General features: G+C 43.0%; 1 protein-coding gene across 1 annotated transcript; it reads right to left on the bottom strand.

Moving 5' to 3' along the window:
* Window positions 1–12,777: 12,777 nt before the first annotated feature.
* On the bottom strand, window positions 12,778–53,534 carry THBS4 (thrombospondin 4). The gene is made up of 22 exons (XM_063083711.1): window positions 53,287–53,534; window positions 48,936–49,139; window positions 37,671–37,918; window positions 35,049–35,157; window positions 34,557–34,639; window positions 34,213–34,264; window positions 33,779–33,990; window positions 32,149–32,286; window positions 29,739–29,807; window positions 27,570–27,722; window positions 24,288–24,392; window positions 23,910–24,017; window positions 23,482–23,641; window positions 22,021–22,139; window positions 21,091–21,143; window positions 18,333–18,526; window positions 17,175–17,353; window positions 16,585–16,633; window positions 16,303–16,499; window positions 15,482–15,654; window positions 13,504–13,643; window positions 12,778–13,001 (listed from the first exon to the last, which is right to left on the bottom strand). Exons 1-22 carry the CDS (start codon window positions 53,372–53,374, stop codon window positions 12,940–12,942), a joined length of 2,895 nt encoding a protein of 964 aa, XP_062939781.1. The 5' UTR covers window positions 53,375–53,534; the 3' UTR covers window positions 12,778–12,939.
* Between the last annotated feature and the right edge of the window lie 18,555 nt (window positions 53,535–72,089).

The raw sequence follows: 72,089 nt of genomic DNA, 5'->3' as shown, positions 1-72,089 counted from the left end.
AAGTGCCAAGGGCATTTTAAGGGATAGACCAGGTCAGGAGAGGAGCAGGAAAAGATGTTTGAAATGTTAACCCCACTTGACTATCCTCCAACTCTCTGACCCCTCCAACTTCTGAACAGCTGATTTTCAGCTCTTTGCCTCAGGTGTGGAATGGGATAGACAGGAAGGCAGCCCCAGGCCTCGGATTCTGCAAGCCCAAAGCCACTCCAGAATGGACAGGACTCCAGATCTAGCTGAAGAATTTGAGATGTGGGGGTTTGATGAGAGGGCGAGTTCCTGTGGAGATGTAAAAAAGATTGCTTGGTGGTGGAGGAAAGTGAAAAAGCAACAGCAGTCCAGAGATGGAGGTTCCTGGGGGAGGGAAGGATTGTCCTGTGTCCCGTGAACTAGAAAGAGCCCTGGGAGACCCCAGAGAAGAAACAGCTTGTGTGGTATATTCAGCAGAGTAGACTTTGCCTTCTAGAGGTTCTCATGCCGGCATAGTTCAGAACAGAATAAGTTCCTTCCCAAGACAGCCACAGTAGCAGCAGCAAACCTTCAGCCTTAAAAGAACCATGACCATGAAAGGACATTGCATGTCCAGTGACTGGGGGGTGAGGGGGGGTGAGCGAGGTCTCACTGGGCATGCTCGGCAGCTGCCCTGAACACCTCCAGGGGGCATGTTCACACCATGGCCTGTGCATAGACAGAATTCCAAAGGTACTCCCCCACCTCCCTCCTCCCTGCTTGGTTAATCAAATACTAAATTAGATTCTTCTGGAAAGGGACTTTGCAGATGGAATTAAGGTTACTAATCAGTGACCTTGACATATGGAGAGTGCCTAGATTACCCAGGTGGGCCTGCTGTAATCAAGAGGAAGGCAAAAGAGTCCAAAAGATGTAGCGGAAGGTGAAGTTTGTGATCTTCCAAGTGTGAGAAGGAGGTGATGCGTCACTGCTGATGTGCAAGGACTAAAGAAAGGCCTCAAAGGAACCGGGGGGTGACTCTCTGGCTGACAGCCAGCGAGGAAACGGGGACCTCAGTCCTCAACCACAGAGAACCAAATTGGGCCAACATCTAAATGAGCTTGGAAGAAGATCCTTTCCTACAGTTTCCAGAAAGAAGCCCAGCTCAGCCAACACCTGGTTTTAGCTGGTTGGGACCCATGTTGGATTTCTGACCCACAGAAACCGTGTGGTAATAAATTTGTGGTAATTTGTTACAGCAGCAATAGCAAAGTCTACAGCCTTTGGGTGGTGTGTGCAAGGGCCCAAGGTGAGTGACAACAGGTGGCACCCTCCAGACACCTGTGTGACCGAAGACATCGAAGACTCCATCCCTCAGAACTCAGTGGAACTTTGACAAGATCCTAGGTTCAGGGCATAGGTAAATTCCAAATTGACTGAGATTACATTTGTTTCTGCCACGTTGGTGGGATAGCGACCGAAACAGAGTTATATTCAGTGATGGAAACAATGGCTTGTTTTCTGCACACCTGAATTTCTGGCCTGAGGTTGAGACCCACTTCAGGAGCTTTTATGGAGATGTCATAATCGATTGAGCTAGGATTCGTGCTTCCTAAATGCTGACAGCTGCTCTGTCCAGGTCAACATTTTAAGGAGAGGAGCGAGGGGGAGAAGCAGAGCAGGTGAATAGATGGGCAGGCTCCAGGGCAGGTCTGCACCCCGACACGGGACACAGCCGTGCGCGGAACCTGCCACCAGCCCGGGCTGCAGTCGCGCGTTCCTTTGTGGGGCTGCCCTGTCTGTTGCTGCTTGGGAGGAAGTGCCAGCTGCCTGGGGGCTCTCAAAGGTGGCTCTGGTTCAGCTTTGTCTGTCTTCCCAGACAGGAAGGAGCAGGGCTTCTATTCCACAGCCTGAGCAGACACCAGGGCAGCTCCTGAGTGAGGTGTGAGACGAGATGGAGTGAGATCTCGGGGCTGCTCCCAGCACCCTGGTGATGCCGGTGACGGAGCAGCACCCTGGTGACGGGAGGGCTGACACGGGCCCTCTGAGCCAAGTGCTGGGCTGCATGCAGAAAGCTCGTGGTATGTGGCTCCATGGAGGCTCTTATGGCCTTTTAACAACCCACCTTAGATCCTTTTTGGGGCCCAGACTACCATGAGGCATCCTGGTCTTGGGGGGCACTGGGAGGCCTTCTGGAGAGATACAGAAAGTTCTGTGGTGTAAGGGGAAGGGGGCAAGCTCCATGTCAGATTATCCAGGTCCGAATCCTGGCTTTCTCCTTATTAGCTGGGTGAACTTGGACGTGCTTTTCAACGTCTCTAGACTGTAGTTTCTTGATTTATAACAGGGGGTTAATAAATGTGGCTGTAAAATGGGTTATAAGATGGAGTATTTTCTTCATTGCTTTGTTGCAAGGCTCTAATGAGATAGTGTGTGAGGAACAACAGGCATGTAGGCTGTGCACAATACACTCAACTATGACAAAGCGCGGAAGGCCTAGAGGGGGAGGTTTTGCATTTATCTGATAGGACACTAAGATCCTGTTCTAGATATTCTGCGTAGTTAGAGAAGAATGTGTGGTTACGGGCAGTTGGCAGGGGTTCCTGTGTAGTGGACGTTGGTAGCTTTTGGCTGTCTGTCATAACCCCCACTTCCTAATAGCACCTATTACTTTTTCTTTTGGGGACCACACTCCTGTGTGTTGTGATGGGAGGCAGTGCCCTTTCCCTGTAGAACCCAAAGGGCCATATCCTCCCCTCCCTACCCAGCCATGGGTTGGGCACATGCCTGTGGCTTGGCCAATTAAACTTTCCGTCCTGGGGATAGTCTGTGTTCCCTTAGTGGACCCCTCTTAGGTAGATACTGAACCTTCTGGATTAGACATCTATTCTCTCCCATTTTCTATCTCTCTATTATTTTTGTTCCGTTTTCTGGATAGTTCCTCTATTTTATCTTCCAGAGGGTCTGTTGAATTTATTATTTCAGCTATTATAGTTCTAAATCCAAGAACTCTTTCTTTCTGATTATTTCTCCCCCCCCCCAATATGGCATCTATTCTTGTTTCATGGATGCATATCTTTTCATATTTCATAGAGAATAATATAGGGTTTTTTTTGTTTTGTTTTAGTGTTCCTCTTATCTCTTTATGGTCTCTCTCTCTCTCTCTCTCTCTCTCTCTCTCTCTCTCTCTCCTGTGAACTGGTTTTATTCTGATTGGTCTTTCACCTTTTAGAGTGAGGCACTAAACAATGAATTTAAAGCTTCCTGGGCATTCCCACCCAATTACCCCACAACTGACAACAATCACGATATTGATATTGATTTCTCTGTTCTACTTTTTTCCTAAATGTTATCTTAACACTTTGTATTGTTTGATATGTTCCATTAAGTTAATATATTCACTTACAATTTTCCAATAGTTTTGTTGGACATTAAGTTTTTCCTTTTCTTGGCTTTTGGAGGCAAGTTTGCTATAAACATCTTTCTACATATGGCTTTTATTTCCATCTAAAACATTTTCTTGGAATAAATTCTGGGAGTGGAATTACTAGGTCAGAAGCTTGTAGACATGTTCATCACTCCTACCAGTGTGTTGCCAAATTTCTTTCTAAAGGTAGTGAATACCGGTATCATGTCAGCTACAACAAGGGTACAACTTCCCTAGCACTTGACTTCAGAGTCTTTTCTTTGTAGTTTTTACAAAGGTACAGAATAGCACCTCAATATCATTATTTTTTAAATTTGTCTATCTTCGATTACTGGCAAGGTTGAACGTTCTTTCATATGGAACAAGGAAGATTAGGCCTGGAGAAACATGAGGAAGCCTTTTAGAAAAAGAAAAATTCCTAAAAGGACTTTCAAATAGATGCAAGAGCAAAATTATTCTGTGTAGCGGTTCTTAACCTGAAATTATATGCAAAGTTTTGTGTCCATATGCACATTAACATGGAGAGGGTCCTTGGCTTTCATCAGTCTCACAAGGGTCTGGTCCTAACAAGGCCAAGTTAGGTGATGGAAGATTTCTGCCCCAAGTAGCAAAAAGGCAATATAGGAAAACTCTGGTTTTGAAGCCTTGGTTTGAGTCTTATTCTGCCACTGGCTAGCACTGTGACCTTGGGATCTTGTTATTAACTTCTGTGCTGTGGTTTCCTTGCCTGTCGAGTGGGCATGATAACTAGAGCAGTTATTTCATAGGGTTGTTGTGGTGATTAAATGAGTTACCGCAGGTCAGGTCAAGCTCTTTTTTATTTTTAATTTTGGTGGCTGGCCAGTAAGGGGATGTGAACCCTTAACCTTGGTGTTACAGCACTGCACTCTAACCAACTGAGCTAACTGGCCTGCCCTTAAGCTCTTTTAATAGTGCCTGACACATAGCAAATGTTTAATAAATGTTGTTTACTATTAAGAATTATTAATAAATAGAGCCCTTCAACAACAGGATAGGCTACCTCATGTAGTAGTGAGTTCCCTGTCATTTGAGAGATTCATGAAGTTGATGACAACTGTCAGGGAGGCTTTTGAGAGGATCCCCGATTTGGGAGGGAGGCTGAATTGGTATTCTAAGTTTCTATGAATTAAATTTTCCCTTTGGGCAGGTGGCAAGCAGTGAGACCAGGAGTCCTCAGTAAGCCAGCAGGCCTGCAGCAAGAGGGACAGCTGCGCTTGCTGAAATGGAAATGTACTTCTGAACAAGCAGGCTGTTTGAAGAGCATGTTCCTGGCACACTCTCCTGAGGGTGCAGAGAATAGTTTGAAAAGACCAAGTGCAATTTCTTCCCATTATGTGCAGAAAGAGTAGGAGTGAGGAATCATTCTTGTGGCCATCAAGATAATGTAGTAGGGGGTTGGGGGCAGGCTTGGGCAGGCTGCCTGCTTCTGAGGCTTTGCTGGTTAACAAATACTTACTGCACTTACCCAGGGCTGTGGCTGGGTGTGACGGCAAACGATGGGTGGGGTTAGAAGGATGAATGGGATCCAGTACCAATATTCCCTCATTGCTCTGGTTTTCATTTTACTTAATGAACTTCTGGGTTGTTCTTGGAGGAGCAGTAAAGCCCAGCTGAGTGGCTAAGGGATATGGATGTCTTCGGAATAGTTGGTTCAGAGAGAAGTTGGAAGTCTCTATATATGTGTCTGTGTGTTCACACGTATACATGTGCATGCTTATAAGCACAGTGTACACATTCAAACCTGATATTCCCTAACTCTGGATTAAGCAAAATCTGAATGGGCTAGTGCCGAAGGAGGTTTACTTAGAAGCAGACCTGAGATAAGGATTGGAGTGGAACTTCTTTATTTGGGAGCAGAAGGAACCCTAGACTTCTCTAAGAATTCCTGAAAGAAAAGGAGGCTTCAGTGTTCATTCACAGTGTCGTTTGCAATAATTCAGGTTTAGGTGGTGATTTTTTTGTGTGTGGTGATTGTTGCCTTTTGTAGAGATGTTTGTTTTGGAAAATAAGAGTTCTTTTTTTTAAAAAGATGACCCCAAGGGGATCTTGGTGTTGTCAGCACCATGCTCTTCCTGGCTGGCCCTAAAATAAGAGTTCTTAAGCACTGAACTACTAGCACTTAGTATAGTGCTAGGAACAGAGTAAGTATTTAATAAATTGTAGTTGTTATTGTTCTATTTCTAATGACCTTTAGGAATCGCCTTTTAGCCAAGAAAGAGCAACTGGTTTAGAGTAGGGCTATTTTTAGAGGATTGCTGCCCCCTAGTGGACTATGTGGAGAGAGACAAGAATTTGAGGCCTCCTGCTGCTGGATTTTACCTATTGGCTTTTCCAATTCAACAAATACTTTATTGAGGCGTGGTGGGTGGGGTGAGCATCCTGTGAGCATCCTCCAGGAGCTCACAGAAAACCACAGGGCAGAAGGGACTTTGGAGATGTTAGTTCTCAAACCCCGATCTTGGTGAGAGAGGGTGGGAGTAGAATGGAATTGTTCTGAGGATAACTCGTTAAAAATATACTAATGGAGAATTTTTTCAATTAAAATGTTCCTTCCATAAATTTTTCTTAGAACTTAGGTGTCTGCTACTGTTACTCTAGTGGGTGCTATAAAACGAGCAATCAATGAATGACTATTTAGGGAAAAAAACCCAAATGTGACAACAGATGTTCATACTTAGTTGGGCAATTCGTCCTTTGTGGACACATACGCTCTGAGCAGTGAATTCCTATTGTGTTTTATAGTGTATAACTTTAACAATGCTTAGTATGTTAAACTTAACCGAAGGGAGGCTTGTGTGCTAGATCACAGCTCGGATAATGGATTGAAACAAATCCTTTCTTCAGAGTATCTGAACCAAAGCTGTGACTTCCCAGGGCTCCTCCTCCAGGGCAGGGATGGATGGGACCAGGCTCAGCCTGGCTCAGCTCAGGGTCTATTTGTGGAATTTCTAGGGTGAATAACGTGACCTGCTCTAAACACAGGCATCTTTTACTTTTAAGAACAAATCCAAACAGTAGGAGCTGAATAATCCAGGCTCAAGAAACTGAATTTAGACTGAGTTGGGAGGTCAAACAATGGGTGTCTGTTTTATCTAAGTTTTAATTTTTCCTATTTAAATTATTTAATCACCCCTATTTCTCTTAGCCAATATTTTGCTGAACCAATTTAAACTGCTCATTGGTTTCTTTAGCACTTTCTTGACTTTTGTGCTATTCCTTTTCTTCTTATAGAGGCGGCACATTTGCAGAGGTCTGATTCGGGTGCTATGTCTGCTCTGCAGGCTGCCGTTTCTGCATGTGGGCCTGGGGCCGCCTGCTGCTGCCTCTGGTGATTGGAGGTTGGATGGACAGCGTCTCTGGAAATGTCTCTGCAGCTGGAGCGCGGGGTCTGGAGGTGGTCCTGGCTCTCTGGGGCCCGTCTTCCTCCTCGTGTGCCGGCTCTTTGGTGCTGTTCCTCGTGTCCTCCCCTCCGCACTTCCGTCTGCTCCCCTCCGTTAGGGCTGAGCAAGGCCCAGCTCCCTGCTTTCATGCTGTCCCCTGTCCTCTCACCTCTGATGTCAGTCCTTGTTGGGGCTCCTTCCTCAACCCCATCCCCGCATTCAGAACCCTGGGGCCTGCATGGCTTCAGAGGGCAAAGCCTTATCTTTGGTGGTCACTGCCCCTGCCATTGCTCTTTGGATCCTGGATGTTCCTGTGGGGATCTGGCCCTCCACCACATGGGGGCGCTCTTTCAGGATGGCCACAGGGGTGCCGCTCACGGTGGGCCTGCCCCCCACTGCAGACTTGGCCATCGGGAGCCCTCGCCCGATGTGGACTAGGCGTCCAGCCCACAGTCACCCACAGATACCCCATCAGAGGCTCCTGCCACCTTCTCATGCCATGTGGGAGTGGGGAAGACACGGCCAATCCAGACCCCACCACCCTCTGCGCTCCCAGCCTTGGGGAATCCCTTTCTCTCCTTCCTCTGGCCACTCCCCTCTGCCTCTTGAGCGACTCCAGTTTCTTGCTTGATGAGTCTGACTTTTCCAAACAATATCCTGAGTGGCTATTTTATTTTTTCATGGAGGCCCCAGAAACCCAAAGATGAGCCTACACTTTAGATCACCAACATTTTAGGTCATTCAGAGTGTGGTAGGGTGGCACCTTGAGATATTGGCCCATGTCGCTCTCATATTTTCCTTTGCCCCAGTCGTCCTCTCAGACAGTGGACTTCGATCTTACTACCTCGGAGAGGCTGTGGCAGTGTGAGTCGGAGCCAGCCTGCAAGCCGCTCTGGCTTTCACACACCCAAAGCTAAGCCCGTAAAGGGAAGTTTGAGGTTCTGAGGAGTAAGTAAAGGAAGATGGGGAACAGACAGTTTCTTGGCTAAAAGCAAGAGGGAGAATGAGGTTTCCCTCCTCAGACTAGAGAAAGATTCTCCCATGACAAGAGAGGGAAGGGAGGCTTGTAGGGGCTTCCTGTAGCCCCCCAGGTGAGGGCCAGTAAAGAAATGGCTGCACGGGTAAACAGATTCGGGGTCCCCGCTTGTGGTCTGTTAGCCTCAGAGTATGGGGCGTGGGTACCTACCATGGTCGTGTGAGGAGGAACCTGTGTGGACAGATGTCCCCACAACACTGGCACTGAGGAAACATCCTAGAGCCTTGATTCTGGGAGAAGAATGGAAACCCCAGGAAAGACTGAGGTTGTGTTTCTCTGGCACAATGAGTTCTCAAAAGAAAGACAAGTTGAAATTTGGGAAATAAAGTTGTTTTTACTGAAAACCTGAGTTCAAGGCCTGAGGCATGTCCACGTCACAGCTGATGGGGTGGACGATGTGAGGGGAATGCTTTCGTTCTTTTATGATAAACCAAGGAAGGAAGCCAAAGTGACTTGTCAGTCAGGCCATCCCGCCAGAGTAGGAGAGCTTTCACCTGTGGGCCGCGTTCACCCCAGTGCTCCAGTACGTAGACGTGTTTAGGCTCCATAGAATTTCTGATGTAGTGGGGAGAGGAGAGAGAGAGGTCCACCTTGCCCCATTCCCACACTGGGCCCCAGCCGGGCTACTGTTCCTTAGGCCACGTGTCTTTGCAAATGAGGGGTCTGAGAGCTGAGAGCAGACCAGCCTGGGCTGCCCAGTGGTGCTGCAGCCTGCTGTGTGGTGTAGCCCAGAGCCAGAGAGAGCTGCGCCAAGGTCCTCTTCCTCTCCATAGGGTGACAGTCCCCACAGTAGAGATGGGCTGTGCTCTAGAACAGTTGTCAGCCACTTACTTGGAGTTGAAGATGCATTTCCCAAGTCTTCCTTCTCCAAAATAAAAAAACCCTATTAGTGTTCACTGTCACTGTGCTTTTTTTGATTGGTTTTGGTTTTTGCTTATAAGAGTAGCTTTTGTATACAGAAAACGCAACTTACGTTGACTTTGGCTTTTAAAATTAATATTTGATTAATTAAAGTTACTAATTGTAAAACCTTAAGTTTAAAAGTTCAACTTAAAAATCATTACTTTGTAAATATACATGTCTACTTATTGCTCTATAGCAAAATTTGTAATCACTTTTAAGCTAGTTTTTTTTTTTTTTTTTTTTGGCAACTGGCCAGTAAGGGGATTCAAACTCTTGACCTTGGTGTGATAACACAGTGCTCTAACCAGCTGAGCTAACTGGCCAGCCACTTTTAAGTTTTTGATTAATGTTTAGTTCCATTTATAAACTTAGTTAATTAAATTTTCTTAAACATTTTAATTCTATTTGTAAATTTATTTATTATTATTATTTCTTTCTGACCGGTAAGGGGATCGCAACCCTTGGCATGGTGTCGTCCGCACCACGTTCAGCCAGTGAGCGCACCGGCCATCCCTATATAGGATCCGAACCCACGGCCTGGGCACTACCAGCACTGCACTCTCCCAAATGAGCCACAGGGCCGGCCCTCTATTTGTAAATTTAATATATTAATTTCAAACATATAACAGAATACTATGCCAATTTGTAGTATATTATAAACTTAATATATTTAAGTTGCATTTATAAATTTAGTATTTTATTTTTCTGTCATTTGTTTGACAAAACCTACTATGGTACTTAAATAACTCTTGTAAATATAACAAATATATAAATATGGTGGATTATAAGTTATCTTAACCACCTCAGTATTGTTTACATATTTGACCAAACTCTCCCTACCTTTCAACATAAAACCACAAGTCTAAAATCAAATATTCAACTCTACATTTTTAACTGGAAGCATAAGTTCAATTTACTGGATTCTCTAATATGCCAAATTCTCTTAAATATTTCAAATATTTTGAATACCACATATTCAAAGATAATTCCCAAACCCTATACAAAAATATTAGGACAATGGGTCTGATTTAGTTTATCATCTATAATTAATTCTAAGCTTTCTCAGGAATAAAAAACCCTTAACCACCAAGGAAACTATGTTGTCTCAAGAAATTTGGGGTTAACGTCTCAGTGGGCTGAGGTTGTTCATTAACCAAAGATTTAGGCGAGGATGTAAGATTTGAAGCTGCGGACACTGGAGGGGATTTTTCTCATGACTCCGAGGGAAAGATTGAGCCTGCTTTTCTAGTCCCAGTCTTACTAGGGACCCCGAGTGTATGTCCTCCAAACGGAGGGCCTCACATATGACTCCCCCAGATTCATGTTATAAATGACCCAGTTCTCAAGTTGCATCTCCTCTGGATCAGATACTTTTTTGCTGCTTGAATATGTTCCCAGTTATCTTCCTAGTCTGGGCCATAAACCAATGCCAGTGTACAGTGCCTCTCTTTCTGCATCTGCTCCCATGCCCCAGACTTTCTGATGCCCCCATGTCTTTCTCCTGCCCCAAGAGCTCTCCCTCACCTCCTGTGGCTTTCTAGCCAGGCCTGGTCTTTTCCCCACCGTGACATGCCTCTTCTCTTTCCCAGTCACACCTCGCATTCCTTCAGTCCCCTTGATGTCAGTGAGGAGTCAGGAGGCATTGGAACGAATTCGTACTAGTTGGTGAGTGATTGATGGCTGCTCAGACTCCTAGGGGTGTTAGTAAGATTCAGACGAGGCTCTTACTAACCTAATGGAACTCTAAAAGGAGCTTGAGTCGCTGTGCTGAGGTTGAGTATGACACGTTCAAGAAGCCCGGGGACTGACTTGGGGAGAGTGTACCATTCCGAGTCTGTATCTAGCTAGCCTCTCTCCAGTGCTTCCTGATTTTCACAACTTTTCCCGCTTCGCCACTTCTTGAACAAGTTTTCTGAAAGCCTTAAGGTTTCTGCATCAGCTTCCAAGATATAGAGGAGGGACAACTGGACTAGGACAAAATAGTATGCCAGTTATGTACTGATAAATGTTTAACAACCAGCTCTCTGAGCCCTGATTTGTAGTGTTTGCCAACTTCTGTGCTGTAAATGCTCCCACCATGGTCAATTTCTAACTATCAGCAGTTTAAGTGGTTCACAAAATTCCTAAAAACTAAATAGTTGGCTCTCATGAGCTGGTGTGGGCTGGCTTCAGGACACCGCTGGCTCTACCTGCTTCTTTGTTCTCTGTCTTGCAAAAAGAACAAGGATTGTCTTTCCAACAATATAATAGGCTCCCTAAGGGATGAAATTATGTTCTAGATCTCCTGTGGGCCCATGACACCTACCATGGTTATAGGCACAGAAGTTTGGACTAAAAGAGCCTGTTTCCTGTGGACATGTTGCTTTTTCAGAGCTGCTGCACAGACAGTAGCATGGAGACTGTGAAGGGTAGGAGTGGCTGCCTCCTTTTTACCCACCCCAGGGAGACAGTGCATGGGAGGATACAGGAGCTGTAGGGCACCTTTGATAAGGACACCAGGCTCACTGAAAGTGAGACCAGAATGAAGCTCAGACTCGCATCTAGAGCTGATCAACCAACACATTTTCCTCTTAGGGACTGGTGTATTTTGTGTACAGGATTTGGTTTATACTTCAATGATTAAAAGGAAAATTCCTCAAGAAGAGGATCTGTAACCTTCCTCACAGACTTCCTAGAAAAGTACCAAGGACACCAGAGAAAGGGTATTAAAATAGCTACAAGGGTATGATCTAACTGTACTGTAGAGTGGGTGGAAGACTGAGAGGGCCAGAGAGCTCTGGGAGGACCTAAGGGCTCAGGAACTAACCTTCCAGTGAGACATAAAAGATGAGGAAAAGAAGGAAGATCAAGAGATGACAACCTCCCACCAAATGAATTCACTTCTCCTCCCTGGGTTTTTTGGAATTGGGAAAAATTTGTAGATGTGGACGTTTCAACCTAGGTTGGAAAAATGCTGTGGCATCAATATGGCCCAGAGAGTCTTGGAAGGCAGCTCCACAGCAGGTTCCCCCTGGGAGACCAGAGTCAGCAGCAGTAACAGTTGGTGGGCAGGCCTGCGTTGTCTCCACCCACTGGAGATCTTGATGTAGGAGATCAGCTGTCCTGACTCATAAGGCGACACACACCTCTGGGCTTTGCATGTGAGGAAGATGTCCAGAAATCATCCGTGTCTCATGCTGGTCATGCATGTGCCACTGTATTTTCTGACTCAATGTCATGGTAAGTGTGGTAAGACTGTTTATCTTTTATTTATGATTTAAGATATTTCCAAGAATTCTGGAAAATAACAATATTCTTTGAAACTAAATTCCTAGGTAATTTATCAAAATTTGCCAGGGTCTTTTACTTAAAACTGGAATGTAAGACAGGCTAGTGCACAAATTAGGCTAGTTTCTGCCATGTACATGCAGCTACTGGTACAACCATAGTTAGAACATGTGTTGTGAGCAGCTTGTGGAGTGTAGGAGGGCTTATGTAATCTATTGTTCTTACTACTTAGGAGGCATTCATTCATTCCTTCTTCATTTATTCATTCAACAAACATGCATTAGCTGTCTACTATGTGACAGGTACAGTGGGGATACTGATTATAAGACATGATCCTTTATTTTCAGTAAGCTTACATTTCACTAGGGGGAGCCAAATATATAAATAAGCATAAGAATTGTGTTGAAGGTGCCCAAACTGAAGTCTGTGGAAGGCATGTGGGGGGTGGGGGGAGAGTTTCAGAAAGAATTGGACAGATCTGCCTCAGGATTGGTGAGAGAAAGTCTTCTCTGGGAAGGTGCCCCTGAGCATCTGTTTCTGAGACTCCTGACCCAGAATAAGGAGGCTGCAGAGGCGAGCACAGAACTGTTAGGCTTTTTGTATGAAGCTAATTGGGGTGACCCCAGTTGACCTTTGGCCTGGGCCTTCTGATTCATGTGCATGCTCAATCTCACTGACTACCTGGTCTGAGGAAGAAAAAAAAAAAAGATCACCTGCAAGTTCAATTAGGATCCCTCAGAGAACAACATATACCATCAAAGCTTGAGCAACACATAAGCAATGGCTGGGTAACACAGTTTTTAGAAATAATCTCTTCTCCTTTATTGCCACATTCATATAAAAAGTTTTGATATATTTGGGCTGGTAAAAAGCCACAGTGTATATAAAGAAAATTGTAGGAAGTTTAAAAATATATGGTTTTAGTGTTTGGAAAAGCACTTAAGGATTGCTTCATCGTCTTAATTATCCAAGCGATCGAAATTCTGGGTTTGAAACTCTTGGAAGTCCTCTGGGATGGTGTCTGCAACAAGAGTGGGCACAGGGAGGTTAGTTAGGAAGGCTCCTTCCACCCGGCATCCTGTCCATTCCCTGCCGCACAGGTGTCTTGTAGGGGGCGCTGACAGCCTGCCCAAGAGGCCTGCAAGGCCCCGCAGCCATTTTCCACTTTAGGCTGCTTTGCAAATTGTTGGCTAAAAGCCCAGGAGTGCTCATTCACAGGCCTAAAGAAAAGTAGCAGGCAGAGTGGATTTTGAGTCTGTGATTATGTTTGAGCTGTATGAAAATAAAGGCTGCCTGTAAATTAAACCTGACAATTTCTCACTTGAACCCCAACCCCAAAGCCAAGCAGTTAAATTATGTGGGTCTCAATCTTCACATCTATATAATAGGAAAAATGAGATCTGCTTTTTACTTCTGTTACTTGGATTTTAGTGAGTATGTGGCATGAGCTTTGGGCTTTTAGGAGAGGCATTATTTCATTAATTCTAGGAGTAAGATGATGCAGTAACAAGAATGTACGTTACCATTGCAGCGATACTTGAGGTTGGACCAGATGATGTTTTCCTGAGAGAAGCAGAAAACTCCAAGTCGGCCTCCACGCATAGTGGTGTCTATGGTGACTCCAGAGTCGGCCACCAGCTCAGAGCCTTCATAAAATCGCACCCTGCAGACCACACAGCCAGAGCGGGTCTCCGTGAAACCCAAGCCAGGGGGAATGCTCACCGTGAGAGTCGGGGGTCCCATTTCTTACACCCCTGTGCCTTTACCCTGTTTGATACTCCAGTTCTCACTGACCCGGATTGCGCTCTAGCTGTTCCCCCTTCCCTACTAGATTGGAAGCTTCCTGAGGGCAGGGACCATGTGTCCGTATCTTCTGCACTTCTCTCTTTCAGAAGACACAATGTTGGGCATAGAATCAAACTTGACAGATACTAGCTGATGAGTCTTTAAAAAGAAATAGGTTGATGTTGTGAATGAGAGAGAGGCTTTGTGACTTCATCGTCTTGTGAGTTACTTTGGTTATCATGCTTCTGCTTTTCCTTAGGCCTGATTTATGTCATTTGGTGGAATCTCAGAGCAATGATTCTCAACAGGAGACAGCACTTCCTGAGCAGGATTTTAAGAAATCTTTGAGGACACTTTTGGTTGTCACTGTGGCACTGAGTGACACAAGCCAGGGATGCTGGATGGCTTATGATACCCTTCAGAGAACAATCAGAACTTGTCCTGCATCCCACACACTTTTGGAGAGCTCCTCCAGACACCTGAATAGGTGAAGAGCCTATTTTTAATTATTGGGGCCTACAAGCTAACTCCTTTTTACTTATGAATATCAAGTGTATTTTGCACTGATTTTAATGTAAACAACATTGTCATAGTTAAGTCACCAACACAACAATCTGTAGTAGAACATCTCCTTCACAGTGATTCTAGGTATGGATGCAAGTATCTATTTCATTTTGGCTTCTGGTGTGGTTGTGCTCAAGTATTTATTTTGTTATAAATTAATTTATTCTTATTTCTTTATTATATTGTTAGAGCTCAGATTGGTCTTCTAAAATTCTATGTGTAGGCAGGTTACATTTTCTGATTTCATTTTGGGACAGAAGAGGGGGCATTTCAAATATTTGTTATAAAAAAAGGGGCATTGGGATTAATAGGGCTGAGAACATGATCATCTTATTTTGAGGTAAACAGAGTACACTTGACATGTCATAAAAAAGAACAAAATATAAATCAGCCCCCACGAGATTCTTTTTTCCACTGGGCCGCTTTTCTGCCCTGGTCAGGAGCATGCAATCAGAACTCCTTCCTAAAGGTACTACATAAGCTGGTGTGGCTATTGATCTGCAAGCTGGACGAAGGAAAAAGTAAGTACACTGTCTCAGTTTCAAAGATGTGGCCCTAAGCCACCTGACTCCTGAGAATACTTTTTAAAAAGTCCTATAAAGAAGGCAGGTTACATTGGCTTGCCTCATGACCAGTTCATGCTACATGTAGTACATGCCAGGTGTTGTGCTAGGCACTGGGAAACCAAGGTAAAATAAGACACAGGTGTTGCCCCCCTAGAGTTCATGGTCCAGTAGGGAAGACAGACTGTGAGGGACTCGGGGCACTCAGTGTGAAATACACACTAATAAGGGATTGCATAGGGCCCTGAAGAGTCACAGGGGAGGGTGTGGGCAAGAGACCCAGCCTCACCTCTTACCCCACAGCGGTCAGCACGTCCACTCTCAGGCTTCTGAAGAGCATGGCAGAAGGGCACCGACATTCAAGTGTACCAGTGCCCCAATGCTGAGGCCTCCCCCTGAAGGTCCTTCTGTCCCCACTTTGGCCCTACTGTCCACCGAGTCGGTCTGAGCCTGAGTGTCTTCTCCCTCACCTCTTTTCTGGGAGCCTGTGGTCACGGAAATCCTGGCATGTCCTTGAGGACTACCCTAGGTCAGGCCTGCGCAGGGAAGCGAAGCCTCTGGGATGCAGGATGTGGTGTGCTTTGCTTACCTGATGTAGCCCACCTGGGGCCTGTGCTGCAGGAACCAGCGGTAGGACACCTTGTCCTTCCAGCCCACGTTCCTGGAGTCCTTCCACAGCAGCCTGACCTGGTCGCTGGTGTCCCCCGTGTGCCACAGGGAGTTCCGGAGATGCTCCCCTGGACCTGTCTTAGACTTCACAGCCTGGACAATGACACAAGCAAGGTTTTAGAGCAGGATGCACAGACCACCCTTCCTGCTTCCTGGATCTGAGGTCAGTTCATGGTTATAATCTGGCTGCCTTGGATTCAGACAAAAGCATAAACACTTCATAAATGCACTTAAATGTCATTTCAACTGAGATGACTCCCAACCCTTCAGTACTAAGCATTGGCCTGCTCCCATTCCACGTTTTTTCCTGCTGTAAATCCATGACTCCCCCATTTGCTCAGTGAGGACTTGCACCAAATGTCGGGCTACTGAAGTCTGCCTTCTGTCTTAGCAGAAGTGACGCAAGTAGCCCATCAACCCTCCTGTATAAAGTTGGCCCCATCAATGAAATGCATTAGCCAGTTTCCAACACAGTGTGCCTGAAGATGCACCCCAAACCTTCCCCACATCCCTGACCCCACTTGGGATGAAATTCCCACCATCAGAGTCACCCACAGGTTAGAACATAAGAAGGGATGAAAGCAAGGCCCTCTGTCAGCTCTAGTCTTCCCTGACTTGAACATTAGCACAAATGCACCAATTTCTTAGAGTAACTAAGTGCCATGCGGGAGAATATGGAATTTAAAAGGAGGGTGAAGGGCACAGAAGCAAGGGAGATGAGTGACTTCAAACCACCAATACCTTGAGTTGAATGCCAGGTTCTGCAACAGCTCGGAATGGCGTGGCCTGCCAGTACGTCTGCTCCGTCTGCTTCCACATGACCACGTAGAAACTGGAGCTGTCTTGATAACCAAAGATAAATCCTGCATAGTCATCGTCTGTCTGGGTATTTACATGGAAGGTGCCTTCGAAGTCAACTCCGTTAAAAGCTGTGTACCCTGTAGAGATCAGACAACATTAGAAAAATAAACCATCCTAGTAGCTGGAAGAATTCTATGAGTGGTAATGGGGCCCTGGACATACCCACTGCCAAGCCAGGATCACTGTTCATGGTCTGCACAATCTCCATGCCCTGCAGAGACAGTTGAGAGAGTTTAGAACAGTCTTGAGGAGGGCTCAGCAAACTCAGGGTGCCCAGAACCTCATGCACCATGAGTGAGTGGCCAGTGACATCTGACCTCCATGAAAAGATTTAAATAAACCCTTAATCAGGGAATGTACAGCATACACTTCTGTAGAATGTGATCTGCTCTGTGACCCTGGAAAGTCTACCAAGCCTCTCTGTGCCTTCCTTCCTTAGTTATACACGGGGAGGGCACGCAGGAGGCAGTCTATTGGAGAGATTAGGAGCATGGGCTCTAGGATCAAACTGCCCGGGTCCCAATTCCAGTTATCTCAGCCACTTACTGCAGTGCTACCGTGAGCAGTCATTAATGCTTTATGGGACTTGATTTCATCATCTGTAAAAAAGGGCATAATGAAAGTTCTTTGTCGTAGGGCTAGTGTGAGGAACAAATGTGACATGAACAGTGCCTGACTCGTAGTCAGCACCTTTAATGTTGCCTACTGCTGTCAGAGGCAAAGCTGAGCACTGCCAGCTACATGACACTCACCTGGTTCAGGACCACCCAGTTGGGATCAATCTGGGCATCCCCTTCAGGATCCAGGACCACGGTCTGGTAGGCCCTGAAGTCAGTCAGGGTGACCTCCGCATTCTCCGGGCAGACATCAATCCGATCAATGACCTGGTCTTGGTCAAAGTCAGTCTCACAGATGTCTCCCACCCCATCACCTGTGAAGGGCGGAGAAAGGACAGGGGCTCAATAATGCCCATGCCCACCACCACTCCTCGACAGAGAAAGGGGGCTGGGCAAGGAACATAAAAAAAGCCCGAGCTGCCACCTCCAGGGCTCCGATTTTCAACCAGTGTTGGAAGAGCCCTGGGAACTGTCGTGTCTGAGCTACCTGGGCCCCATCCTGGAAGTCTTGAGATGGGCGACCAGGCCAGCCCTCAGAGGACATCCAGAGCTTCTTGTAAGATCAGTTTGAACAGTTGCCCTCCCCTCTCTCCCCAGAGACTTCTTATTACATACAGGTAGGTTCAGCATCTTAAGCCTGACTTTATATTAGCAAATGGCTGCAGCACTTTCTGGACTATGGTGTGTAAAAGGCAGGGGAACTATCATTGTTACCAGAATATCTCTAAGACGGTAACTTCTGGTGGCCCCTGGGCTGATTGTGGCTCACAAGAATGTTTTGTTCAGCTGACGCAATGACACTGAAACATTTGAATTTGCATCGCTGTGGATGGGCACGCCCTCTCCAGGTCACTATGGTCCCACCAGTCTGTGCTGTCTCATACCTGCTCTGGTGCACACATTTCCTCATGTGCCTGGCCCTGTGGGCATCTGGGATTGTGAACCCACCCACACCATATCTGCTCTGCATTCTCTCTCCCCTCCCTCTTCTTCTCCAGCCTCCCAGTGAAAGGAGCAGGTGAGACAGCCAAGCAGCTCTCCAAGGCCCCTGGGAACTATGCTGTGGCAGGTGGCTGCTCCCCTGCCCTGTTGAGCTCACCCCAGGGCTGCTCAGGAAAAGGTGAGCTCAGCTCAGTGGAGAAGCTGGGTTAGGAGAAGCAAGGCCCTCTGTCGGCTGATGGGAGGAGGGGATGCTGGGGATGCTCTGAGTCAGTGCCCTGGGACAGGTGTGCCCCATGTGCCTGGCCGAAGGGAGCTGGGGGTTCCCTGCAGCCCTGGGCTGAGCCCCCTTACTGTTGCTATCCTCCTGAGCTGGGTTGGGCACTAGCCGGCAGTTGTCCGGTCCAGGGGGCAGCAGGTCTGGGATGCCATCATTGTCGTCGTCGTCGTCACACTCATCACCAATTCCATCCTTATCGGTGTCCAGCTGGGCACTGTTAATGACGGTGGGGCAGTTGTCTGTGCTGTCCTGGTGCCCATCTCCATCACTGCGGGAGAAAGGAGAGCTGGCTTGGACCGCAGTTCAGCAGGGACAGGAAACATCCATTCTCAGGAAGGAGTCTGTGTTTGGGGTTTCTACTAGGCTTGGTTTTTTAACAAACCCACTAGGGTCGTTTCCTTAGATAAAGCTGCCCTGTGGGCTTCAGAGACAATTTTCCCACTTCTCCAACCTCTTGAAACAAGTGAGTCATTTCCTCCTCAAAAGATAAGGGTCTATTTCTGTGATGTGTGACGAGATGCTCCTATCGGTCCCTGGGGACTGCTAGATGATACCTGACCCAGAGGATGGATGAAGGGAACAGAGCAAGGGGCAGTGGAGCCAGGTGGCCTCAGGGTGAATTCCGGCTCAGCCACGGAGCAGCATGTGACCTTGGCCATGATACTTGACCTCTCTCTGACTCAGTGCCCTCATCTGTCAAATGGGGATAATAACAGTACCCACCTCGTTATGAAGATTCAGTGATTAAAGTGACCAGAATTCTGCATATTAAATGATAGTATATGAAAAAGCACTTCTTCAGTGCCTGACTCATGGGAAGCCCTGCAGTGTTTTCTGTTATGTTGCTGCTCTTCACAGCCCTGGGCCAGTGGGCCAGAGGGGCCTCAGACCTGAACGCCATGGGGAGAGTGGTAGAGACAGAGCCGCCCCTTCCCGAGAGGAGCCCTGCAGGCTGCGCTCAGTGCTGGTCTACAGGACTTCTTAGAATGCTCACTCTCTGTGCATCTCACTCTTCTTCTTTCCAGGCCGAAGGGCCACCCAGGGGTCTGCACTATCTGCAAGGTTTCCCTGAGTACGCTGAGACCTCACAGGGCTGCTCCGATTCACAGCAGACACTCCTTTCACCCTGTCGCACCTGCAGCCTGTCCTGGGCCAAGAACTGCCCCTATCCCCTCTAGGAAAGGACGTGGCAGGGCAGCCAGGGACCAGTCCATGCCCTGCAGGCCACACTCTCCAGATGGGTACAGGGGGATAGAAGGGGCCCAGTAAAGTCAGGCCAACCTGGACAAGCAGAAGGTGACATGGCTCAAACAGCAGAAGCCCTGTGCCTGCAGCAAGGCTGCTTATTAAGACAGAAGATTGAGCTATTTCCATTAGCAGCCATTCTATATAGCCCTGAACATTATGCAAAAACAAGCAGTTCCTGTCCTCCCCAAGGTTCAAGTTTGTGGGAATTAAAATGTAGCAGGATGAATCATTTGTTTCAGGCAAATATCTAGAGGCAGGGGGGACAGGCTATTTTAGAAACTACTGTAGATGGTAATCAAGTGCAGGATGACCTGCCAGGGAACAGGCTTGATGTGCGTCACTTAGGGCGGTCGGCGGCGTGGCAGTCCCACCTTCCGCTCGGAATCAGAGCGATTCTATCGCCGACTCGTCCCTCCTAGTGCTGTGATGCCAATAATAACACAGCGCCATTTTTTCATGTCACCTGAGGGCCAGCACTGTGCTGGGCGCGTTACCTACGTTATCTTGAATTTTCATCATAAGCTGGGAGATGTGTTGAATTATCTCTACTAGGCAGATAAAGAAGTTGAGACGCCAAGAGATTGGGGAGTATGTCTTAAGTTCACTTGGCTAGTATGTATTTTGCAGCAAGGACACAGAGCAGAATGCAGGAGATGAGACCTCATAGGAGCTGTTCTTGAGCAAGGTTTGGGTCAAGAACTGGTGTCTCTAGGGCATCCTCTGATCCAGGTGATAGAAGGGAATACCTGAGTCTATGTCTCTCTGTCTCTCCCTGCTTTTCCTTTTAGAATCCTTTCCATCTCATCCCTGTCCTGGCTGCTTCTATAAGGATTCTCTAGGGAGATAAAGGGCCATGGACTGCAGGTGCCTCTAGAGTCAAGTGGCACGTGTCTGTGTTTTTGGTGATCTTCCTGCAGCATCTTCTCCAACTCTGTGTCTTAGTGTAGGGCTCCATTGTGTTGGGCTGGGGGGATTGACAGAATTCATGTGCACAGAAGAATTACACTCAAATATGGAAAACTGAATAAAAAGATTTCAAGGACAATGAAATCCCTCAGCAAACTGACAACTTTCCATTTTGGGATGATAATGAAGTTTTCCAAAGTTGAAAGAGTATAACAATAAAAAAGCTAGTATCTATTGTGTGCTATGTATATAACAGAGACCATAATTAGTACTTTTCATGGATTAACTCAATCTTCACAATAGTCCTGTGAGTGAGATCTACAATCATCCCCATTGCATAGAGGAGAGGATTGAGGCACTGAGAGATTAGGTAACGTGCCTAAGGTTAGCCAGTTCTAAGAGAAGGAGCTGGGATTAACATGTAGCTGTCCCGTTCCAGAGACCATCTGTGAAGCAGGATTCTATACTGTCTCTTCTATAAGAGACCCCACTTGCTGGAGTGCCGACTGGCCCCTCCTGACACTGTCACTCCCTACACAGAACTTTCAGGGAGGTCCCACTAACAGCCCAATCTACCCAGAGAGATCCCAAAGCACGGTAGCAGCAGAAAGCTCTGAAAGTCAAAACTTTCTCTGGATTTTTGCATCTGGCCCTCTGCAGCTGGGAGACGTGTCATACCTGTCCTGATTGGTGTCACAGGAGTCCCCAACCAGATCATTGTCCACATCAGACTGCAAAGACAACAGAACACATTGTTATTCATCCCTGGTCCTGCACGTACAGAATGTTCCAAAGGCGGCAGACCTGGCCCATCATCACTGGATTTTAGGAATTATTTCTCTGGAACTGGGATGGTGTAAAACTGCAAAAGGACAACACCATATTGGTGTAGGCACAATGCTGAATTTCCAGAAAAGCCTTCTAAAATATCAAGCTACATGGATGGGCTGCCTACACACCAGATGAGCTGATTGGAAAGGGTGCTACGGTAGCACGGTGGCAGGTGGAGACATGGAACTCTGGCATGGGTCGGAGCAGAGCCAGCCAATGGGCAGGGGGACAAGGCAAATTGATTTTGCTTTGCTTCTGCAATTTGGAATTGAGCCAAATTGGTGAGTGAGTCACAGAGGACAGTCAAGACTCCCCCCACTCAGGGCTTTCAAAATAAATGACACATCAAACCCAATTATCCAGACAGGGAGGGGGAGTGAGAAGAGAAATCAACATATCACTGAACTTAATCTGAAATGTCCGTACATAGGCTGCGTAGGGGTTTGGGTTACAGGCACAGAGGCTGTCAATGGTTAGCTTTCATATTCCATTCTCCTTTCAGCAGAAAAAACTTGTTTTTGGCATCATGAAGCTCCTGTTACTAACCTTGTAGGCACTCGACAGCCTGTGAAATTAGTCCCAAGGGTCTCAGATCTCCTGTGGAGTTTGTCCCCTCATCATCAGGCCCACTATGTGTCATTTCTCCACCTCTGCTTGTGATGTAAGAGGCAACAGCAAAGAAGTGGCCGGCGGGCTCTTCTGTTTCTCTAGATGCTTAAATGAGCCTTTGCACAGGGGAGTTCAGCCTAGCATCAGAATTCCCCTGAGCCTACTAACCTGGTTAGGGTTGCTGACATCAGGACAGCTGTCACAGGCGTCCCCCACACCATCACCATCCTTGTCCTGTTGGTTGTGATTAGAAACTTTTGGGCAGTTGTCCAAAATGTTTTTTATTCCTGCAAGAAAGGAATGCTGCCTTGAGCCAGGGGAACATCACACATGGGGATGGAATGCTGGCTTCCAGGTGCTGTAGAGATCAGGCCTGGGGTGAGCTGCTTACACCCAGCTATTGTCACAGAGCCACTACTCCTTTCAGCAGCCATCTGCAGGCAACTTGCAAGGATGGATTCTGGGAGACTTTAAAATGAACAGCTCTTGGAGGCATTCACCCACTGAATGCTAATTTGTTGAAGATGTCAAGGGCTATGACAACAGCCAGAGGAGGGGGTCATGATGGCTGCTAGCTGGGCTGACCCTGGAGAGGAGGACATTGTGGGTGTCTGAGCTATGCCAGGACCCAAGGGCTCCAGGCAGTGGTGTGCTGGAGCCAGCTCATTGAGTCCCTCTCTTCCCAGTTTTGCATTCAGTTATGTCATACTGATAGCTTGAAATCAGTGATGAAGGGAGTAGTTACATTGTGGAAACTGGCAGATGCTACAAATCAGAGCTTTCTTTGGTTTGTTCCATTGAGCTGGTTTACAGCACACCACTGGATCTGGGTCAGCAGTTGGGCTCATAGAGGGGGAGGTCATGTTTTAGGGAGGTGTGGACACTCTGGAATAGGGTGAGTGCATGTTTGGGGGGCGGTATTTCCAAAAGAATTTTCCTTCAAAGCCCTGTGATGTGTTTTTCAGACACTATGTATTTTTCAGCCTGTCCTGTAATGACAGCCATCTATGTGCTACAGGACCTAGACAGGAACAAATGTCCTCCCTCAAGTCCTGTGAAGCTCCAGAGCAGGCAAGAGTTGTGTTCCAGGGGTGTCCCTTACATTGACCCCACACTTGGTCCCTGCAGTGGAGTCCCTGGAGCTGAGCAATGCAGCCACCTGCCTCCACAGCCGTTCTGCAACAGGCAGGGGATAGGTGTGTTGCCTGGGAAATACCTAGTTCTCAAGAGGAGCCTGACCCACAGAGTGTAGCACGTGACCCTGCTCAAAGCCCTGTCATTCAGTTCTCCATATCCAGGTCTCTCACATGGGAAAAGGGTGGTAGGGATTGGGGAAAGGTATAATCTGGGAAGGGAGATGCCCTGCCAACACACAGCCCTGACAAGATACTGCTTGAAGGGATCTTGCAAAGTTTCCAGCAATGATATGGAGTCCCAGAAACATCTAGAGCCATTAAATAGGGGAGTGGGCTGCAGAGCCTCCTTCCACAGAAACAAGTCAACCTTGAGCCCTCCAGATGTAGTGAACCACCAGAGCTGGAAGGCCCAGAGTCAGTTTCTACTCTTGACAGAGAACAAGGGCAAAAGGACAAAAGAATGCAAGATAAAAGACCAAGAAGACACACTCACCATCTCCGTCCATGTCATCATCACAGGCATCTCCTTTTCCATCCCCATCAGTGTCTTTCTGGTCATTGTTTAAGACGGTCTGGCAGTTATCACAGGCGTCCCCAAAGGTATCTTTATCACTGTTCCTCTGGTCCACATTGTGAGTCAGGACACAGTTATCCTAACAGATGAGAAGATACAACACTTAGACTTTTACTGAATCCACTTCCCCCATTGTTATGAGTTGTCAGAACCCTGGTGGCCCAAGTTTGTCACTTTTATATTTCAAACATTTGCGAATCTTACAGAATAAGAAGTTGCAGTGCTAAAGGAACGCAGGCATGGAAACTGACATTTGGGATACTTAATTTAAACAGCTGACTTCATGGGCTTCCTTCCATCACCCCCCGTATGTGGCAATTCACAGGCCCTCCCAGCAAAGCAAGTACCTGCTCATTCGGGATCCCATCTCCATCAGCATCATCATCACAAGCATCCCCAATGCCATCTCTGTCTGCATCTTCTTGGCCAGAATTGGGCACATACTTGCAGTTGTCCTAAGGCGGAAACACAGCTCAGAGCAACAACCTACATTAGCCTTAAGTTGAAAACTATTTCTGACCTCAAGACTGACTGTGCCTGCTTGGCTTTATTGTTGATGGCTGTTTTGCCTCATTTGAGATGTGGCTACTTTAAAAATGCAATTTTAAATGGGACCCACAGAAGCTCTACCCCATATAAGATGTGCCTTTGGAAAGACACATATCATTATTATTATTATTATTGTTATGATCATCATTATCATTATTTCTGCTTGCTCTCCTTACCTTCTTGCAGTTCCTGGCAGAGCATGATAGTTCTTCGTCGGGGTAACTGTCGATGTCCACATCCTTTCCACAGACATAGCCATCACCAGCCCAACCAACTGCACACTGTGAAGGGAGAGCCCATGGATGCTGAGCCAGGCAGGGAGGCGGGGGCTGACAAGAGCCCCTGCTTTGCCGATGCGTGCATCCCCAGGAAGGCCTGGAGCCAGACAGCCTTGTGGGTGGGATTTAAAAACTATTTAATTGTATTTAAAAAGAATAATGGTTCAAAATTCAAAAGGTACAGGTGATGTATAGTGAAAACTCTTCTTCCCACTCCCGCTCCTATGGCTCAGGCAACCCGTACTCATGCACACTTGCAGAGATACGCTGTGCACAGACAAGCACATACACATACAGTCTCTTTCTCTTTTTGTCCTTTTACACAATTGGTAGCACTCATATATAGGTATATACTGTTCTGCACCTCAATTTTTTTTTTAACTCAACATTAAATCTTGGAGTACTTTGCATATTACTCCATGAAGATTCATGCCATTCTTCTTCTTTTTTTTTTTTTTTGTCTTTTTCGTGACCGGCACTCAGCCAGTGAGTGCACCGGCCATTCCTATATAGGATCCGAACCCGCGGCGGGAGCGTCGTAGTGCTCCCAGCGCGGCACTCTCCCGAGTGCGCCACGGGCTCGGCCTCATGCCATTCTTCTTAATGGCCACATATGTATCCTACATAAGGCTGTATGAACGTGTCTCAATTAATTCAACCAGTTTCCTACTGGTGGGTGTCAGATTTTTAACATCTTTTCTATTGCAAACAATGCTGCCACAGATAATTCTGGTACAGTTGTCACTCTGCATGTGCGCCAGTTTCATAGCCTAGAATTCCTGGTTCAAAGAGTATCTGTATTTGTAATTTTGAGTTATTGTCAAACCGTTCTCCATATGATTGCCTGATTTATTCTACCATCAGAAATGAATGGATAAGTGGGTGGAGTGGCTTCTGTGGCACCTCCCTGATCATTCTTGAGCCCCAGTCATATCTCCAAATCTAACAGCCTGCTGGATCTACTTCCACCAAAGGAGAAACCCTCCGAGGTGCTTCATCTCCATTCATACTCTTTTAACAGAGAAAGGTTCCCATGGGTGCCGTGCTGGGTCTGTGTGTCTCTCCTTCCCTGGAGATGTCTACCCAAGTATCCTGCCACCAGCTGCAGCTGAGAGTAAGCCTTCATTACCAGCAGAATAGGCATTAAATGACAGGTATTCTCTACCAGACTCTTTACAAACATTCTCTCCTGTCCTTGCAGTGATGCTGCCATATCTCCGTGATCCCATTTTATGGAAGGGTGGAGAAAGCAGAGTGCTGAAGTGCCTTGCCTGAGGTCTCGGAGCTGGGAAAGGAGAGCTGCGATGTGAACTCAAGCCTGTCCCTTTCCAGTGTCTTTTGCCATTCACATTTGGCCCATGCATGCTTGTGAATTCTTTCCCCGAACTCCATATCCTAGTTGGCCTAATTAAGGGATGACTGACACCTGGGAGAAAGAGAACCCTTCCAAGAGAGGTGACCTAGGTGGGAACAGGCTCCAGAGGAGGACAGGCAGAACAAGGTAAGGAAGATGGGAGAAGGGGACTCTGGAGATGACAGGGAGCAGTAAGTGCAGCAGAGTGAGGGCCAAGGGAAAGCGAGCTTTCCGTGCCTCCCTGGTGAAAACGGGTGCTTTCAGACCAGCGACTCCTAAGCTGCCTCTGGCCTGGTCCCAGTCATCCGCGCTCTCCCTCCACACCAGAGAGTTCGACGGCAGGGGTCCCGAGAGCCCTCCTGAAACTCCCCCTGCTCCCTCTCACTGGCTTCGGCAGCGCCCTGGGAAGCTGGAACACTCAGCCATGGGGTATGGTCTTTGACTCATTTTAATAAGGAAAAAAATTTCCTCTAGGAACAAATACATTTTTAATGAGCCATTTTCTGGCAGATTAAATTATTTTAGTAGTCACACCAAGTTTATTAATCCTTTACCATCTGTCGTTGTGCTTTATTACCAATTCAAAAACATATTAAGAGCCCCATCACCCACCATCCCAGGGGAGTCATAATTTGTTCACAGAAAATGAGGATTTAATCATAGATATACACTTGCTTCTCAACGACTGTTTTTTGGTAATAAACATGCCCAACCAACAGGAATTAGGGGAATTGTTGGGTTTTCCCCGTCAAACACAGCATATTCCTTCATCCTGCTCTTGTTAAAGGCTATCTGTACTGACAGAGAGGGCTGACTTTCTTATATTTTTTTCTTTTACTTAGTTTTCTATTATTATCTTTCCTATTTGAAAAGTGATATGCTCCTTGTAGAAAATTGGCATGTGTAAAGATAAAGAAGTCTAAGTCTGAGGTATAAAGAAGAGGGAAAAAGTCTCCCAGAATCCATGCTGCTGCTCCGAGGGGATCACCATGAACCTGTGAATCCCAGACCTGCGGGGCCGCCTGCTGAGGGTCCAGTGCCCTGGGAAGTTAGCAGGACGGGAGCAGCAAGAGTGTGCGGAGTTCTCAGGGACTGAATCCCCGGGGCCTCTGGATCCTAGGCTCTGAGAGTGGACGGCAGGAATGAGCCTTCTTCCCAGAGGGCCCACGACAAGCTCCATGTGAGACCCGTGTCAGGCTGCTACTACCCTCCTCTCTTCCTGGTCTCCTCTTCCCCAGATTGACTGCAGGGCTGGGGAACACACAGGAGAGTGATCACTCACTGAGCTATCCCTGAATCGGGGTGGAGGGGGACACAGAGACGGGTGCCGTCCACCCCCTTCCTCTCACCTGCGGGAGACGGGAGGCTTCTCTCTGAGGGTTTACAACAGCCCCCACCTCAGCACTGCGACCTAGACCCTGGGGTCTTAGGCCGGATTTTGATACTGGAAATCATGAGTGAGGACAATCAGAAATGACAGCAGGTAAGCTTGTAAATTGTACAAACAAGAAGATAGGGTAGAAGGGAAGGAGGCTCCTCCACGTCCCTGCTGCTGCCTTCTGGGGCCCACAGAATATGCTTGGGAGCTGGGGCTGCACCATCCAGGTGCCCAAGGGGATGGTGTCACCCATGGCCAAGAGGGAGAGAAAGGGACCTGATGGACAGAAGGACTTGAGGCTGCTCCCCCACAAAACTGTTCCTATTACATTCCGTGCTTATTTTGATTGTAACATTTTCATTTTTGAGTACTTTTACCCTGAAGCAAGTAGAAAGAGGAGAGGACGGGTGTTTCAGATGGAAGAGGAAAAATGAAGTAAACAACTTACCACACACGTCACGTCCCCCTGCCTCTGTTCGATGCACTGCGCGTTCACACTGCAAGGATTCTGTTCTGGATTTCTGCAGTTGCCTTCAACTTTGCATCCCCTTGTCTGATCACCAGTGTACCCTGGTTTACAAGGCCCGCAGCGATAAGATCCCTGCGAGGACAAAGATAAGATGATGAGCTGGGGGCTCAAAACTGTGAGCAAAGGTCCTCAGGTGGCGTGAGAAGACAGGGAGATGATTTGATTAAAAAGCAAGTTAAGATTTTTTTTTTTATTGTTCCTTTGGCTATTTTACAATTGAATGACAAAGAAACAGGTGCACAGAGAAATGGGTGGCTTGCACGGAAAATTCCTGATGAGGTAGGCTACTATGGAAGAAACCATCAAACGAGCTGTCAGCTCCACTCCAGCGGCACTTCCAGGGCCAGGCAGGACTCTCTTCACCCTTTTTTTAAAACAGCTTTTTAAATGTGTGTGTATATATATTGAAGTGTGTTTTTTATTATTTTTTTCAGCCTTATTGAGGTATAATGGAAAAATAAAATTATATATATTTAAAGTATACATCATGATGATGTGATATATGTGTACAATGTGAAATGATTACCACAGTCAGTTAATTAACACATCCATAGTTACCTGTTTTTTCTTTTTTGTTGAGAATGCTTAAGATCTACTCTCTCAGCAAATTTCACGTATACAATACAGTATTATCAACTATAGTCGTCCCTCGGTATCCATGTATCCCCGGGGGATTGCTTCCAGGACCTCTGAGTATACCAAAATCCACACACACTTAAGTCCCACAGTTAGCCCTCTGTATACGTGGGTTCCACATCCCACGAATGCTGCACTTTCAATCCGCGGTTGGTTGAAAACTCTTCGTGTAAGTGGACCCACACAGTTCAAACCTGTGATGTTCAAGGGTCAACTGTACAGTCGCCATGCTGTACATTAGATCCTCAGACCTTATTCATCTTATGCAGCTTTATTGAGATAAAATTTACATATCATAGGAGCCCCCCACTTAAAGTACACAGTTTAATGATTTTCGTCTCTCACGACCTCTTAATTGCCAAGTCCAAAGGATGCTTTTCAATGACCTTCCTTGTCTATCAGCCCCAGTGGACTCACTCTCCGCTCAGTCCTCGCTTGGCTTCTGCTTTTTTCTTTTGCCCCCTCCTTCATTCTGGGGGTTCCCACTGTTTGGAGTTTTACCCACTGTCTACTTTCTTTCTCTCTGGGTAGCTTCTGTTATGACCTTTATACCAATGTCTCCCAAATCTGTTTCTGCAGACCAGCTTTGTCCTGGTAAAAAGCTAAGCAGCAATAAACCCCCATACATTCCTAAGCAGGATAGCGTTACAGAGAAGAACTCAGGCTCTGCAGCCAGAGTGGAAGTCTTGTGAGATGTGTGACCTTAACCTAATGATGTAACCTTTCTGTGCCTCAGTTTCTTCAGTTTTAAAATGGGAATACAAATAGTGCCTATTCACAGGGCTGTCGTGAGGATTACAATAAGTGACTTAATATTTGTAATGTACTTTTACTTACCAGGAAACTCGGAACCTAGCGGATAAGTAACTTTCCCAGGGACATATGGTAAGTTAGAAACAATCATCCACGGTATCGGTAGTTCTTTTGACAGGCTACTCTGCTATATCCTTCATCTTAGACACAGCTGACAGGAATAAAACCCATATCTGAATGTTTAAATTATAGAACTCCCTAAGTGCTAAGCATTTTGATTTAATACAAATGGCTTTTGAAAAATTTCATGAAAATAAGGAATACTTTTGTGGATTGTGTAGTTACCAGTAAAATACTGAACTATTAATATAAACCAACAAGCTCTTCATATTTTTAAAATACAAGGATAGTAATATTTTATTCAATAGTTATTTTAGAGCCCAATACCACAACTTTGATAGAAGATAAAGAACAAACTTGGCACTTATAAAATTGTCCTTCTATAAAAAATTGCTTATAAACTTACTCGTATATTAAACACTGAATCAGCACAAACTTTTTGCCCTTATTCTGCCAACCAAATATATTATGTCCATGTGTTTTACGTGTGTTTTGGGGTTGTGTTCTATAAACATCCACTCATTTTAATATGTTTTAATAACTCGTTCTGCTTTGATAACATTTGTGAGAAATACATACCAAGGTGTTAGTACAGACAGAGTTGAGAACACATGCTCCATTTTGACACTCATCAATATCAGTGCAGACCTAGTGGAGAAAAGTTTAAAGAAAGTTTAGAGAGACACGCTGCTTAGATAGAAATGCAAATAAATTTTCCTTTGTTTTGATATCTTTGTGTGAAGTGAAAACAAAATTTCAGGTAGAATAGTTATTTTAGCTATCACCCTGTGTTTGCATGGGTCTATAGTTAATCTAATTGCAGATGAGAACTGCCTTCAAGGTGTTTAAAGTTGTGCAGGAAAGACAACTTGTACTATTTATCTGTCCCACAATCTTTCTAGTCAGGAAACTTTTTTATCTTCCTTAGACTCAATGTTCTCCTTCTGTCAGAGGATTCCTCTCTTTCTACAATTCTGGAAAATCCTCAGCTTCCCTCCACTCCTATTCTTTCTTTGGTACTACAATTAGACAAATACTGAACTTTCTTAGTAATATCTTCATTTGACTCTTAACCTTTTGTTTATATTTTCCATATCTTTATTTCTCTGTGCTACATTCTGGATATTTCCTCAGATTCACCTCCCAGCCTTTGAATTCCCTGTTAGCTGTGTCTAATCTGTTTTGCCCATCTGTTGAATTATAAAATTCAATGATTATATTTTTAATGATAAAAGTTTTAGATGGGTATTTCTCTAACTTGCCTGTCTTTTCCACATTGCCCTATTCTTCAATTATGGTATATATTCCTTCTTTTATCTCTTTAGTTTTCTAAACTTATTTTATATCTATCATGTTTCTTCATGATGGTTTCTTCATATAACCACCATTTGGGTTATGAGCATATCTTCAGTAGCCCTGCTTTTGCCTGTGGTCATTCCACTAGCCCTGGATTTTGGAGTGTCTTCACACAGTGCTACGCCTTTGACTTTAGCCAGGGTCCTGGGGATTTTCCTGCCTCAGGGTTGGTTTTTATTTTAGTTTTTTGGCTTGTGTTTCTGCATTGTATGTGTAACAGATTTGAAGCTCATAACTGTACGTGGTACAAGCCTGGAGCTTTGGTTTGTTGTGGGCAATCTTAATTTTTGTCAACCATGTCTCAAAGCTGAAATCAAGCTGTTTTGTTTGTTTCTGAGGGCTACTAAAGTTTTCCATTTCCTTGTAATGGACAGGGTAGTTCTTAGAGGCTCCTGGACTTCTGCAGGGGTGTTAGGTCTTTCTAAAGTTTCAAGACTACGTTTTCTGTATCCACGAAAGTGTTAAAACTCCAGCTTCCACCTCCCATCAGCTGCGGTGCTGTCAGCTTCCATTCACAGTTCCAGTTTTGAGTTCCCTCTTTGTTTCAGGAACTTACACCATTTCCTTTTATTTCTTTTGACCTTGGGATGCATTAAAATTTGTTAAATTTTAGCAAGGTGGCTTCCTTCTGCTTCAGTTCACTCTATCGTATTGTTGGAAATCCACTGGGAAGTGCTCCATACTAGCTTATACCCAGCACCTTCTATTTCATTTTGTCTGTTTTCCTGGGTTTAGTCTTGGAGATTTTGTCTTTAGAGGAGAGGAAGAAAAACTTTGGGTCATTCCTTTAATGTCTTCTTATCATTCTTATGTGTCTAGCTTGCCTCCTTTTTCTAGTCTAAAACATGATGCCCTCCAGAATCCTTTGATAGGCAGCTAGGAAATAATGAACCCCTGCCCTTCTTCAAAGGGAATAATTTCCCCAAGGCAGTAAAATATATTTATAGACCAACCATTTTTAAGGGCTAAAAACATCAAAAAGAATTTCACAGTCAGTCAGTTAAATAATGGCAAGGATATAGTAGAATATTTGGAAATAAATGGAGACTGTCTTGAAGTACTCAAATGCTTTATGGCAATTTATAGCTTATATAAGAGAAAGGGTAGGTTTCCTCAGGGGATTATTTCTACTCTTGAAATCCGCTCATCTCTAAAACAGCTTCCAATTGGCAACAATGATTCTATAAAACTGACCTAATTTTTCAAAGCTTTTATTTGTTTCCCTGATTCTCAAGTTATTCTGCAGGACAAAATGTTCAATGTCTATCAAGAAAATAAATCTGAAACCATGCCACATAGCAGTATTACCCCACTCACTGTTTTTCTAGTGAACCTTTACTATCCCAACGTCACAGCTTCTTCCTTTCTAGACTTTACCAACATACGAGGGTACTTCAGACAAACAAAAAGTTCATGGAAAAATAGAATTGAAAGACAATACGACTCTTCTGATGAACTTTGTGAAGCACCCTTGTATACTCAGGAATGAGTTGAAAAACTTCCTAATTTGTTCATCACGCACCATGACATTCCATATGGCATTGGCTGTTTAAGGAGGTACTGAAGAGGTAGGAACTAATCAAAATTGTTCTGTTAAGATGAAAAATAAATAGAAACCATAACTTCAGCCTACCTGCTTATTTGACTTGGCAAAATTGATCCCTACCCCCTGCACCATGGGCCCTGTGAAGCCCACCGGGCAGGCGTCACATCTGAAGCCAGGAGCCAAGTTCACGCAGCGCACGCCCAGGTAACAGGGATGGTATTTGCACTGGAGACAAAAAAAGTTCAAAGTCTTCAGCCACATGGAGAAAGCACTCTCAAACTTTCCTCCATTTATGCACATGCTTATTTATGCCTTTAACTATTTTTTAGTGGAAATAAATGATAAAAGGAAATAAAAGCTTCCAACTTCATAGTTACCCGGTGAATCTCCAACCTGCACAATCTGGGATTGCCTTTTAGTGGGCTTTACTGTTTTACAGAATAATAGCACATCCAAGTTGAAAGGTCCTACATCTTAACCAGTCTATCTCCTAGTGTAATAAGCTTGCTGATATTCTAATTTGGAATTTACAAATCTCTGTGTTTGAACTGTGTCCCTTTGACCTCTTGTCAACTGGCTGTTAGATGACTCCACTGGCATTAGTGAACCAATCACGCAAATAGAAAGACCTTGAAAAGACAAAGCCAGGGCAGGGGCTTCTTCATTAGGATGTGATCCATCAGGGTCTGTGCCTGCCTTCGTGCCTTACCAAGTTCGTGTCTATTTCAAGGCTCCTGGAGTCTAGGAAATTGGTTCCGATCCTTTTTTAAAACCACTTCAACTAATGTAAAAAACATGATCACTTCCTGCCCTTTCAAAAGGAGGAAAATTCCAGTTCACAGATAAAAACCAAATGTAGTTCTGTGAAACGTGTGCACATGTTTCTACAATTGAGGGATTACTACACCATCTTAACTGCATACTACCAGGGAGAGGTAGTCAAGTGAGTGCCACCATGAGCCCCAGGAGCCCCGTGGGTATCAGTGTGTGACTAAGTTCCCTGCATGCGCCCCCCCCAGTCCCCCACTTCTTTCAGCCTTCCCCTGGCTGGGTGGAAGGGGAAAGGTGCATTTTGGTGGCAGCCTTGCTACCTGCTGTGGACACGCTTTGATACTGAACTATTGGCTGGCTAACCATGGTCTTCAAACAGTCTCTTCTGGTGCTCTGCCAGCCTGTCAAACCGCCCATATTTTCTGGATGTGCACTCTCTGGCTCCATCCCTGGGCACTTTCGGTTGCTCACAGGTTACGGGCCTCCCCAACAGGTCTTGTTGGTGTGAGATTCCTCTCTGCTCTTCTATTTTAGAAAGTCTGAAGAAATCTGTTATAACTCCTGAAACATACCCTTACACAGATCCTCCCCTCCCACATTTGCAAAAGTGTGAAAAAAGCAAAATTGTAACACAAACTGCTTGAGAGAAACAATCAATACAAATGTTGAGTGTAAAGCAGAAATCCAAGCATTGTAGCAACATGGACTGTTACAAGAGTCGGAAACACGGAGAAGAGAAATGACAAACAGCCACAACTCTGTGTCAAGCTCCTTCCCCGGCTCACTGTGGCTCAGGGTCTCCAAGGTTTTATAAGGAAGCAGTTTTTATGGAGCCTGGAGGACAACCCAAGTCATCACTTGGCGGTCAGCTTGGCTTCTTTGTCTATGAGCTGTAGGGTATGGAGCATACTTAGGGAGCCCCTGCCCTGTCTAACTGAACTTGTACCTCATCAATGTCAGAGCAGGTGATCCCGTTTCCTGTGTAGCCCTCAGGACAGGGCCCACACTGAAAGCCATCTCTGGCGTCAGTACATCGGACGCCTCGGAAACATGGGTTGGAGTCACACTGGCGTGTTGGGCGTGTTGGGCGTGTTGGGGGTGCTGGGGATGCTGGAGGCACCAGTGTGCTTGGGGTTGGACACTGTAATCCGAGAGGACCTGAGAAAAACAATAATCCATAGGCTTATTCACAATCAGAAAAACATATAAGATACAAAGTGAAATGCGGTTTCCCAAGAAGTTTCCCAAGTTAGCTCTTCCCTTCCTTCCAACTCTGTGGTCAACCTCCAGAAACCACATTCCACGTAGCCTCACCTCAGGCCCTTCCTTCGGTCTGCATCATCCAACTCAGAATGAGCCAATTACTAGAAAAGAACTTACCACAAGCCTGGCATTCAGATATGGTGTTTCGCAAAAATGTTGTTTCCTTGACCTTTAGAAATAGGAAGGGGGGAAAAGATTGAAAAGTAATACTTGATATACTCCAGAAATGAAAGCAGCCATGTGTAGCCAGCTGTGAAACACATCTCACAGTAGTGCTAAAGCAGCCCCTGAAGGCTCCTGCTCTGCCTGGAGCCCTGGTATCTTTATCCCCATTTCCAGAGCCCTTCTAGCAGAGCCCTGGGGTGGCAGGCTGCACTGGGATGCCTCTCTGCTCCACCAGCTCCTACAGAGAGCGCTCTGATGAGGCTTGAGCTTTTCTGATGATATATCTGGTTTGTTACCTGCTGTCTCAGAAGATCCTTCACCTCTCCCAGTAGCTGGTTTAGTTGTGTCATTTGACCCATGAACTGCTGATTAAAGCCCCCTGCAGGAATAGTAAAAGTAAGGAGTATTAATAGTAAGGAGCATTCAGCCAGTGACAGTCATTTCTAAGTGACTCAAAACCAAATGATTTTCCAGAGGACCATCATGACAAGATGATTCAAAAACCTAGGGTATCTGAATTTCATTTGGGGCAATTTTTCTAATTCACCTAGAACAACAATGATAGTGATGCCACTGGCTAGTCAGTGCAAATTCATGTGACTTATAAAAATGCAAGTGCAGTGAAAACGTTGCTTGCCCTGGACTTTGCACAAAAGCCTGATTTCTGAAGATACGTTCTGTTGGGCTGCCTTGTTGACAGCCCACCTTTCAGTGATGGGACCCAGCCCACTGGAAGGCCTTGGAGTCTGTCTGTGTTGAAGGTGTACAAACTGCACAAGTGACCACACCTGTGCTTGTGGTGGCCAGAGGCTCACTCTGCTGCAGGAAGCAGTCTTGCAGGCTGGCCACCTGGAACAGCGAGCCGTGCACCACCAGCTTCAGTTCTTCCAAGAAATCCTGGAAGAAATCACATTCAGATCACAGATTGCTGACGGCATTCAGAAGCCAATGTACTTGCATACTCATGCTCTTGTCATAATAGTATACTTGTCACTGTATACTTGAACTCTGACATCCTACATAATTTTGTAGGTTCATATTTTTCCTAAAGCCTGCCAGCCCTATCTTTTTGACTGAAGCAAATATGGAAGTAGCCAGTAGCCTAGAGTTCATCAAGGCAGCTGAGAAGGGAAAGGCAGTTTCCCTTCATGGTAAATGAGTTATTTTGTGGCAGGAGACCCTTAAGAATTGTCTGGAATTTGCTTATGGAGTTTAGACTGTAATAATAAGATATCGATCCCAATTTTAAATAATATTGCTTTTAGGATGTTTTGGCTCCAGGTTTTAGCAAAGCCTCTGATTTCCTTGGGCTACGTGAACAAATAAACAGTATCTTCTATGATCATTAGGCAGTTAGCACCATATTTTTACATTATTGGTTGATATCAATCATTCATTGTTAGTCATAAAGGCAATTTCCTCACCAACCCCACCCCCTCTTTTTTTTGCAGCTGGTTGGTATAGGGATCCAAACCTTTGAACTTGGTGTTATAACACCTCAACCCTTTATCTTATAACTTTTACTTTTACTCACTTTTATTTTATCTATATATGACAGAAAAAGTTTATGTTAACTGCCAATGTAAAGTTATCATCCTTATTTTAGAAATGAGCATGTTAAGGATTTTCAGAGAAATTCTACTTTTTAATCTAGCTCAGATTTATGCAAAACATGCTATGTAACAGATATTGTGTTGAACATCAGACTATAAGCTCCATGGAGGCAGGACCTCAAATGGTTCTGCCGACCACAGTATACCTAATGCCTAGAATGTGCCTGACTGTTGACTAATTGACTGATTGAATGAATGAGTAGGTGACTATGAGACCAAGCTTCTGTGTCCCTGCTGATAGCCCAAGGAAGGAGAGCTTTTGAGAAAACTCCAACTAGTATAGATTTTTGTTTGTTTGTTTGTTTGTTTTTTAAAGATGACCGGTAAGGGGATCTTAACCCTTGACTTGGTGTTGTCAGCACCACGCTCACCCAGTGAGCTAACTGGCCATGCCTATATGGGATCCAAGCCCGTGGCCTTAGTGTTATCAGCACCACACTCTCCTGAGTGAGCCACGGGCCGGCCCCACCAACTAGTATAGTTTCTGATGACCTTGTCATGGTTGAGTCCTGACTTCTAGAAACTGAATTATTTGGTGGCAGACACTAATTTCTATATTGGCCAGTGACACAATTTCTGACTGTCATTCTGATTACTTGGGTTGCTTCGGGAATTCAGAAATAAAGATTAGCATATCTTTCTATTCATTAATTTTTTCTCTATATAAACGTGTATTTTTATATATACATATAATACACACACACACACACACACACACACACACATGACTGCAAAAACAAAACAAAACCAACAAACAAAAAAACCATGGATTTTAGTTTTCTTGGAAATTCTTCTTAATAATGCTTCCTGTTGTTCAAACACACAATTCTAGGATCAGATTCATAGCTTTTATATTACTATCTGAAACTTCACAGCATTCCTACTTGTCATGGAAATTATTGTTTATACGTTGCCTCTTTGTATAAAGGGCTCAGAGCAGTTTGTAACTAAAGCACATATAATGAAACAGTAAAATAGAAATGGAAAACAAGGATTGAGAGATAGAAAACAATATTGTGGGCCATAACAGATGAATCAGTTATCTGATTTTGGCATTGACTTCTATATCAGATAAAATTCAGGCACTACGACCAGCTATACATTATTGGGAAGGACAAAGAATACTAGTTCTTTATAGGAAACAAAGCATTTCCTAGCACAGAATTCTAAAAGAAATGTATGTGGCAGTTCCTACAGTAGATGCAGTGATATAATAAAAAAATACCATTAACATGGCATAAAATAGAAGACAGAGGTGATGGGTTTTTTTAAGACCCGTGGAACTATGCATGGAACTTTTTGTTAGTGGATGTTCTGACAAGATTTGTAAAAAATGTTGCTCCTAGTGCTCGGCAGTTTCCAATCATTCTTTTTTATTTTCATTAAAAAGAATAATTAGTAACATTACAGAAAGATTGAAAATAGATAATCCTATTACCCTAAGATCGTTATTTTTATTTTAGCTATTTCTTTCCAACTTTACAATTGTATCCAAAAAGTGTGTACTTATCATTGAAAACAGAAGCTATCAATTTTGGCTTTACATTAGAATCAGTATTTTAAAAAATACGGATGCCTAGGCACCACCCCCACAGATTCTGACTCAATTTGTCTTGAGGGTGGCCCTCTAGCAGTCACTTTCCAAGTCCCCCAGGGGGTTCTAACATGCAGCCAGCGTTGGACCCACTGCCCCTTCACAGGGACAAGCTGACACATTTTCCTCAGCACACTCCTTTGCACTTCCCAGGCCTTGGCTGCCCATCTTTCCACTTCAGAGAATGTTTCAGGGGTTCCTACCTGTGCCCTCCTCTGGAAAGTCCTCAATTCAATGGACTCAGGACTCTGGGAGAAGCCAGAAAAGGCTCTGGGGAGATGGTGAATGGAGTCCACTTGGATACAGTCCAGGTAGAGCTCTATGGAGCCAGACCCTCGGTGCAAATTGGTTAGTCTCAGGAGAATACTGTGCCGCCGCCCATCAGCCAGCTGCAGGTTGTTGAAAACCACCAAATGGATCTTTCCGTCATTCTTCAGGTAACGGAGGATGGCTGGAACCAAGCACAGATCAATGAACGGCGTGAGGGGGAGAGGGGTGGGTCTGTGCTGAGCAGCTTCCTGCTCACTAGAAAGAATGTGAGCACTCTGTAACCACAGATATTGATTGCTCCACCATCTTCTGTGTGCCAGGCACTGTTCTAGGCAGGGCAGGCACTAGGCACTGGGAACCCACCCTCCCCCTGAGAACTTTTTGTGATGATGGACAGACAGACTATAAGTAGCAAGTTAAAAATAAATGATACAATTTCAGGTAGTGATAAGTGCAATGAGCAAGCAGAACCCTATCAGAAAGAAAACTAAAACCCGAGTAAGCTTCTAAGTAAGCCTGGATTCTAAAAGTTTACTTAGTATTACCATGGGGCTGCTTGCTGTCCTTGGGCTTTAAATCCTAAATTTCTACTTATTGCAAGCCTCTGAAATTGGAATAACTATATATGAGGAAAGTGAAGCTCAGAACTTGCTCAAGTACATAGTAAGTGGCAGGACTAGAATTTGAACCTGAGTGTGGTTTATTCCACAACTAAAGGAATGCTCGGCGTGGACAGGCCTTTGTAAGCATGTATCAAAACCAGTGTATTCTGGCATATTGTCCCTCAGCACCCATCCCCACACATACCAATGCTCAGTTAGAAAAGAAAAGGGATCTATAGCTACAAAAGAGGGAGATCCACTACCTTATTTTCGGTTTGTCTTTTTTTCTATGCAGGTAGCTATCTATTCACATATCTTCTCAAGCCCACTAAATGAAAATTCACTCTGGTTTTCAGCCTTGCTTCTTACTCCACTATTGTCCTGAATATGATGGGCACTGAGCTACAATCTGTTCCTGGAAGCTGACTGTCCATGAGTGGAGCCCATTGGCTAAAGTTTGCTAGAAAGACCAAAGTGATTTGCTTCCAAAGTCTTAGTGAGTCTACCAAAAATCCCTCCAGGTCTATCCACCAGTACCACTTCTAAACCCAAATTCATCACCAGAAACCATCCCAGGAACAAGGCTGGAGGTTGATTGCAAATGCTGCTGGGTGACTGAGGTGGTGAACATAACACTGCAGCTGCAAAGCTCTAAGTCAAAGTCTTTGCTGCCCCAGGGCGAGGAAGCTTGAAATTGGTAGAACTTTTCTGGAGGGCAATTTCATGATGTGTACCAGAACCTCAAACACGTATAGATCCTATGGCCCAGCAATGCCACTTGCAGGTACTGACAATAAGGAAATAAAAAAAAAACAAAAAACAAAAAGCAGCACCAAGATGTATGGATAAGAATATTCACTTCAGAAATATTTATTATAATAAACATTTGGCACAACATATATGTCTAAAAGAGAGGGCTGGAAACTTAAATTATGGTATAATCATAAAATGGAATACTATGCAATAGTTGAATATCAAAAATACAAAAGATATTTTAGGTAAAAAAAATCAGTATTTTAGGTAAAAAAAAAAAAAAGGTTTTATAAGTCAGTATAGTTTCATTCAGAAAAAAAAGTGTGTGTGCATATACATGTATACATACAAATACAGAAAATTAGAAGAAAATATGTCAACATTAATATGGTCATTTGCTGGGTATTTGGATGGTGTGTATTTTTCTTCTTGCTCATCTTCATTGTCTAACTTTTCTACAAGAAATACACATTACGTATATACGAAAAAGTAGAAAAGAAATGTATTACACTCATAAACCTAGACTGTGCTGTCAATGTGTATGATTTGTGGCAAGTAACTTGGGCCATCTTTCCTCAGGTACCTTTTACGCAGAGTGTAAAGGACAGCTTAGCGCTGCCCAATCGACTTGCCAGCCAAGAATACCCGTTTATGTTGCAGTATCAGCAAAGAAAAAAAATCACTGTTGTGAAACTTTGAGGATATAGTGTAAGGCTTTCTCCACGTGAGACTCTCTAGGTTCATTTTCCCACCCCTTCTGGACTTTGAGTAGGTTTGCTTATTTGACCATGGTCTGGAGAGAGCCGGTTGGCATCAGGTTCTGTGATAGAGAGAGATGGCAGGAGGAAGGATAAGAATGTTAATTTCAGAAATAATATTTGGCAAGTCTTGTCAAAAGAGTTGGTGAGACCTGGCAAGACAGACTAGCTGGAAGGACTTTCTATGATGATAGTACGATACTAAGTTTCCTGAAGTAAAGTATTGGTAAGACTCAAATAAATGTGGTATAAAGAGAAAGAAAATAATGAGATGAAGGAAAATAAACACAAATAGAAATTCTTGAGATATTTCTGGGATACAACAGAATTTTTGCCCCTTTATTTAATATGAATTGTTGAGAGCTTACAATAGTAATTGCATGAATGGAAATTGGAGGCATATATACAACAATCAAAAGAGGAGGAACTGAGCACAAACATATACACTAGCTCAATTTTTTAAAAACTTCTATTACTTTACTATTTAGAACAGTTTTGCAAATACAGGCCAGTAAAAATACCTCTTCAGCCACCAAACTTGAATTAGGTCATATACACATTTACTCAATATCTCCTTGTTTTAATTACAGCCACCACCTCTGTTCCCCACATTAACTGTTTACGAGGACACACACATAGTGGCTTAAAACAAATACTCTTGATTTTCCTCCCCAAACTAAGATTTCTGTGAAATTCAAAGTAAATATATTTTCTTGGGCATGTTGCCTGCTTTTAACAGGCCTTCGCAGGGCATGTGGGCCATGGTTTATTTTCGTAACTCAATAGCTGAGTTTAATTTTATAAATAGTACCTAGGGGAATACTTTATAAATAGCAGGTGCACATTAGTTGTTGTGAATATAAGCTTTCAGTGATTAAATGGTTGCATTTAAAGCTTTTCATATCAAAAATAAAAAAGCTTAAAGAGGGGCAATTCAATATCTTGTTCCCGGTAGCAAACCTGCTATTGTGTTCATACTCTCACTGAAGGGGATTCTGTCCGTCTGTTTTTTGTTGCAATGCAATATCCAAATGACAAATCCCTCATGCTTTTAGATCTTATGACAATAGCAAGAGGACTCAAAGGAAAAAAAATCACGGAAACTTCTATCTTCACAATGTCTGTTAGCAGAACAATTATCAAGCGCCATGACATTTACCATTCTTCATACTTGATCCAGTAATTCTCGTTTCTCTTATGACTTCCATTTTTCATTTTTCTCTTTTACTGCAAATTCCTTGCTTCAGTGCCTCTACACTTATTTTCTCTACAGAGCAGTGAGACTACACGAGATGGCAGAAAGGTGCCTGCTCAGGAAACACGTTTCACATCAGTCATTCTGAATCCGACTGATGTCCAGAAACAGAGAAAGCTCTGGCCCCGGGGGAGCTGCCACCTGCTGGGTGGGAGCTTCCCCGACCTTCTCCAGAGGCAGCACCATGGGGCTGGGTAGAGAACAGACATGGTTCCCTTCCTCTCGCCAGCTGCCTTGCCCAGTGCTCACCTAGTTCTATCTGAGCCCAACACACCCATAGCAGAGGGAGCAGAATAGAGCAGAAAATACCACCGGCAGAACAAGACAAGCTTCCCGCCCCTGCAGGAAGGAAAGAGAAACCAGCCCCTTGGGAAGCACCATATTCAGGAAAACAGGCCCTGGTACAACTCTGTTTTTTCAGCTGCAGTACGTTCTGTTCACACGTTCTATTTTCACTTGCCACCAGCTGAACAAGAGATTCTGGCCTGGCTACCTTGCAGGGCTGGTACAGAGAACACAGTGCACTGAAACTGAAAGTGGGACTGAAACTGAAGGCTGTAGGTCAGCAGGTGTTCAAATCTCAAATGGCATCTCTGCCTCTACTCTGCTCCATCTCTGGGCTTCTGTTAGATTCCCAACTCACCTTCCTACTTTAGGTCTCTTTCTGCACTGATTTTTTCGGACTGGTAGAATGAGCTTCTTATAGGACTGTTCTGATCAAGTTATTGCCTTCTTCAAGCAAGCACACAACGAAGGAAATGAAGTCCTTCAATAACCCCCTAGTGGTTTCTAAGTACAATTAATGTCTAAATTTCTCATCCCAGCACTGGCCCCAATTTTCCCATAACTGTAATTACCCTCTACGCTCGCTGCCAAGACTATTTCTTACTAATTTTCCCATATACCATAGCATCTGAGAGCCCCAATACAACTAATTATGGAATGAAAAAATAGAGTATTCATGTGTCCATTCTGATTTTTGTTACCCACAATTAGATCTTTTTTAAAATGTGGGGGCACCTCCTACTGGTTTATTTACATAATCTTTGCCCTCTAAACTTAGCATCTTTGTGTACTTGATAATTTGGGGTCTGATTTTACGGCACTGTCCAAAAGCACATTCCCATACCTGGATACTAGCCTGACACAGAAACCACATAAAATACGATTAAATACAATCTCAGTAACAGGCAGGAGATGAAAAAGCAAACCCAAGAGATGAAGATTTGAAATATTGCTGTCTCAGAAAAGAATTTTCAAAAGGCGCTTTTTAAAAAGTGGACCTGGTAGTTAAAAATACTATGATATGTTGAATGTCAGAGTAAGTGAAGCAGGGTGCTAGCTTTAAAGTACTGGAAATTATAATATTTTGTCTGTGTGGGCAAAGGAGTCCAGAGCGACCTGGTCTGCCTGCAGCAAACTCATGAAGGTAGTCTGGGGCTTTCTGCTTTGCTTGGCAAATGGCTTTGCTCTTTGGCACTTTTAAAGCCATCACTGTTGACCTTTCCTCTTCTTTTTAAATAATTGTACATTTAAAGATTGCCTTCTTGCCATTAATGTCTTTTGTGATGAATATTCTTGTGTGTCTTTGCTTATTCATCTTGATGCCCTATACACTAGGTCTTTGTTACTTTAGCGTTTTGGAAATACATATAAAAGGTAAATATCAAATTGCTTTTTCTGAAAATACTCTGGGTGACTCCTGGCTGTGATAAATGCAGTCCGTTTGTTTCAAAATTTTCATATAGTGGTTTGAACAAATGTAAATTTTATAGAGCACACACACACACATGCATGCACACACACACAGCAAAGAAACTATCCAGTGAAAGGAAACACAGCAATTACATTAAACATCTGCAGAGGACTTTATGTTTTGAAAAATTATGAGACTCATCATAATGCGCAACTATCTGGTAGGTGACAAAGCTGTGAGTGTGCATAGAATCCCAAGGTCATGCAGTAGGAGAGAGCTGCAAAGCAATTTCTTAAACACTCATGGAATCTCTATAGTCTTAGTAGAATCACAGAAGATTAGCATTATAAGTCATCTAGCTTAATATCTCACTTCACAAGTCTCTTCAATAAAAGAGCAGCCTCTACCAGCACATTTCCGGTAACAAGGAACTCATTACTTTGCAGAGAAACCCATTCCACTTTTGGATAGCTCTCCAAGATTTTCCTAATACAGAGCCAATATCTGTTTCCTCTGACTTCCACCAATGGATCCTAATTTTATTCTTCAGAGCTAGAGACAGATTTAGTCCTATCCTCATTCCAAATGACATTCTTCAAATATGTTAAGGAAACTTTCATATCTCTCATGTCTTTTGTCTGGTTCCTTTATTTCTTCAGTTCCTTTGACTTTTCAATTTAGATGTGGTGAAAGAAAATGGGGTCCAGGTAGGTGCTGGTTTAGTGACTCTTCTCAAGGTAATCTCTGATATGACAGTGTCCCTGTAAACTGTGTCTACGACTGATACATTATTACAGATGTGGCCAGAACAATTAAGATAGAGTGAGACTATTAACTTCCTTCACCTGGCCAAATATATGCATTAATGAAACCTAAAACTTAAGGAGCTTTTTAAAAACAGTTGCATACAAGATTTGGAACCAACCTACATGTTCATCAATTGATGATTGGATAAAGATAATGTGGTATATACACAATGGAATACTACTCAGCCATAAAAACGAATGAAATACTGCCATTTGCAACAACATGGATGGACCTTGAGAGAATTATATTAAGTGAAACGAGTCAGGCACAGAAAGAGAAATACCACATGTTCTCACTTATTGGTGGGAGCTAAAAATAAATAAATAAATTCACACACACACACACACACACACACACACACAAAAAAAAAAAACAAAAAACGGGGGGTGGGGAGAGGATATAACAACCACAATTACTTGAAGTTGATACGACAAGCAAACAGAAAGGACATTGTTGGGGGGGAGGGAGGAGAGGGAGGAGGGAGGGAAGTTTTGGTGATGGGGAGCAATAATCAGCCACAATGTATATCGACAAAATAAAATTTAAAAAATAAAAATAAAAAATAAAAAATAAATAAAAATGGAAACATTTGCCTGATCCCAGTACTTTAGGACCTTTCTGTTCTCTGTGATTCTTAAATATTACCAACAGTAGCTTCACTATCACTTTATTGAGTACCCCAATATATAATTACCTGGACATGAATAATTAAACTCACTAAAAAGACTGGGTGTTTTTCAGCTATCTCCTCACCTAGCTTGAGTTTTTGTTTTCTTTTAGCCATTCTTGACAATTTGAAGAATATTTTCCTTGATAGGTAAGAGGGAAAAAAAGAGCTGACCATTTCTGACTTATCTCAATCACCTGTTAATCTTGTATTATCTAATCCAGGCAGTAGATTCCTTATTCTTCCTTATTCTGAACAGAGCTAAAGACACCCCTTTTATTATCTTACATGTGAATCACTAACTTTGACTCAATTAGGTTTCCAATTTTCTGTCCTAATGATTATAGTTTTGCACAATGTTTTTAAATTTTTTCCATCTTCTTCATATGACCACTTTAAAACTGAGCTCATTCAAGGACACCTCATAAAAATATTGTGAAAGTTAAAAGGGAAGATGAGTGTTGAGCCTTTAGCACAGATCGGGTACATTGTAAAGGCTCTGTAAATATTATATTAATGTGTAGGGACCCTCATTTTTTCTCACTTATCATTGGATTCAGAATTTTAATTTTTAAGCTCTCCCATCTCTCTTACATTATATTTCTCTTTAGCCTGCAAGCTTCAAAACCATTACTGTGAACTATTTGACATCTCCTGTCCTTAGGCTAAGGAGTTTGGCTGACTCTCTCTACTCATTACAGCAAATTCTTAGGGTTTACTTCATTTCCTCAGCACCAAGTTGTTCTGTGACAATCAAATTAAGCCTAAAGATGCAGTTCTTCTCGATTTCTTTTTCTGAAAGGCAAGCTGTCATCAAGGCAAGCAAAGAGTTCACTAAACCATCATCTCTGGAAGATGGCTGCCTAAATAATAGATATCCATCTCCTTATCTATCTCTCTATCTTACACTTTTTAAGATCCTGAAATTTTTATTGAGCTTCATAGTCTAAAGAAAGTGATTATACTTTATATAATTCAGTTCTTGCAATCAACCTGTGAGGTAGGTATTATCATCCCCACCATAGAGATGGTAAACTGGGGCTAAGAGAGATTCAGAGATGTATTCATGGTGACACAGATGGTAAGATTTTTAACTGTCACTCAAACTCAGGATACTAACTGGAAAACTGCCTATGCCGTATACTAGAAAAGAATCAACCATATCCTCTATCCAGCCAGGAAGTACAATGCTTATTTCTATCAAGATCATACCACCTGTATTATTAATAATCTGAGAGATAATTTCTACCAGAAATAATACTGCCTGTATTTTCTTATATTCTCATGCAAAAGGTCTTCAAGACTCATTCACTAAAAATCCTTTTTGAGCACCTACTTTGTGATAGATATTGTGTAATTCCAGAATTTCCATAATGGTGTATGTCTTCTTAAACAACCAAGTTTACTCATGTCAGCCTCCATTTTTTTCTTTTCAATCTCTTCATAAACTGCTTCTATGCACAAGGCACTGTGCTAGATGCTGCAGTAGGTATAAAGATAAGGGATGTTCAGTCCCTGAGCAATAGAAGCTCATAACCTATTGGAGAGAAGACCTAGAAGCAATTCAAGTACAAGGTACCCTAAGATTAGTGCCTTCCTTAAAAGGTACAAGTCATCTAAGGAAAAATATCAGAAGGAGTTTGAGAAAGGTCTTGAATGTATAGGGTTTTGGTATCTGTAGGTAGTGCAGTACATGTACTGGGGGGAACAGAGGGCAACAGCAAAAGGATGGAGAAGGAAACACAGCATGAAAGGGCCCAGGGGATGGTAGCTAGTCCATCTAGCTGGCTGCATGGAGGGCTGGAACATGGGATAAATTGGAAAGGCTGGTTGAGGTTGATGCAGTGGAAGCCCTGAATGCCCAGCTGTAGCATTTGCACCTTATCCAGTTTGGAATGGGAGCCACTAATGGTCTCTGAGGTCAGGCATAACTTGATCCAAATTATGTTTGTGAACAGTAATGAGGTGGCCATGGGTAGGATGACTTGGAGAGGGTGAGAGTAGAAGCAGAGAGCTCAGTGGCAAATGCATTCCTTGAAGTCTTCATTAGCCACACTTTAGTTTGTTTCAAGAGCTCATCTGGAGCCAAGACAAGCAGATCCTGCTCTTTGACACTACCTGTGTAGTTGCCCTCCTTCCTCTCCCAAATCATGGACTTCAACGGAGGACCAGGTGTTTGAAGTCAGTAGAAATACATTTAGGTATTTTCTGTTTCACTATTTTCCATGCAAAGCAACAAAAGGGGCGATCAGCTGAGTCTTGGCCAGTGGAATGATGTCTGGAGCTCACCATCCAGGAAGATAATTCGCCCCCCACCCTCTGTAAATTTTGTCATGCCAGCACGGCCACCAGTGAATACCTCCGTGGGAGTCACACCTCATGGCACATCTTTTCCTTGGATCTGATGAACCCAATGACTTCTCTTTCTTGTTCCAGTCAGAATGGGCTTCTGCTCCTATCTAGAATTTCCGGACTCACCAATGATGGCAAATCTTTGCACTTTTCCTATTGCACCAGTGAAACGACTTCTTTGTGTCACATTCTTCAATCCTCCAAGCTCTAATACTAGTATAAATTCCTCTTTGTTTTCTGAGAATTCTCATTTCTAGATTGTTCCAGAACTCCATCCCCCTCCCCCATATTTTCTAAGAAGTATTTATCTTCTCTAATACATTGGAGGATGAGGAGGTGTTCATCAACCCTTTCATCCTCTCCCCTAAAATTTTGATCCACTGGTATGTACAACTGAATCACATTACTGGTGATTCTTCAGAGAAAACACACTTAACAACACCCTTACCCATCTGTCTACCTGCCCATATATCTAGTGTTACTCTTGCCTATATGGACTGAAAGAATCAGTTCACAGGAAGTTACTTCCTTGTATTTCCTGGCAACACAGACTTTTCACAATGGGTTCATAAATACTGGCTAATTTAGAAATAAAGGATGAAAAGCTAGGAGCAGAATTTTTCACTCTATGGAGGACCTGCTAGCCATTAAACTGGATGAGCTAAAAGAAAAATCTTCCCAATGCATTTAAAACAGACAGTTTTAAAAGCTGCTGATCTACAGATGAAGAATGGTGATTTTTACAGATCACAAACTGAGTAGCTGGGTTGTTAGAAGACGAGCGGTTCCTGCAATAGATGTGAGGCAACATGGGGCTGTTTGATACAAGGCAGACAGATGGGCAAAATCACCTCTCATCAGGGCTGCAGATGGGGCAAGAGGGCAGGAATGGGTGAACCATCTGCTGACCATGTCCCCAGACTCCCTTCATTATCTGAAACCTCACTACAGACCCTGAGAGGTTGGGAGAGACAGATGGAGAGAGCAGACTTGGGAGCAGGATTGGAGGAGGGAAGGAGAATGTTGGAATTTAACATAAAAGAAGGGCTTAAAGTCCCATTCCTTTTTGCTTTTAACTCTATGGTCCTATGAAAGCTAATAATTAGGAATTTCTTTCACCTCCTAAGGCCTGCAGATTTAAGAGTTCAGTCATGAGAAGAATCTAAAAGAGAGTCTGAAGCACCAGCAAGTGTCTGCTTTGTAAAGCAAACTGAAATAAATATAAAATCCAGCTGGAAGGGCCAGTCTTTCTATTTTATTAAATACACAAGGAAGCACGAACATGTATCTGTCACATTCCTCAGTAAACAGGAACAGGTGTTGTCCCCAGGGCATGGGTGGAGAGGAAGGCCATGAAAAATAGTGACATTTTTCTTTGGGAGTCATTTCTTACTGCTTGTAGCAACTTAGTGCTTTGGTGGCAAAACAGATGACAAAAGACGGATCAAACAGGTGACAGACATGTAAATTGGCACAAAACAGGTAGAAAAGAGTTGTGCATTCTGTTCCACTGGTTGAGGTACTCATATTTTCTCTCCATCGGGCCAGGAAGGTGCAGGCAGAGCTAGGAGCTAGGTCTGCTAAGCCACGTGCTTCCAAGGAACATAAAAATGGTGTGGGTGACTGATATGGGCTGAATGTTTGTGTCCCCCCCAATTCATATATTGAAGTCCTAATCTCCAGTGTGATGGTTATTGGAGGTGGGGCCTTTGGGAGGTGATTAGGTTTAGATTAGGTCCTGAGGGTGGGCCCCTCATGATGGGATTAGTGCACACATAAGAAGAGACATGAGACAGCTTGCTCGCTCTCTCTCTCTACCACATGAGGATACAATCAAAAGATGGCTGTCTGCAAGCCAGGAAGTGGGCCCTCACCAGGAACCGTATCTGCTGGCATCTTGATCTTAGACTTTCCAGCCTCCAGAATTGTGAGAAATGTCTGTTGTTTAAGCCACCCAGTTTATGGTATTTTGTTATAGCAGCCTGAACTGACTGAGACAATGGCATAATTGTCCTGGATCCTGTCCCTTCCAGAACTGGATTCAGAATAGCAGGAGGATGGGACAATGTCAGAATGCATCTTGGCCACAGCAATTCTTTATTTTTTCTCCCAATATTGCTTCCCAACCCCCCACTTTCCTATGTAGGTAAATGTATAATAAAAAGAATTTGGTACTGAAAACTGAAATGAACAGTGGGAAAGAATACAATTGTACAGAATTAAGAACCGTCTTAAGGAAAATAGACCCCCAAATCCTGGAACAGGAAAAGGGTTTTTTTAAGAAAATGATTTCTGCAAATTTGCTTACCTTTGTTTAAGCGTCCCATCACAGTAAATTCAAAATATTTGCTGTTGTCAGTTGAAGAGTGAAGGCTGAAGATGGTGGCTGAGCTTTTCGTCTGCAGCTTGAAGGTAGAGATCACATAGAGCTCACTCAAGGTGGGGTCCGTCAGGATTGGTTGCAGGATGCCTGGGTTCAGCCTTTTACTAGAGGATGGGATTAGGTCAAAGACTGGGGAGAAGGGAGAGAAAAGGGTAGTCAGTGAAAGATTTAACTTTGGGGCAAAGATATTTGGGGGGAGGGCCAGCTTGACAATATGTTATGAAGTAATGTGCACTAGTCGTGTAATCCATTTTCCACATCACCAAACTCACCATTCTTCCTCGTCACTTTCACAGTGTCTGGACATTCCAACCCAAAGAAATATAGCACAATGTTCATCACTGGTTATAGCCCTCAAGAGAAGACTAAATTTGCAGCATAAAATTGGATTTGGCTGAACATGTGGCTCTGAGAATGCCCACTAGGAAAAGCACCAAAGGCATCTAAAGCAGTAAAGGAACAAGGGGAACTGGTGAGCATACCCAAGTCATTGTTTTTCTTACATCCCCATGCAGTGAATTTTTGTCATGGGATCCCTTAAGTACCTCTGGACCAGAGCCAATTGTATTTCCCTGGTCAGTGATAAATGACAAGGAATGCAGCAAAAAGCATGGATGTGGAGGTAGACATACTGTCAGCAAAAAGATTTGCTACCTTTGTGAGACCTAAGTGTTTCCTTTGTGCCTGTATAATTTTCCAATATTTCTGTTTAAAAAATCCCACTGTGGAAACAAAGCAAAACAAGATGATGTGGTTTCTATTTCCTGACTGTATTTTGACTGACAGAGTTGGTCTATAAAAAACTAGAATCTGCACATTCGTATTTGTATAAGTTGCTTTTGATCAAGCATGCAAACTCTCTCTCAAAAACTTTTTAATACTTATGAAAGGTATGAGAGAGTATGTCCAGAGCCATTTAAGCAAAGGCCAAATTTGGGTACTACACACTAGAAGTTACTTATTATTTCTGTCAGTTTATGCAAATATTGTTTGAACAGTTCCATAGCCTGCAGGAACTTCAGCACCAAGGGCTGTCTCTTGGATACAATAACTTGGTTATTAAAAGAGTAATATCAATAATTTATAAAGAGCTCTTACAAATCAATAAAATGATATGCATCCTAATAGAAAAATGGGTAAGGAGCATGGAAAGGCAATTGATAGAAAAATAATTAGAAAGGACCAGTAAGTCCACTGTATAAATAAATGTTCATACACTTAATAATGAAGGAATTGCTAACAGACAATTATTTTCACCATCAAATTGGAAAAATAATTAATACAATAATACCCAATTGTTGTGGGTGGGGTGATTCAGGGAAATGAGCATTCTTGTTTACTGCTCGGTAAGATTTAAACTAGTATAAACATTTTGAAGACAGTATAAATCACAATATCAAAGGCCCTAAAACATGTATACTCTTTAATCTAGCAATTCTACTTACAGGAATTTATCCTAAGGAAATAATGGATAATATGGTAAATGATTTAGGTACAAGGATATTCACCACCAGTGATAATTCTAGGATTTCTATTTAGAAAATAATTAGTTGAAAATCTAATTGGAAGGACAGGGAGAGACCTGAAGCGCTATTGGCATAGCACTTTGCTATGAAAACATAAACTGTCCTCAGCAAAGAAAGAAGGGCTTGGCAGAGATGAAGGGGATAGTTGAAACTACCCTAAGCCATCCTGTGGCACAGCAATTGTTCAATAAAATATTACTTACAAAATCAAAACACTGGAAACAACTTAAGAGTCCTATTTCACAGCCCTGGCTAAATAAATTTTGATCTTTCCAAAAAGCAGAATACTATCTATTTTTAAAATGCAGCTGAATACTTACAGATATGGAAAGATGTTCATATGTTCAGCCAAAAAAAAAATTATAAAAGTATATGTATAACATAATTCCATTTGAAATATGTATTTGCATTGAAAAAAATTAGAAATAAAGACCATACAACAAAATGTTACCATTAATAGTAGCTATCTCTGGGTTGTATAATCACAACCTTTTTATTTCCTTTTTTTTTTTTTTTTGCAATCCAATTTCTAGTTTTTTTCTGAAATGAAAGGTATTGCTTTTGTAATAAGAAAAACAAATGAATAAAAGTTCTAAAAGAAACAGGCAAGAAAATTAGTTACTCAAGAATGTGCACTCTTTTTAAAAGACAATTTGTCTTCAAGCTGGATCTATATTGTTTATTCCACATGTCCCAAAGGAGCTTGCACAATAATGAATGTAATACTAGACAAGTTGGAAAGCAGAACATCTATTGTGTTCCCTCCAGTACCCATATCCCCAAACCATGAAGACTGCTGCCTACTGCATTTCAAAAGGAGAATCGGATTTTTCAATTTCCAGAGAATTGGAAACTACATTTCCACCAATGAGGACAAAGGGAAATAACGTAATATGTTTAGAAGTTCCATTCAGGACAGGGCATCTTCACAAAACAGGTGTGGTTAAAGTATGGGAACTGCATTCAAAACTAAACACTTGGTACTCTTGATTCTTGTTTTGACCATGTTCAAGTCCATAATTTAATTCAAGCTAAACTTGCTGTTTCAATCTATATGGTTCCTCTGATCCATCTGCTTCTCCCTCAAGAGGCAGAGTTAGAATTAGTAATGAGTTCAGAGAGTGTTTTGAAAAGGAAATGAGACACTACCATTTTCTGTCAGTGTTATTACCTTTTAGTAAAAGAGCCAAGATCTGAGCACAACCCTTTAGTGTTAGAGGTGAAATTACCGCTACCAATAAGCCCAACTATCATGGTATATAAATTGGATACATACTAATTTAAGACTAGCAATGCAGCTCAGAGGAAAAAGGAGATAAGCAAATTATCCAGTTGAGCTGATAACTGCAGACTAAATAACTTAATAAAAGAATCTATCAGAAATTTGACTTGATCGGATCAACCACAGTGACTAAATTAATCAGATAATTTAGGTTGTATAGCCTGAGTTTAAGTTTCCATAAAATGGTCAGGTCTGTCTAAAAAGAAGCAAAATCCATACCTAAGGCATACCATGAAGTTGTGTGCTCAAATGTCAAGAATTTATATAACAATATAATATAATACCCATAAATTCAAGCCTGCCAAATAATCTCTACAATAAGAAAATTTTGAATTGGGTTAAAAAGCTTCCTTTCTTAAAAGCACAGGGAACAATGCATATTACAGACTACAGGATCTCAAATATTTCAACTCAACCTAAAAGTTGGCCAGTACAGTACCCTCTGAAACCACAATTTTGGCTGCCTGGTCTAGAATCAAAATGAGTTATGTGGTGAAATGTAAAGTTTAAATGGGGGATTACTGGCATGGGAGGTGCAGGGAGTTGAGCATGCCTTCACAGGCATTCTTTGCTCTGGCTTCATGAGGAATAATAGTTTTTACTTCAAGATGTGTGCCTCATCCAGTTTTATTTCCTTAGTCAATAATATATAAACCCAGGCACCACGTTCAAACAAACGAAGGACGTCACCACTGGATATCCAGTTAGAGCTCTAAGATCTTTTCTTGCTCAAATCATTTCTTCCTTCAGGTCTCTACAAAAAATTCTGTTTAACCTCAAGAGCTTCTTGCCCAACGGCTATTTTCATCTCATCTCACAAAGGGCTTTGAGATTATTCTGGTATCTTTTCAAATTATAACCTTTTCTTAGAAAAACCTCTATTTCTCAGCCCTTCCTATTCATCTCAGGAGTCAAGAGATCAAGCCAACTCCTGAAAGAAGCTTTGCTTTTCGGGGTCCGAGCAAAGCCAGCAGAAAAAGGCGGGTGGCAGGGCAAATTGGGCAGTGTGGGGTCTTTCTCAGGGGCGTGGGTCTCAGACCCTCTGGGCAGATATCGCCGTGTGGAGGGATATGGGGGGCAAAGACTGAGTGGAGGGACCGGGCCTCAGGGGACAGAAACCGGTCTTCCTACACAAGACACATGTTAGAGGCAGGTGTAGGGCCGTGTGGCAAGCTTTGACGTAAACCCCACGATTTTGCACAGACTGAAAATAATTTTGTATCCCTCAAACTATTGTTTAGGGAACTGGTCTCATCACTGGATAATTGAATTTCAGAAAATTCTAGACTCTGATCGGCGCTTCCAATTACAATATGCTTTGATGAGGGCCCCGTTGGAACAGAGAGGGGCTGAGCGAGGCTCCAGGAGCAGAGGCCGAGCAGCGCGCGGGGCTGGAGCGCGGGACTGCGGGCTCCGCGGATGGGGACCCGGTGCTCTTCGTCCGCGCGCCCGGCCCGAACCCACTTACCCTGGGGGGTGGCCTGGGCATCGGTCCCCAGCCACGGCTGCAGGACCAGGTGCAGCAGGAGGAAGGTGGCTCCGCAAGGGGCCAGCATATTGGCTCTTCCTACTCCCCACGGGGTCCGCAGGCGACTGTCACTGGGCTGCGCGCCGTCCCTCGGTCGGGGCCCAGCCGGCGGCGCAGGTGACCGGGGCGCGGCGCGGGGCGTGCGCGGGGCGCGGCGTCCGGGCTGCCGTCGGGGACGAGGGAGCGCTGGCGTCCTGGCCACGCGCAGAGCTGGGGGCGCTGGTGACTGGGCTCGGGGGCGCGGCCCGGCGCTTTATGGTCCGGCCGGCCCCGGGGACGGGGGAGGACCCAGACCGGGGCGGCCCCCTTGGCCGGGATCCCCTTTCGTCGGGAAGAGTGGGGGTGGCAGGAGCCCGGAGCGTGAGCTGCAGAGAGCAGGGCGCGGGTGTGGGGACAAGAAGGAGCCTGGACGGACCGCGTCCCGGGTGGGCGCAGACGCGGGCCCCGACGCGCGCGGGGCTTCAGGAGGGTGGGAGAGCAGGGGCCGGGCGGCGGGGGTCGGGGCGGCGGGGTCGGGCTGAAGGGCTGGGCAGAGGGGCCGGGCAGAGGTGCGCGGGGCTTCAGGAGGGTGGGAGAGCGGGGCCGGGCGGCGGGGGTCGGGCGGCGGGGCTGGGCAGAGGCGCGCGGGAGGGCAGGGCGGGGGCGGGGGAAAGAAGTGGGTGAAGGGGAGGAAGAAAGTGACGCCCACCCGCTCACTGTGGGCGTCGTCAGTCCCCCACCCCTTGTACTCCCATTTGTTTTCTGAAAAGAACAGAGTCTGGACAGGCTTTTAACGCCCATCTTGGGTTCCCTTCCCTTACGAATCCTGAACGCCCTTCAGGAATGTTCTGCCTCCCAAAGTGGTCCAGAGAGCAATTAGTTTCTTTTATTTCATCCAGCTTTTCTTGAATACTTGAAATGCTGAATATTTATTTTTCCATCAGGTTTTGAGACATGAACATGAATGTTAGAAAGTTTTTGTGTTTTTAATGGAAATAAAATACAGCTCAAGGAATCCATCTGACAGAGGCATTTACAGATTGGTGGATGTGTGCTTTGTGGACAATTTATTTTAAGTCAGGTTTCCCAACGCCCTGCCTGCCCACCTTTACTCCCCTCTCCCAAAACTTTCCATGTGACAGTTTAAAGGTATGGGGTAGGACTTGAAAGAGATGGAAGGAATGTAAATAATTAGTCTTTGTCCTTGGCAAAACCCCCTAAGAATGATATGGATTAATTAGAAGAAAAAAATATTTGAAAACAGTGGCAAATTTTTCCCTTTGTAACAATCTTGACTAATGGAGAAGATCCAGCAAAGTATTTCTATCCCTATCTTTTATGTCTCAAAGAATTTCATTTCAAAGTTTAAGAAGCTATCTGCTGCAAACTGGGAGATTAACCCACCACCTTATTCCCAAATTGTGCTAGAATAATCCGTAATCAATTATGATTCCATTTACAGCTAATGGCCTGGAGATCTGTGAGCTCTCTTCAGAGCTCTCTTCTGTATGAGGTCTAACACAGGTGTAGCCAGGCTTCCTTTAATACCACATTACACTAAAATCGCTAAATGGAACGGGTCACCCTATGTCTACTTATGAGAAAGCACTGAAGAGACACAAAGGGTGCATGCACATGTTTCTGTGCAAAGTGACTGTAAACTAATGAGATGGACTAGACTTGAGAATCAAGTCCCAAAATTGTGTCCCCAGGAGTGGCCTGGGTTGGAGGGGGACCCAGGCTTTCAACCTGTGCTTCGGGCAGAAGGACTTCGCTTTTATGTATTTTATACAACGGACTTAAGAGGAAGATTTTCTATCAAGAGACTGTTTTGGACGTTCAACATTTTTGTTTTTGTTTTGTTTTGTTTTGTTTTTAAATTTATTTTTTATTAGAATATTCATTGTTACAAATCATACTTATTCTTTATGCCCCTTATCTAATCTCTCCCCTTTTCCCTCTCCTCCCTTCCCTTCCTTTTCCCCCTCCCTCGTCCCCCCCCAATAACCATAGATTGTTCTCTCCATCTGATAGATTAACTGTCCCTCTGTTGGTGTGTTGCCTAGATGACCTGTCCAGTACTGAGATGGGTGTGATCACGTCCTCCCCTATCATCATAAATCAGATGCTTCTTCTATTGCTCTGGAGTGTGCTCTGTGGAGAGAGAGGACCTCTTCTTTTTTTCTTTTTGGTCTCCGTTGGTGCCTGTCCTTGTGACAATGCAGTTGAGAGTCTGGTGTGCCATCTTCACGGTGTCTGTGACTGCTGCTATAGAGACAAGCCACTTTTGTGGCAGCCACGGCAATTGCAGTGGCTGTGGTGGGCAGCCTGCCTCGAAATGGTGTTTTGGTATGCTCTCTACCTGGTTGTGGCTGGGTTGGGCTTCCCCCGGCTCCATGCCTCATTCTAAGATGTTGTTGTGGGGCAGTTGGCAGGGAGGGGAGAAAGGAAGAGGGAGAGAAATAGGGTGGGAAGAGGAGGAGGGGGGAGGGCATGATTGAGGCCCATGGCACCCCGTCATTCTGGCAGGGGAGACCAGGGGGCTTCCAGTGGTGGCTTGGTCATTGCCGGGCTGGAGGCAGATGTCAGGGGGGTGTGGCTGAAGCCCTCAGTCCTCACTGCCCTGGCTTGGGAGCCCCGGGTGTTTCCCGTGGTGGTTCAGTGGCCATCATTGGGCTGGTTACAGATGTCGGGGGGAGGGGGAGAGGTGCGGCCGAGGCCCTTGGCCCCTCATCGCCCTGACTAGGAGGCCTGGGGTGTTTCCTGCAGTGGCTCGGTGGTCATCACTGGGCTGCTTGTGGTTGTTGAGGGTGGGGTGTGGCTGAGGCCCTTGGCCCTCTCCCCTCCCTGGCTTGGGAGCACTAGGGGCTTCTGGTCCTTCTAGGTTTTATAGGTGTTCTTTGGTGGTGTTAGACCTTTACTAGCTAATATCAAACTTTGTCTCTGATCAGTGGCTATTTTGTTTTTTCTTTCAGTTCTGTGTTGGATTATTTGCTGTTCCCACCACTTAAACTCTGCACTGGAACTAATTTGTTGTCCTTTGCTTACTTCTAAAATGGAGGAACTTCCTGTGGGAACCAGCACTTGAGCCCTGTGGTTGAGCTAAGCTAAATTGCTTAATTGCTGCTGATTCCCTGGAGATGGCTTTTTTTGCAGTTCAGCTTTTAATGGTTGACCTTGTAAGCACTTCCAGGTCTTGTGAGGTTCAATACACCTGGGTTGTGTGGAAACTCTGGTCTAGGCCTGAGTCTTTTCAGAATCTGCTCCTCTGCAGTTCTGTATTCCTGACCAGTCTCCACTGAATGGTCCTGCGCTGACTGGGGGGCAGATCAGCTGTCCATGCTGTGCCCCAGTGTTCCCCTGGTAGGCCCATCTCCCCCACGTGCACTCCAAACACCTCCCATGGAATGGGTCACGCGCCAGTTCCTTGTGATGACTCACTGGCCTCTGAGAGGCTCCTTTTTTCTGTTGTCTGTGGCTCCTTATTCCTATGTAGGTCCACGAGAACCCTGTTATTGGTCTTGCTGGCCTGGAGGCCATCAAGGCCCTCTTCTCCCCTGCCACCTCCAAGCAACTTCATATGAAGGGCACAGCAGCTACTTTTGCCAACTCTTGCTCCATGTGCTCACCAGCTCAAGCCTTGAAGTGGCTGGGGCTCAAAATGGTGGGAGTGATCCTTTCTTTCTGTCATCGTGGCTTCTCATGCTGTCATGAACTCTGTAGGTCTCTCCTCCTCTTCCCCTGAGCTATAGTGGCCCCAGCTTGGCTGTTGTTGCTTTTTAATAGTTGTAAATTGGTTGATTTGTGAGAGAGAGTGATACTGGGGACTGTCTATTATGCCATCTTGACCAGAAGCCTGGACCTTTAAACATTTTGAAAGCCACTAATCAGTGGTTCTCAGCTGATTTGGTATATCAGCATTTCCTGGAGAGCTTAAAAAAAACACAAACTAGGCACCTACAGGGAACAAATGAAACCAAACATCAAAAGAAACAATTAGCATACTATGTTGCACCATAGCCTACTCTGACAAATAAAATAGGACTATTCCCTAAATGAGTCATTGAGAAAGCCTTGTAGATGCCCCTGTGAGTTTTTGTGCAGTGTGCCAGACATTGCCTGTTTCCTCTCAGATCCAGTGTTCACCTTTCCTCTGCATGCTTTCCAGCAGTCTGGGTAAAATGGGAGACTAGAGAGCAATAAGAAGGTAGACAGTAGAAACTAGAGTATTTCCCTCTGTCTGATCTGAATGGATGCATCTGCTTCGTGGCTCTTGCAGGTTATGTCCACCGTGGTTCTTTTGCCCTATCACCATTTGTCCCTCCAGCCAGGGAATTGGAGATGACTTCCTGCAATTGCTAAAATGTGGATTGCCTCATTGTTCCCTGTTTGGCATCTTAGTTCTTCCGTCACTTATGTAACCATTTCCCTGCACTAAATTTCTTCTATTTCAAATACCTAGAGTGGTTTCTGTTTTCCTGATATGTACAAGCAGGACTAAACTGTTATTTGAAGGAAGATACCATTTTTTAGTTACCTTTGTTTAGTCATCTTTGCTAGAATTTCCCAATTCCTAGCAAATTCCCAGAAAAATAGCTTGCACATATAGGCACACAATAAATTTTGGTTGAACTGGATGACTACTAAATATAATGAAGAAACAGAAGACTCAAATGACTTTCTGCTAGCCTAACAGAACTTAAATCTAGTTCTGCTCCTAGAGAGCCTGTGCTTTTATGAAGCCATTCAATGGGGGAGTCCCAGTAAGCTTTCTCTTCAAGTCTTTCAGAATCAAGAGGAAATTTGATCACAATAAAATTCATTAAATTAAATATGAAATCGATGGTAAGGGAGGTGAAAAGTTAATCAGTTTCATTTCTGTGCCACCTCCTATTAAAATATCTGTTGTTGCACTTACACTGAATTTTATTTTATTTAATAATGTATTGATTGATTTGTTTAATATTTTCCCCCAAATCAGACAGTGAGCTCCTTAGGGCCATCTCATTTATTTTTGTAGCACCAATTCCAAGTATAGTCCCTAGCACTTAATAGTGAGTTGATCATTGAATTGACCTTCCTTCTCTTCGTACTGTAAGTTAGGATAAGAGTTGTTGTGATGTGTTAGTAATCCATTCATAGGTGAGATAGGTTACAAAAATGATCCTAATTCTTTACTCTTTTATATACATATCTTTTGCCTTCCCATGGCTTGGCCATGTAACTTGCTTGGCTAATAGGATTTTAGCAAAAGTGCCTCAAGCAGAGGCTTAAAAAGTGCTTATGTTCTTTGGTGTATTAGTCCGTCTCTGTTACTTATAACAAAATACACGGAACTGGGTATTTTATAAAGAAAACAACATTTATTGCTTACAGTTTCGGAGGCTAGGACATCCAAAGTCCAGGGAACACATCTGGTGGGGGTCTTGGGATGATGGCAGAGTATTATATTGTAAAAATAGTGGAGCAGAGAGAGCACAGAGAGACTAATGTCCTCATTCACTCTCCTTTTAAAGCCCTCCAACCACGCCCATGACCACCATTTCTAATCTGTTCACTATGGCATGGTCCTACAATCTGATCACCTCTTCAAGGCCCCATCTTTCAGTTACCATAAGATTTCCTACCCTCAACTGTTACAGTGGGGATTAAGTTTGGGGGGGACATTCAACCCAAGGCATTGGGCTTGCTTACTCTTTCACCTCTGCCTTTGCCATGATAGACTGTCTGTGGTAGCCTATTGAAGGATGAGGAACATGGAGCATAGACGTCACCCTAGGCAAAGCCAGCCAAGATCAGCTGACAGCTGACTCAGACAAGTGAATGAGTTCAGGCAAGATCATTAGAGCTTTCTAGCTGTCTCCAGACATGTCAGCAAATTTATTTTTATATTCCATTGAGGTTTTGGGGTTGTTTGTTATGTTACACTATTGTAGCAGTAGATAACTAGGTTTCCTTCATTTTCTAATTGTTGTAATACAGACTATGACTTCATTTTTGATGTTTAGCTGGTGACACCTTTCAAGCCCCACCGCTGCCCTTCCTTTCAGCTTCACATCTGGGCATGCTGATAAGAAAGCCTAGTTGTTCCTTCCTTTGGTGCTGGCAAGAAGTTTCAACTGTGTAAGCCTTAGCTTATATACAGGAATCCTCGCCACAGACCCAGCACTAACCACCATAAAATCCCCCAAATCATTCTCCTTTACCTGCACTTGTAAGCCTTTTCCAGACGAGCTTGGGAGCCATTCTGCTCTCTCCAGAAAGCCTCATTATGTGAGCAATAAACCTTTTCAAACCCTTTTACTGCATGTGCTGCATATGTGGCATCATCATTAATCTTGACATCCAAACCCAATTTAGAGAATGGGAGATGCCTAGGCTGTGCCTGCAGGGTGACAACAGCACTGTTCTTCAGAAGTGGGAGAAACTACTCATATTATGCACTACTATTTTGCACAACTACAAAGAAGTTTTATATGTATTTGTTAATTAATATATGTATAAAGTTATCATTAATTATGTCAAATTTTCCACTTGAATTCTTGAAGGGAATAGAAATAAAATATAATTTTTAACACTAAAAGATGGATAAAGGGAATATGGTTTACATTCTACCGTATGATGACATTTACACAAAAGCACTGGAGAATGTAAACTTTGTATTACTATTTAGTTTACTGTTGATAACAAAGGAAGGTGCTGATTAAGTGATAGCAATATAGCTTTTCTAGAAACTACTTTTCTAGAAACTGTACTTTTTCTATATATTTTTTTTCTACACTTTTCTAGAAACTACACAAATAAGGACACAATACATTTATTGTGTCTTTAAAGCAGGAATCTTTTGATTAGTATGCAATTAGAAGTAGAAGTCACCCCCCCCCACTCCCCCAGAATTTAGAAGATATTTTGCTTTAGCAATTTGGCACTGAAGATTAGTGAAGTGAGAAAAGAAGTGTGTAAAATCAGTCATTTTCAGTCTCACTAAGGGTCTCAGTATACTCTTCAAAATCTCTCATTACGTTTCTCTAATATACATTACCACATAATGTATCAAACTCTTTGGAAAAATAGCCATAAATGCAATTGTGAGGACATTTATTATAATTAATAATGATGTCTTCCAAACTTGAAGTCCAGAAAAGTTTTGACAACTAGCATCTCTTAAAGTAATTGTTCACCTTCATTAAACAATACATTAGTTCATCCACGTGGTGATTCCTGCAATGTCTTTAGTGTCAGATGTCTAAATGTATTTGCTGAGAAAATATGGTGCAGATTTGCAATGAAATAATAGGACATAAAACAAACTTGCAAAATACATAAAAATTGCATCAATTTGGATGTAAGGTGTTCAGAATTTGGAATGATTTGATTTGATTTGGGTGGAGGTTCATCTTTGGGGAAAAAAGGTTTGTAAGCGAATGAGTAGTAGTATTACTTGAATTCCTGGGGGCATGTTTAACTTAACTAAAAGTACTAACACATGAAAGGTTTTAGTAGTTAACTGTCAGCAGGAAAATTGTTGCTGCAGTGACCAACAAATAACCCTTACCTAGTTTATAAAGGAGCCGGATTGGTTACCTATTGTTCTTTCCAACTCTAAATTTGAAAATTATGTGAGTTTTGCTATCCAGTCATTGACAAAGGTGTTGTGTTAGAAAGAATATTTGCCTATCAAGCATGAAGTCTTAGAGTTTCTTCTCTTAATGTAATCGATTTCCAACAAATAAGTTATTTGTATCCATTCATTAATTCACTCAATAAATATTTACATTTGTCAACAGTTTTCTAGGATGTGTCTAGCACTGTGTTAGGCAATAGGCATACAAAGAAGCATAAAGCACCGTTCCTGTTCTCCAGCTCATCATCTACTCAGACAAATAGATGATATAAACAATATGATAAGGGCTATAGTGGAGACACATCCTAAGAAGTAAGGAAACACTGAGGAGAAAGCAACTTATAGCTAGAGACAGAAAAGCCCTCCTAAAAGAGCTGGCTTTTCATTTGGGTCCTGAAGGATGAGGAGGCATTCTCTAGGTGACAAAGTAAGAGAAGAGCGTTTTTTTTTTTTTTAAAGATGACCAGCAAGGGGATCTTAACCTTTGACTTGGTGTTGTCAGCACCACGCTCCCCCAAGTGAGCTGCCCGGCCATCCCTATATAAGGATCCGAACCCGTGGCCTTGGTGTTATCAGCACCGCACTCTCCCAAGTGAGCCATGGGCTGGCCCTGGGAAGAGTATTTTAAGCAGAGGGAATGTATGTTATATGCAAGACCATAGAGGGAAATGTCGAGAAGATGTCTGGGACTGTGACCTGGGCAACCTGGCAGGTTGTAGTGCTGTTCACTGACGCACAAAGGGGTGAATGATGATTTGGCTTGCCTGTGTTGAGTTAAGGCACCTTTAAGGCATTCACATGGAGCTGTTCATTAGGCATTTAGTTACATGAATCTGTAACTCAGGAGGGAGGTTAATAGGTGTGGGCATCATTAACTCACAGGTGGTTATAGATATAGATGAGACTACCTAAGAAGAGTATATAAAACGAGAAAAGAAGAGGGCCTGGAGCAGAACGCTGAGGAACACTAAGAGACCAGTAGAGGGAGAAGTTTGCAATGAAGACTGAAAGTTGTAAAAGAAAAATCTGGAAAATGTGGGGTCAGGGAGGCATGGTGAATGGTGTCAAATACTGTGGAGAGGTCACGCAAGATAAGAACTAGAAACTGTGCTTGGGTTAATCAATACGGAAGTCACTGGTGACTGTTGAAAGCAGTTTGATGGAAGAATGTGGGTGAAAGAAAGGCAGAGTACTGCCATTTGAGGAGAGAGGATGACAGATAGGGAGTGGAGGTTGTTAGGGTAGATAACTTTCAAGAAGCCTGCCTGTGAGGTGGAAGGTGGAGATAGGGCAGTAGCTGTGTGTGAGCTGCATGAATGCATTTTGATTTAGATGGACTAGAGCTGCCAGGAAGAGAGTAGTTGATCTGTGACTTTTCCTAATCAAGAGGCACTAAAAGTATAAGTAGTATCATGTGGTGGTCTATGAAATTCAATATTTGATGTTTTCTTACAATGATTTTTCATTTTATGTGTCCCATCACCCCTTTAACACCATAAAATTTCACAAGAATGAAGGCTGTCTGTGCAATAGAGGGTAATCTGTTTCCGTCCTGGGGGTTTATTATCTCCTATAACACGAAGTCCAGAGGTAGAGAGTTGCAGGGGTGCTTCAGTGGATTGACAGTGTTACACCTCCAGATCAGCTCTTGGACTCCCCTCACGTTGCAAGGTGGCTGCTGCAGCTCCAAACATCACATCTTTACATGACATTATCCAAAGCAGAAAACAAGAGGGTGGTGTTTTTGCTCTTGTATGTAATTCTCTCTCTCTCTCTCTCTCTCTCTCTCTCTTTCCCAGAAACATCCCAACAGACTTCTCAGGTCTTATTGTCCAGGAGTGGGTCACAGACCCACATGTCTTATCTGCCAGGAAGGGAAGGAAAGAGATGATCTGGTGTTTTCAGCCTCTATTATGAGACATGGATTCCACCAAGAAGGAAGAGGGAGAAGAGAATGGATTACTGCCCATGTCAGCATGGTCAGCCACAGGCTCTGTGTCTTCCACTTCACCAGTGCCCGCTGCAGTACTGGGTGTATACAGGTGGGCCATTGGCAAATGATCGTTACTGTCTCCTAAGGTTCATGGTACAATAAAACAAATAGTGAGGCTAGGGAGGGGAAGCAATATACCAGTAAATCAGAATGGCAGTGAGGGCGTGGGAGAAAAATAAAAGACTTAGGAAAAAATGGATGGGCAGAAAGAGAGATGACAACTTCAATTCCAATGTGAAGACACTCTTAATATATAAAAAATTATAAACCAGGGATTGGCAACTCTGACCCACAGGCCAAATCTGGCCCAATGCCTGTTTTTGTAAGGTCAGTGCTCTAAGAATAGCTTTTATAGTTTTAAGTGGTTGGAAAAAAATAGAAGTAATATTTCTAACATGTAAAAATTATGTGAAATTTGAATTTCAAGGTCTACAAATAAAGTTTTATTGGAACCCAGCCATAGCCATTTGTTTGTGGCACAATGGCAAAGTTGAGTAGTTGCGACAGAGTCCATGTGGCCTGCAAAGGCCCAAAATATTTACTGACCCTATTCTAGACCACACTTTTTGTGACAGTCCTTGACTATTAATGTTAGACATGATTGTTAAGCAGAAGAAAAAATGGGTAGGAAGGGGAAACAAACATTAATGGACTGCTTCTCTTGCTGATATTCCATTCCTTACTTTTCTGTCTTCTATTCAGACCTAGGAGTTGAGGTGCACAGGGAATTAGAGTTATCACCTTGCTTCCTAATAAATATTAAATCTGCTATTCCTCTTCTTTCTCTCTCCAAGTACAATATTATTGAGCAGTGTTAAAGTGGACCAGCTTCATATTAATCTCAGGAGAAGTGGGAGGGAATTAATTGGTCACTGACTGGAAAAAACTGTCTGATGAAAATGTGATTCCTTTTACGGATCTCAGGAAATGTGAATTGCAGACAGTTTATTATTCCATTTGGGCGTTACATTTCCTTGGTATATAGCATGTGTTTCATCACATATGTCAGTTAAAAATGAATTTCTAACTTATATAATCCTCAGAAAGGGATTTCCTTATGGAGTTCTGCCATGTCTCTTCACAAGATCAGTTCTGAGTGTGGATAGAATTACGACTGCTGTTGATTATTTTGGCTGCCACATTTAAAAATTGACCACTGGGAAAGGAAAATAGATGTGACAAATCCAATAAAGTTTCAGCAGAAAAACCAGGGGTGAGTAAATGTAGCAGAGGAATCGGGGACAAGAGCAGAGAAAGGGGGACAGGCAGGAGGACCTGGAAAGGAAAGGTGCAGGCAGCAAAGGATCCTCCAGGACAAGTGTGTCACGTTCAAAAGGTGTTGAGTGCTGACTCCCTTGATGGTGCCTGTCAGGAAGAGCCCTTTCTGTATTCCGCCATAAGCTCCAGTTAATACCTTCCTCTTTCACTATCCTCCCCACCCCCTACCCCCACCGCCTCCCTGGAAGGTAAGAGCTCATTTCTAGTGCCCTCTGGGTGGACTAAGGGCTTGCCATTCATCCATTGCAGCTCCCTGAAGTCACCTGTGGGGTCACGGGCTTTGAAGCTAATTCTTTGAAGGCTGCTGTTCCTCTTATCTTGGTCATAGCAGCAATCTTCCAACACTGTATGCATATCTGGTAGTTAAGCAACTAAAATCAGGGGTCTGCAGACTTCCCCAGCACACTTTATCAGGGGTTTTCCTGTGATTATTACTAGTTTTTCTCATCTTCATTTGTACAACAAAACTTACTTATACATGTGTACTCGTAGTTATATTTATGCACCCACATACAGCATGTCTGTGTATAAGTATACACACCATCTGTAGTGGATTGAATTATGTTCCCTAAAAGCTCACTGAAGAGTAAATTGTGTCCCCCAAGTTTTATATATTAGAAACTTAGCCCCCACTGTGACTGTTAAGAGGGTGGGAAATCCTGTTATGGTAATTGAAAGGTGGAACCTTGCAGAGATGATTAGATTGTAGGACTGTGCAGTAGTGAATGGATTAGAAAAGGTGGTTAGGGGTGGTTCTGAGGGCTTTAAAAGAAGAGGAGAGTCTGTCTCTTGCTCTCTCTGCTCTCTCTGCTTCCACCATCTTACAATGTGAGACCCCCGAGTCACTGTCACCACCACCAGATGGACCTTGGACTTCCCAGCCTCAGAAACTGTAGTAATAAATTTTGTTTTCTTTATAGATTACCAAGTTCCAGGTATTTTGTTATAAGCAACAGAAATGGACTCATACACCATCTTTTTCTCTCTTTTCTGTAGAAGAGTGCAATAGGGTTTTGCATCTTAGTAACCCACATAGTACTAATAACCAACTTAAAATATTTCATTCAGATAGGGAGCCCTGTCTTATATTTGATCTCATTTAATCTTCACAACAGTGAGGTGAGATAGATAGGATAGTTATAATTTCCACTGTATAGATTAGAAAACTAAAAGTCTGGGAGGTTGAAAAACCTTCCCAAGGAAAAGCCAGAGCCTAGACTCAAACACTGGTCTTCTGGCCCAGGCCCAGCACCCTTCTACTCTGCTACACTGCCTTAGGGAGAGTGATGTCTGATCAATGCATAAACCCTGCTGTTGGGGAGACTAAGTGAGCTGAGGCCATAAGAACAAAATTCTTGTTCTTCATTTAACTTACTTCCTTCTAACATATTATATGAAGCCAAAAACTCAGTTTTCTAACATTTGCTTTTTCTTTCTCTACACCTTTTAAAAGCCATTGCCAAAATGGAAGTCCCCAGCGTAATATGTTATGACCTAGCCCTGTCCTGTGGAAGAACACTAACACTACGAATGATCTAAAGAGGTGGCATGGTGTAGCCACCCCTGGGTTTGGAACCCGGTCCAGCCACCTATTAGCTGTGTGGCCTTGTGGAAGTCCCTTAAGCTCTTGGTTGGGGAGGGAGTGGTGTCTCAGTTTCCTCACTGGAAAATACGAGTGACACGTGGACTGTACAAAAACCAGCTCTAGAATGGTGCCTGACATATTGTGGTTCTCAATTAACAGTGGTTATTTATTCCTAAGTTGGGGTTCTGACTTCAGGGACCCGAAGCCGACTCCCAGGACATGTGATTTTCAAGCATTTCTGAGAAGGACCAGTGAAAACAAGCAGGAGTGGTGTCCTGGTTAGGAGTGCAGGAGGCTTTGATCCTGATTCTATCACTGTGTGACCTTGGGAAGCCTTCAAATGGCTCTGTTACTTAGACTGGAGTCTTATTAGTAAGATGTTGAAGTTAACGTACCCGCTGTAAGGTGAGTGGAGGCGCCAATAGCACTGTTGTTAGGTGAGAGAATGAATATAAACACTTAACCCAATGCCTGGCACATAGTTGTTTCATTATTATTATTATCTTTTTTTAGTGGCATTCAGATATTTCCATTTGTTTTTGTTTTTTTGTTTTTTTTTGCCTTTATAGATGTAAACTTATTTTTATTTTTTTTTTTAAATTTTATTTTGTCGATATACATTGTGGCTGATTATTGCTCCCCATCACCAAAACCTCCCTCCCTTCTCCCTCCCCCCTCCCCCCCATCAATGTCCTTTCTGTTTGCTTGTCGTATCAACTTCAAATAATTGTGGTTGTTATATCTTCTCCCCCCCCCAGTTTGTGTGTGTGTGTGTGTGTGTGTGTGAATTTATATATTAATTTTTAGCTCCCACTAATAAGTGAGAACATGTGGTATTTCTCTTTCTGTGCCTGACTTGTTTCACTAAATATAATTCTCTCAAGGTCCATCCATGTTGTTGCAAATGGCAGTATTTCATTCGTTTTTATAGCTGAGTAGTATTCCATTGTGTAGATGTACCACATTTTCCGTATCCACTCATCTGATGATGGGCATTTGGGCTAGTTCCAACTCTTGGCTATTGTAAAGAGTGCTGCGATAAACATTGGGAAACAGGTATACCTTCGACTTGATGATTTCCATTCTTCTGGGTATATTCCCAACAGTGGGATAGCTGGGTCGTATGGTAGATCTATCTGCAATTGTTTGAGGAACCTCCATACCATTTTCCATAGAGGCTGCACCATTTTGCAGTCCCACCAACAATGCATGAGAGTTCCTTTTTCTCCGCAGCCTCGCCAGCATTCATCGTTCACAGTCTTTTGGATTTTAGCCATCCTAACTGGAGTTAGATGGTATCTCAATGTGGTTTTGATTTGCATTTCCCGGATGCAGAGTGATGTTGAGCATTTTTTCATATGTCTGTTGGCCATTTGTATATCTTCCTTAGAGAAATGCCTACTTAGCTCTTTCGCCCATTTTTTAATTGGGCTGCTTGTTTTCTTCTTGTACAGTTGTTTGAGTTCCTTATATATTCTGGATATTAATCCTTTGTCAGATGTATATTTTGCAAATATTTTCTCCCATTCTGTTGGTTGTCTTTTAACTCTGTTAATTGTTTCTTTTGCTGTGCAGAAGCTTTTTAGTTTGATATAATCCCATTTGTTTATTTTTCCTTTGGTTGCCCGTGCTTTTGGGGTCGTATTCATGAAGTCTGTGCCCAGTCCTATTTCCTGAAGTGTTTCTCCTGTGTTTTCTTTAAGAAGTTTTATTGTTTCAGGATGTATATTTAAATCCTTAATCCATTTTGAGTTGATTTTAGTATACGGCGAGAGGTATGGATCTAGTTTCATTCTCCTGCATATGGATATCCAGTTATCCCGGCACCATTTGCTGAAGAGGCAGTCCCTTCCCCAGTGAATAGGCTTGGTGCCTTTGTCAAAGATCAGCTGACAGATATTTCCATTTGTAATCATGTTTATTAATATACTATTATCCAGAGCTTAAATGAGAGTATATGGGGAAGCAGTATATCACTTTGACTATTTTTGAACAAATAGAGTGTGTTCTCTTAGGGAAGGGGCACCCAGCCCTCTTGTTAAAGGAAGGGAAAGACAGCAGGGCTTAGAGTGAATTTTAATTGCCCAGGTTACAAGTAGAATTAATGATTTGGGCTGCCTTTGTAACCTATGGCAAAAATTAAGCTCCAAACTCAGGAGAGAGTTTGTGTTACTATATACGGAAACACAGTAGTCTCACTCCTTGGTAACTGTGTGTGTACAGGTACAGCTAGATATATTGGCCAACATATAGATGAGAAAAACAGCATTTAGGGGGCTGGTTCAGGCCAAAAAAGATCCCAGAATAAATATATCCTCCATCTACAACCTGTAATTGACACTAGGAAATAATTATTCGATGATAATCAGGATAATGGTATATCAAGGAATGTTATGATTCTCAGATTTACTTATTTCAGAATAGACAACGTTTGTTTACTTTTCTTTATTTTTCTTTACCAGTTATTCCTGTGCATCACTTGAGGCCAGTGTTCTTGCACCTGAGGAAGATGATGGTAACCTACTCACCTACCCAGGGGAAAGGTCTTCCCTAGATCTTAGGGGAGGCTTGAGGGAAGGGAAGTGTGACATCCTCATAGAGTAGCCTAGTACAGAGCATCCCAAGCTCACTACAGAAAAAAAGAATCTGAAAGATATTGGCTTTACTAGTCTGTTCCTTACATAAGAATAACCTATCAAAAAAAAAAGGAATTGAACTTGGCAACAGGGCTATTTCCACTGTTGTTATGAAAGGTATTTTTGACTTACTGAGAAGGTGTTTTTTTCATGATCTGGCCTATCTTTACACATTTTTTGTATAGGATGTGGAATTATGAATTTATAATAATTTGAATAAATGAGCTTCATAATTTAGGGGAAAAGATTGGCTTGATAGAACACTTTTTGTGTGTGTTGAGACAACTGTCTTTTCCACTGGGTAGTTGAAAGGTAAATATGCTGGATTTATGCCTTAAGGCCTACAGCTTTTTTACAGTGATATGCCAAGGAATTTTTTCCCCCAAACTGGCTGTGGTTACAACTGCTATTTTAACCTCTGCAGGAATTAGAAGAAAAGTAATTGTGATTTAACTTTCATTTAAAATGTTGTTTCTTGAGAGTTCTGTTTCTAGTAGTATAATGGTACAAAAAGCACTGAATAATCCTCCTAGTAAAAACAACTAAAAATTGGAGGTAGAAAATATTTTTTAAGTATATATTATGTTTATTTTTATTTATTTTTAAAATTTATTATTAGCATATTCATTCTTACAAATCGTGATATTTCTTTATGCCCTTTACCTGACCTATCACTTCCCAAATCCCTCCCTCCCTTCCCCCCAACTCTAGTATCCTTAGGTTTGTTTGGTAAGTATAGAGAAAATATTTTTTAAATTAAATAAATTATTGAGCTGGCAAGAAAGTTAGAAATTCATAGTGGCCATTTTAGTGAAAGCATGAATCCTGGGAGGTAAGTGAGCTTCAAAGCCAGATTTTACCCTGAAGGTATCTAATAAAAACTGCAAGGACCTTAACTTCTGTTTTATTGGAGTCATGGCTTGAAGGGATTAAAAAATAGCCTCAGGCCCTCCTAGAGTGAAGAGTCTAATAGGAGAACCCCCCCATAAAAAGCTGAGACTTCAAGGAGTGATTCCCTTAGAGTAAGGGTAGATGAGAAGTAAACCCTCTGCCAAGGGGAGAACAAGAAAACTTGCCTGTCTTGACCTTGGCTGTAGTGTAGGGGAGAAAAATCTCCCCCTGAGGATTTGTAACTACAGCTATTCTTGATGTGGTTGTTTGTTTGTTTTTACATTTTTCCACAAAGTTTTAAAATTTGAACATTTTAAACATTTTCAAACCTACAGAAAAGTTGAAAGAAAATTACACTGAACAGTTCTAGAGTCACCAGTTTCTCTCATATACCTGTACCTATACATATACGTGTGTGTGTGTGTGGTGTGTATGTGTGTGTAGATATATATCCAGGGTTTTTGTTTTTGTTTGAGAGTCAGTTATAAGCATAGGACAATTTAACCCTTAAATACTTCAGCAGGCATCTTTTAAAATAAAGACATCTCCTATATAATTGCAATATCATTATCTCACCCAAGAAAAGAAATTATAATTCCATAATGTCATTTCATATATGGTCCATATTCTAATTTTCTTAACCGTCTTCCAAATATCTGTTATGACTTTAAAAAAAAAAAAACAGAAGAAACCACAAGAAGCAGCATCAACTATGAAGTATTCTAGACAAAAGTATTTAATCCGAATGTAATCATGAGGACCAAATTCATGTTACTATGTGCTGTGAAAAAAATATCAAACATAGAACTGATAGTGCCCCCAGGCAATTGAAGTAAATGAAAATTCTTTCTGGGGAACATCAGCTTTAAGCAAATTTTCAAAAAAAATCCTACAGATAATGTTCCAAAGAATATGAGCATCAACCCGCCCAAACACACAAAAGACAAAACATGCAAGGGAAGAAGACTCAATAAGTGAGAACCAGGAGAAACCACAGACAACACAATCACACTTTCACAGATGTTCACATGTTAGAAGTATCAGAAACAAACTATACAATAAGTACATTTAATATGCTTCAAGAAATGAAACAGAAGTGTGAAAATGAAAACAAGAGACAAAACATTTAAAAAAACAAGTATGTTTGAAATGGAACGTCTATGAATGGAAAATAAAATTAAAAATAATGTATGGGTTCAACAGCACATTGGACAAAATTAAGAGATAATTAGTGAAGTGTAAGATAAATGCAAAGAAATTATATGGAATATAGCACAGAGGAATGAGATTTAAAAATATGACAGCTTAAGGAAAAGGAACATAGAATGAGAAAGTGCATATGTCTAGTAGGAGTTCTAGAAGGAGATAATAGGAAGAATGGAAAACAGACAATATCCAAAGGGAAAACGGCTGAGAATTTTTCAGAATTGTTGAAAGATAAACCACAGAATACCAGCAAATCCCAAGCAGGATGAATAAAAAGAAAATCACTCCTTGGGCACATTATAGTGGAAGTTCAGAATACCAAGTTCAAAGAGAGGATCTTAAAAGCGCTGAAGATAAAAGACAAAATACCTCAAAGTAATAAAAGTTAGAGTTACAATAGTGTTTTCAACATCATTAATGGAAGCCAGAAGATAGTAGGATATTTTCAGTGTGCAAAAAAAAAAAAAAAAAAAAAAAAATTATCAATTCTAATTCTACTGTTAGTAAAAAGATCTTTTAAGAATAATGATAAAATAAAGACATATTAAGAGAAAACTGAGTATAGATCCTTACAATAGGAAATTCTAAAGGATATACTTCAGGCTCAGAGAAAATGAGCCCAAATTGGAAGTCTGAAATGCAAGAAGAAATGGTGAGCCAAGACATTTATAAATAAATAAATTTAAACATTGGCCATATAAAATAATAATGATGATGTTTAATTTATAGAATTAAAAAGCAAAACAGAACTAAAGTACTCAACCAAAATAACATCAAGTGGAGGGAAGCAATTTGATACAGTCTTATAATTTCCTTGTATTTTTCAGGAGCCAGCAAAAAGATTGGCTAAGCTTAGATTTTGTTAAATATTAAAATATTTATATTAACCTTGGAAGAATAGACAGAGGACATATTGTTCACAAACTAGTAGTGGGAAGAAATTGAACAAAGAAAAAAATCCCTCAAAAAACAAAAAATTCTGTTGCATTGAATGTTGCTGGACTATGTTGTGGGATTGTATTATCCATATCATTGAGTTCTTCTTATATAAAGATATAAATAAGAGATTTCTTTCAGATCCAAGTGCCAAGAAAAAGCTTGGCTTATTCTGGGAGGTTTTCTTTATGCATAATAGATAATTTTGTACCTATATTTCAGTTTTGCTTTAGCCACCAGGGAGCCCAGCCCAAGCACTGGCCTCCACTTAATTATGTAGAAAGTGGTTTCCTATGTATCTTTCTAGCGCCTACCTCCCACCTTAATCATCCATCATTTATTATTTTTGCTGATCCTGATTTTTATCTTATGTTCTTGTCATCTGTCTTAAATGCTCTATGGAACAAATTAGGAAGGAATAAATAAATATATAATGGAATGAATCAATCGATAAGTATTAAATGACTAAAGCAAATGATGAAATCTGGGAAACAGTAAGTATGTCTTTTGCTCTTTTGTCTCTTCATTGGTAGCAGCACAGAGAATGTGGTATGGATTAGTCTACCCATTTTCAATCAGTTCATCCAAGGTTGGAATTACAAGCGGTTTGTCTAT

The sequence above is a fragment of the Cynocephalus volans genome, chromosome 2 (genome assembly GCF_027409185.1).
Source record: "Cynocephalus volans isolate mCynVol1 chromosome 2, mCynVol1.pri, whole genome shotgun sequence".
NCBI lineage: Eukaryota > Metazoa > Chordata > Mammalia > Dermoptera > Cynocephalidae > Cynocephalus > Cynocephalus volans.
This window is presented reverse-complemented; position numbering and strand designations above follow the sequence as displayed.

Coding starts and splice junctions, on each gene's coding strand:
- THBS4 (XM_063083711.1), bottom strand. CDS start 53,374: ATGCTGGCCCCTTGCGGAGCCACCTTCCTCCTGCTGCACCTGGTCCTG. Junction 33,991..34,212: donor ATCTGAATGCCAGGCTTGTG/GTAAGTTCTTTT, acceptor TGTTTTTCTCAG/GTCCTCTCGGATTACAGTGT. Junction 13,644..15,481: donor CCCCAGGTGGGCTACATCAG/GTAAGCAAAGCA, acceptor TGTGGTCTGCAG/GGTGCGATTTTATGAAGGCT.